Genomic DNA, 72,089 nt, shown 5'->3' with positions numbered 1-72,089 from the left:
TTGGTAGAGCTATCCAATTAATCTCACTCCCCTGATCTTTCCACTAAGCCCTATAAATGATTTCCCTTTAGTATTCAATTCTCTTTTGAATTTCACAATTGAATCCGCTTCCAGCACTTTCGGAATGTGCATTCCGGACCGTAACAGCACATGGTATAAAACAGTTTCCTCGTGTTGCTTCCGGTTCTTTCGCCAATCGCCTTACGTCTGTGCTCTCTGGTTACTGACTCTTCTGCAACTGGAAACCATTTCTTTTTATTTATTCCATCAAACAGCTCTATCAAATCTCCTCTTAACCTGCTCTGCTTTCAGGAGAACAATATCAGCTTCTCCTGTCTCTCCACATAACCAATGTCCCTCGTCCTTGGAACCATTCCAAGGCAATCTCTTCTGCACCTTCTCCAAGACCTTGTCATCCTTTAAAATATAGTTCTCAGAATTGGAAACAAGACTCCAGATGAGGCCTAACCTCATTATTAAGCTTTAGCATAGTTTCCTTGCTTTTGTGCTGTGATAGTACATGTTTCGCAGGCGGAGATCATGGGAAGGCATGTCTGAATTTGCATGATAGTTGGTGGCTCGAGAGGCCAAGCCTTGACCTGCAGGCTCTTAAGCCATTAGGACACAAGAACTGGTTTGGAGGGGCTCTGGTATAAGCAGACTTCTGTTTGCGCCTTTCTTCAGCAGCCCCACGTCTGTCTGCTTCAAATTTGTCGGCTGCGTACGTGGATGTTGTGCACCAGCTTTCTCTGTCGGTGGCTTCCTGCTCCCTCACCCACTGGCCATTGTCAGCCAGGGAGAGTTGTCTTTTCAGCTGGTCTTTAAACCGTTTGTAAGGTGCACCTCGACCCCGCTTACCGGACCCTAGTTTACTGTAAAGCACTGCTTTGGGCATTCTGGATGCATTATACATGTCCTGCCCAGCACAGTTTGAGTTGCAAGAGAATGCATTCAGTGCTGGGCAGATTGACTGTCGAGGGCTTCATTATTTGTGATGTAGTCCTGCCATCTGATGATCTTGATGGATTGGAGTCAACATTGATGGAAGTGCTGCTGTAGTCACATTTGTTTCCTGTACAGAACCCATGATTCTGACCCCTACAAGAAGGTGGTGATGACAACTGCTGTCTATACTTGGATTTTGGTGGCGATGCCTTGTGAATGGTTTCACCCGACACACTTCGAGAGGCGGCCAAAGGAGCTGATGGCCTTGGAACGTCGGTCGTTTATGTCCTTGACAGTGGTGCAGTGGTGTCATTTGTGATGATGATACCTAGATTGGTAAACTGTTCTACCGCACTGAGGTTGCTACTGTCAATGCAGTTCTGTGGTGGATTGTAATTTCCCCGGGGCTGTGGTAGCACTTCTGACTTTTGTGCGAAGACAGATCCAGAAGTGCTGAGAGCAAAACATGGGCCTGCAGGCTACTTCTCTGGATCTCGCCAAGGTGCTCGATACAGTCAGCTGGCTCAGACTGCGGAAGATACTATCTAGATTGGGGTGCCTCCACGGTTTCTCACCATTCTCCAACTAAACCAAGAGCAGAAAGGTCAGGTCAAGCAGAATGAAGCTTCCTCAGACAGCTTCCCTATCTCCAGTGGGGTTAAGCAAGGGTGTGTTCTTGCACTGACCCTTTTCTTTTTCCTTCACGTCTGCTCTCCTTCGGGGTCAGTGGTCCAGAAGCAGTGGGGTTGGTCTGCTCTTCCCTGGGGTCAGTGATACAGACGCAGTGGGGTTGGTCCGCTCTTCCCTGGGGTCAGCGATACAGACGCAGTGGGGTTGGTCCGCTCTTCCCTGGGGTCAGCGATACAGACGCAGTGGGGTTGGTCCGCTCTTCCCTGGGGTCAGCGATACAGACACAGTGGGGTTGGTCCGTTCTTCCCTGGGGTCAGCGATACAGACACAGTGGGGTTGGTCCTCTCTTCCCTGGGGTCAGCGATACAGACACAGTGGGGTTGGTCCGCTCTTCCCTGGGGTCAGCGATACAGACACAGTGGGGCTGTTCTGCTCTCCCTGGGGTCAGCGATACAGACACAGTGGGGTTGGTCCGCTCTTCCCCGGGGTCTGTGATACAGACACAGTGGGGTTGGTCCGCTCTTCCCCGGGGTCAGCGATACAGACACAGTGGGGTTGGTCCGCTCTTCCCTGGGGTCAGCGATACAGACACAGTGGGGTTGGTCCGCTCTTCCCCGGGGTCAGCGATACAGACACAGTGGGGTTGGTCCGCTCTTCCCCGGGGTCAGCGATACAGACACCGTGGGGTTGGTCCGCTCTTCCCCGGGGTCAGCGATACAGACACCGTGGGGTTGGTCCGCTCTTCCCCGGGGTCAGCGATACAGACACAGTAGGGTTGGTCCTCTCTTCCCCAGGGTCTGTGATACAGACGCCGTGGGGTTGGTCCGCTCTTCCCTGGGGTCAGCGATACAGACGCAGTGGGGTTGGTCCGCTCTTCCCTGGGGTCAGCGATGCAGACACAGTGGGGTTGGTCCGTTCTTTCCTGGGGTCAGCGATACAGACACAGTGGGGTTGGTCCGTTCTTCCCTGGGGTCAGCGATACAGACACAGTGGGGTTGGTCCGTTCTTTCCTGGGGTCAGCGATACAGACACAGTGGGGTTGGTCCGTTCTTCCCTGGGGTCAGCGATACAGACACAGTGGGGTTGGTCTGCTCTTCCCTGGGGTCAGCGATACAGACACAGTGGGGTTGGTCCGCTCTTCCCTGGGGTCAGTGATACAGACACAGTGGGGTTGGTCCTCTCTTCCCTGGGGTCAGCGATACAGACACAGTGGGGTTGGTCCGCTCTTCCCCGGGGTCAGCGATACAGACACAGTGGGGTTGGTCCGCTCTTCCCCGGGGTCTGTGATACAGACACAGTGGGGTTGGTCCTCTCTTCCCCGGGGTCAGCGATACAGACACAGTGGGGTTGGTCCGCTCTTCCCCGGGGTCAGCGATACAGACACAGTGGGGTTGGTCCGCTCTTCCCCGGGGTCAGTGATACAGAAGCAGTGGGGTTGGTCTTCTCTTCCCCGGGGTCAGCGATACAGACACAGTGGGGTTGGTCCTCTCTTTCCCGGGGTCAGCGATACAGACACAGTGGGGTTAGTCCTCTCTTCCCTGGGGTCAGTGATACAGAAGCAGTGGGGTTGGTCCGCTCTTCCCCAGGGTCTGTGATACAGACACAGTGGGGTTGGTCCTCTCTTCCCCGGGGTCAGCGATACAGACACAGTGGGGTTGGTCCGCTCTTCCCCGGGGTCAGCGATACAGACACAGTGGGGTTGGTCCGCTCTTCCCCGGGGTCAGCGATACAGACACAGTGGGGTTGGTCCGCTCTTCCCCGGGGTCAGTGATACAGAAGCAGTGGGGTTGGTCTTCTCTTCCCCGGGGTCAGCGATACAGACACAGTGGGGTTGGTCCTCTCTTTCCCGGGGTCAGCGATACAGACACAGTGGGGTTAGTCCTCTCTTCCCTGGGGTCAGTGATACAGAAGCAGTGGGGTTGGTCCTCTCTTCCCCAGGGTCTGTGATACAGAAGCAGTGGGGTTGGTCCTCTCTTCCCCGGGGTCTGTGATACAGAAGCAGTGGGGTTGGTCCTCTCTTCCCCGGGGTCTGTGATACAGAAGCAGTGGGGTTGGTCCGCTCTTCCCCAGGGTCTGTGATACAGAAGCAGTGGGGTTGGTCCTCTCTTCCCCGGGGTCTGTGATACAGACACAGTGGGGTTGGTCCTCTCCTCCCCGGGGTCAGTGATACAGACGCAATGGGGTTGGTCCTCTCTTCCCCGGGGTCTGTGATACAGAAGCAGTGGGGTTGGTCCGCTCTTCCCCGGGGTCAGCGATACAGAAGCAGTGGGGTTGGTCCTCTCTTCCCCGGGGTCTGTGATACAGACACAGTGGGGTTGGTCCTCTCTTCCCTGGGGTCAGTGATACAGACACAGTGGGGTTGTTCTGCTCTCCCTGGGGTCTGTGACACAGACACAGTGGGGTTGTTCTGCTCTCCCTGGGGTCTGTGACACAGACACAGTGGGGTTGTTCTGCTCTCCCTGGGGTCTGTGATGCAGACGCAGTGGGGTTGGTCCGCTCTTCCCTGGGGTCAGTGATACAGACACAGTGTGGCTGTTCTGCTCTCCCTGGGGTCTGTGATACAGACACAGTGGGGCTGTTCTGCACTCCCTGGGATCAGTGATACAGACGCAGTGGGGTTGGTCCGCTCTTCCCTGGGGTCAGTGATACAGACACAGTGTGGCTGTTCGGTTCTCCCTGGGGTCAGTGATACAGACGCAGTGGGGCTGTTCTGCTCTCCCTGGGGTCTGTGATCCAGACACAGTGGGGCTGTTCTGCTCTCCCTGGGGTCAGTGATACAGATGCAGTGGGGTTGGTCCGCTCTTCCCTGGGGTCAGTGATACAGACGCAGTGGGGTTGGTCCGCTCTTCCCCGGGGTCTGTGATACAGACACAGTGGGGCTGTTCTGCTCTCCCTGGGGTCTGTGATACAGACACAGTGGGGCTGTTCTGCTCTCCCTGGGGTCAGTGATACAGACGCAGTGGGGTTGGTCCGCTCTTCCCCGGGGTCAGTGATACAGACGCAGTGGGGTTGGTCCGCTCTTCCCCGGGGTCTGTGATACAGACGCAATGGGGCTGTTCTGCTCTCCCTGGGGTCAGTGATACAGACACAGTGGGGCTGTTCTGCTCTCCCTGGGGTCAGTGATACAGACACTGCTGTCCTCAATCTCAGATCGAAAGATTTTTGCTCGTCAAGATTATTGGGGAAATGGAACCAAGGCAGATAAATGGAGTCAGATGCAGATCACCCATGATCTCGTTGAATGGTTGACCAGCCTTCGGGGATGAAGGGGCAACTGATGTTTCTATGTTGTTTACAGTTCAGTTGTTTCACCCAAATTGTGATACTACACATTACACGTCAGTGACTGTATTGCTATGACTACACACCACAAAACATGGGAGGCGGAGAGGGTGAAAGGCCAGGGAGGGGCTATGTGGAGAGGGGCAGGTATGTGGCTGAGAAGCGGGATGCAGTGACGTAGGGTATCCTACAGGTGGCAGGATAGGAACAGGAGTCGGCTATTTAGCCCTTTGTGCCTGTTCCATTGTTCAATGGGACCACGGCTGGTCTGTGGCCTAACTCCATATACCTACCTTTGCCCCATATCACTTAGTATGTTTGGGTAATAAAAATCTATCAATATCAGTTTTAAAATTAGTAATTGTCGGAAACCAGCAGACATTGGAAAGTCAGTGATATTATTCATTGGTCCTCTCCAGCATTGAAATAAACTGATATAATTTTTCCTCCAGCAATCAATTGTTATTTGCATAAGCTAGTTCAAAACTTCTGCCACGCTTTGTGTGGAGAAGTATTTCCTAATTTCTCACCTGAATGGTCTGGATCTAATTTTGAGACAATGAAACTTGTCCCAGGTTCCCCAACCATTGGAAATAGTTTCTCCCAATCTGTTCTATCTGTTCCTCTTAATAGTTAGAAAACTTTGACTGAATCATCCCTTAATCTTCTAAGTTCCAGGAAATACAACTCTACTTTGTTTCATCTCTCCCTGTATCTTAACCCTTGGAATCCAGGTATCAGTCCAGTAAATCTCCACTGCACTCTCTCCAAGGCCAATATATCCTTTCTTAGTGACATCCAAGAGAGCGGTGGAAGTCAGGGAATTATGCCAAAGTGTTTAATTTATTCTAGAATTGTCATGTGTTTAAGTAATCAGCTCCTGGGATTACAATTTTTAAAAATAAAATTGCTAACATTAAAGTGTTCTGAATTTCATTAAATTAAAATCTGATACCTCATTGCAGAAAGGATGTAATTGCACTAGAGAGGGTACAGAGGAGATTTATGAGGATGTTGCCAGGACTGGAAAAATGCAGCGATGAGGAAAGAATTGGATAGGCTGAGGTTGTTCCCTTTGGAACAGAAAAGGCTGAGGGGAGATCTGATTGAAATGTACAAAATTTTTGAGGGGCCTAGATAGAGTGGAGGTGAAGGATCTATTCACCTTAGCAGAGAGGTCAGTGACGAGGGGGCATAGATTTAAAGTGATAGCTGGAAAAATTAGAGGGGAGATGAGGAAAAACCTTTTCACCCAGAGGGTGGTTGGGGTCTGGAACTCACTGCCTGAAAGGGTAGTTGAGGGAGAAACCCCTAACTTATTCAAAAACAGTCTGGATCTGTACCTCAAGTGCTGTAATCTGCATGGCTATGGACCAAATGCTCGAAGGTGGGATTAGAATGGGTGGATTGTTTTTCGGCTGGCACAGACATGATGGGCCAATTGGCCTCTTTCTGTGCCTTAAACTTTCTATGATTCTATGATAAATTGGATTTAAGGAAATGAAATAGATGTTCATTAAAAAGCAAAGCTAATTAGCTAGAAGCTGATCTGCAACCAAAGCTAATCCAAATACCTACATATAATTTAGGTCTTGTGCAATTTTATTATATCCAGAACTAAATTAATTCTAATAAATCAAAAAGTAGAAAAAAATAATAATGGCTGTGCAGATCGTGTGTCGGGACTGTAATGTGTGGGAGTTTGTGTTCATTGGGACTGTCCTGGATTCCCTCATCAGTCGTAAATGTGTCTGGTTTGAGACACTCCAGCTCTGAGTCTTTGAGCTGGAGTGAGTGTTAGAGACACTGGCACATAAGGGAGGGGGAAGAGTTCATTGGTTGTTTTCTCCAGTCAGGCACCCCCCAGAGAAAAGTACAGATGCAGGAAGAGGAAAGTATACCCTGTCAGTCAACAGGATAGATGGGAACCAGGGGAGACAGAGAAGGAGGTCCCATGTAAATGTAACAGGGTTGTAGTGGTGGGTGATTTTAACTTCCCCAATATTGACTGGGACTCACTTAGTGCTAGGGGCTTGGATGGGGCAGAATTTGTGAGGAGCATCCAGGAGGGCTTCTTGAAACAATATGTAGAGAGTCCAACGAGGGATGGGGCCATTCTGGACCTGGTATTGGGGAATGAGCCCGGCCAGGTGGTCGAAGTTTCAGTGGGGGAGCATTTCGGGAGCAGTGACCATAATTCCATAAGTTTTAAGGTACTTGTGGATAAGGATAAGAGTAGTCCTCGGGTGAAGGTGCTAAATTGGGGGAAGGCTAATTATAACAATATTAGGCAGGAACTGAAGAATTTGGATTGGGGGCGGCTGTTTGAGGGTAAATCAACATCTGACATGTAGGAGTCTTTCAAACGTCAGCTGATTAGAATCCAGGACCAGGATGTTTCTGTGAGGAAGAAAGACAAGTTTGGCAAGTTTTGGGAAGCTTGAATAACATGGGATATTGTGAGCCCAGTCAAAAAGAAAAAGGAAGCATTTGTAAGGGCTGGAAGGCTAGGAACAGATGAAGCACTTGAGGAATATAAAGACAGTAGGAAGGAACTTAAGCAATGAGTTAGGAGGGCTAAAAGGGGTCATGAAAAGTCATTGGCAAACAGGATTAAGGAAAATCCCAAGGCTTTTTGTACATATATAAAGAGCAAGAGGGTAACCAGGGAAAGGGTCGGCCCACTCAAGGACAGAGACGGGAATCTATGCGTGGAGCCAGAGGAAATGGGTGAGGTGCTAAATGAGTACTTTGCATCAGTATTCACCAAGGAGAAGGACTTGGTGGATGATGAGCCTAGGGAAGGGAGTGCAGATAGTCTCAGTCATCTCATTATCAAAAAGGAGGAGGTGTCTTGCAAAGCATTAAGGTAGATAAGTCCCCAGGGATCTACCCTAGAATACGGAGAGAGGCAAGGGAAGAAATTGCTGGGGCCTTGACAGAAATCTTTGCATCCTCATTGGCTACAGGTGAGGTCCCAGAGGATTGGAGAATAGCCAATTGTTTCAGAAGGGTGGCGAGGATAATTCAGGAAATTATAGGCCGGTGAGCCTTACGTCAGTGGTAGGGAAACTATTAGAGAGGATTCTTCGGGACAAGATTTACCCCCATTTGGAAACAAACAAACTTATTAGCGAGAGACGGTATGGTTTTGTGAAGGGGAGGTCGTGTCTTACTAATTTGATTGAGTTTTTTGAGGAAGTGACGAAGATGATTGATGAGGGAAGGGCAGTGGATGTTATCTATTTGGACTTTAGTAAAGCCTTTGACAAGGTCCCGCATGGCAGACTGGTGCAAAAGGTGAAGTCACACAGGATCAGAGGTGAGCTGGCAAGATGGATACAGAACTGGCTCAGTCACAGAAGACAGAGGGTAACAGTGGATGGGCGTTTTTCTGAATGGAGGGATGTGACTAGTGGTGTTCCGCAGGGATCAGTGCTGGGACCTTTGCTGTTTGTAGTATATATAAATGATTTGGAGGAAAATGTAGCTGGTCTGATTAGTAAGTTTGCGGACGACACAAAGGTTGGTGGAGTTGCGGATAATGATGAGGATTGTCAGAGGATACAGCAGGATATAGATCGGTTGGAGACTTGGGCGGAGAAATAGCAGATGGAGTTTAATCCGGACAAATGTGAGGTAATGCATTTTGGAAGGTCTAATGCAGGTGGGAGGTATACAGTAAATGGCAGAACCCTTAGGAGTATTGACAGGCAGAGAGAACTGGGCGTACAGGTCCACAGGTCACTGAAAGTGGCAACGCAGGTGGATAAGGTAGTCAAGAAGGCATACGACATGCTTGCCTTCATCGGTTGGGGCATAGAGTATAAAATTTGGCAAGTCATGTTGCAGCTGTACAGAACCTTAGTTAGGCCACACTTAGAATATTGCGTGCAATTCTGGTCGCCACACTACCAGAAGGATGTGGAGGCTTTGGAGAGAGTACAGAGGAGGTTTACCAGGATGTTGCCTGGTCTGGAGGGCATTAGCTATGAGGAGAGGTTGGAAAAACTCGGATTGTTTTCACTGGAACGACGGAGGTGGAGGTGTGACATGATAGAGATTTACAAAGTTATGAGCGGCATGGACAGAGTGGATAGTCAGAAGCTTTTTCCCAGGGTGGAAGAGTCAGTTACTAGGGGACATAGGTTTAAGGTGCGAAGGGCAAAGTTTAGAGGGGATGTGCGAGGCAAAGTTTTTTACACAGAGGGTGGTGAGTGCCTGGAACTTGCTGCCAGGGGAGGTGGTGGAAGCAGGTACGATAGCGACGTTTAAAAGACATCTTGACAAATACATGAATAGGATGGGAATAGAAGGATATGGGCCCCAGAAATGCAGATGGTGTTAGTTTAGGCAGGCATCAAGATCGGCGCAGGCTTGGAGGGCCGAATGACCTGTTCCTGTGCTGTACTGTTCTTTGTTCTTTTGTTTGTTCTTTGACACTGGTCCTGTCCAATGGTGCAATATAATTGCTACGTGTGAGAATAAGGATGCGGGCTGTGCAGCCAGAATGCTCATCATACCACTGTGAAATAGGAGGGCATCCGAAGTGTGAAGAGCTGAATAGAAAGATTGCAGTCATAGGGAATTCGATAATTACAGGGGGTAGACAGGTTTGCGGCTACCTGCAATGAATTTGGCCTAGCCATCAGCCTCAAGAAAATGAACATCATGGGACAGGACGTCAGAAATGCTCCATCCAACAATATTGGCGACCACGCTCTGGAAGTGGTTCAAGAGTTCACCTACCTCGGCTCAAGTATCACCAGTAACCTGTCTCTAGATGCAGAAATCAACAAGCGCATGGGAAAGGCTTCCACTGCTATGTCCAGACTGGCCAAGAGAGTGTGGGAAAATGGCGCACTGACACGGAACACAGATGTCCGAGTGTTTCAAGCCTGTGTCCTCAGTACCTTGCTCTATGGCAGCGAGGCCTGGACAACGTGTGTCAGCCAAGAGCGACGTCTCAACTCATTCCATCTTCGCTGCCTCTGGAGAATCCTTGGCATCAGGCGGCAGGACCGTATCTCCAACACAGAAGTCCTCAAGGCGGCCAACATCCCCAGCATATACACCCTACTGAGCCAGCGGTGCCTGAGATGGCTTGGCCATGTGAGCCTCATGGAAGATGGCAGGATCCCCAAGGACACATTGTACAGCGAGCTCGTCACTGGTATCAGACCCACCGGCCGTCCATGTCTCCACTTTAAAGATGTCTGCAAACGCGACATGAAGTCCTGTGACATTGATCACAAGTCATGGCAGTTAGTTGCCAGTGATCGCCAGAGCTGGCGGGCAGCCATAAAGTCAGGGCTAAAGTGTGGCGAGTCGAAAAGACTTAGCAGTTGGCAGGAAAAAAGATAGAAGTGCAAGGGGAGAGCCAACTGTGTAACAGTCCCGACAACCAATTTTATCTGTAGTGCCTGTGGAAGAGCCTGTCACTCTGGAATTGGCCTTTATAGCCTCTCCAGGCGCTGCTTCACAAACCACTGACCACCTCCAGGCGCTTACCCATTGTCTCTCGAGACAAGGAGGCCAAAGAAGAAGAATAGTGTCCTCTGCAGTCACAACTGAGAGTCTGGATGGGAGAAAAGAAGTACTTGCCAATGATGACACACCATGGATAAATAAATAATCGGTAAGTTGAAACTAAAGAAAAAAAATTATATACTAAGTACAGAGACAACAAAAGAGAGGATGAGAAAAGGGAATACTAAGAGTTTAGGAAAGATGTTCAAAAAGAAAAAAAAAGAAATGAAAATATTGAATAATAAAGCTAAACAAAAAGTAGGAGCATTTTCTACACAGAAATAACAAAGGAAAAATCAAGATAGACCACATAGGGTAGTGACAGCAAAATGGCAGAAATGTTAAATAACTATTTTGCCTTGGCATTTGCCAGAAAGACTTAAAACAGTGGACGTGACATTGGAAGATGAGATTAAAAATATAGGAACATTTAAGGTAAAAAGAGGGGAATTAATTTATAAATTCATCACACTTAGAGGTGATATCTGAAGGGAAAGTTGTGCTTAACTAACCTTATTGAATTCTTTGAAAAAAATAACAGAAAGGATAGATAAGGGTAATGTAGTAGATATAATATATTTGGATTTTCAAAAGGCCTTCGATAAGGTACTGAATTGTCTGCTCATGGTGCAAACATGTGGATTTATGAGACAAGTTGCAGAATGGAAGGAAAGCTGGCTACAAAAACAGGGACAAATGGGATAAAACAGGGATAAAAACCCACACTGGCAAAAGGTGGGAAGTGATGTTCCACAAGGATGAGTGCTGGGACCACTGTTGTCCAGCATTTACATAAATGATCTGAACTCCAGAATCGCAAATACAATGTAAGAATTTATGGAAGACAATTTTTTTGTGGTGGGAGGTCGGTGGGTAGGGAGCGGTAGGGATGCACTTAATACAGAGGAGGACCGTAACACAGTACAGGAAAACATTAGCAAACTTACAGAATGGCTGAGTAATTGAATGAACTTCCATATAGGTCAGTGTGAGGTAGTACATTTTGATCGGAATGACAAAGATGTTGCACACTACTTGGAAAATAAATTTGTAAATGGGTAGAAGTGCAGAGGGATCTGGGAGAAAGATGCATTCATCGCTAAAAGTAGGGATGCTGGTCAATAAGACCATAGAAAGAATCAAACAAAACACTGGGGTTCATTCCTTGAATTGAAAAGCAGAGAAGATATGGTAATCCTGCATAGAAGATTGATTAGACCACATTTGGAATACTGTGAAACGTTTTGGTCACTACTATACAAAGGATATAAAAGCAGTGAAGTGGATGCAAAAATGATTCACTAGAACGATAGCAGGACTAAGAAATAATATATTTCAGAAAGAGGCAAAGAAAGAGAAAGTCAGAAACAGAGAGAGAAAGTCAGAAAGAGGCAAAGAAAGAGAAAGTCAGAAAGAGGCAAAGAAAGAGAAAGTCAGAAACAGAGAGAGAAAGTCAGAAAGAGGCAAAGAAAGAGAAAGTCAGAAAGAGGCAAAGAAAGAGAAAGTCAGAAACAGAAAGAGAAAGTCAGAAACAGAGAGAGAAAGTCAGAAAGAGGCAAAGAAAGAGAAAGTCAGAAAGAGGCAAAGAAAGAGAAAGTCAGAAACAGAGAGAGAAAGTCAGAAACAGAGAGAGAAAGTCAGAAAGAGGCAAAGAAAGAGAAAGTCAGAAACAGAGAGAGAAAGTCAGAAAGAGGCAAAGAAAGAGAAAGTCAGAAACAGAGAGAGAAAGTCAGAAAGAGGCAAAGAAAGAGAAAGTCAGAAACAGAAAGAAAGAGAAAGTCAGAAAGAGAGAAAGCAGAGAAAGAGAAAAAGAAAGTCAGAAAGACAGGCATCAAGATCGGCGCAGGCTTGGAGGGCCGAATGGCCTGTTCCTGTGCTGTACTGTTCTCTTATTCTTTTTAAGAGGCAAAGAAAGAGAGAGAAAGTCAGAAAGAGGCAAAGAAAGAGAGAGAAAGTCAGAAAGAGGCAAAGAAAAAGAGCGAAAACAGAGACAGAAAGAGAAAGTCAGAAAAGACAAAGAAAGAGAGAGAAAGTCAGAAAGAGGCAAAGAAAGAGTGAGAAAGTCAGAAAGAGGCAAAGAAAAGGAAACAGAGAATAAGAAAGAGAAAGTCAGAAATAGGGAAAGAAAGAGAGAGAAAGTCAGAAAGAGGCAAAGAAAGAGAGAGAAAGCAGAAAAAGAGAGAGAAAGTCAGAAAGAGGCAAATAGAGAGGGAGAGAGAAAGCAGAAGAAAAGGTAAAAGAAAGAGTGAGAAAGCAGAGAAAGAGAGAGAGAAAGAGACAAAGTTCGAGAGGGAGAGAAAGTCAGAAAGAGACAAAGAAAAGAATAAGTCAGAGAAATGGAGAAAAGACAGCAAGAAGCAGAAATGACAGAACAAAGAGAAATAAAGAGAAAAGACAGAAAAAAAGTGGAGGGAAAGAACGGAGACACAAAGAAATTGCAGACACCAGAGACACAGACCGAAAACCAATGGGAGAAAGATACACAGAGAATCACAGAGAGAGAGAGAGACAGTGAAACACAAAGACAGAGAAAGAGAGACTGGGGGAGAGATGGCCAGAGAAAGCCAGTGAGACAGAAAGACACACAATCACTCAGAGAGAAACAGAGAGAGAAACACAGAGAAAGGGAGAGAGAGAGAGAAACAGAGAGGGAGAAAGAGAAATACTGAGAGAGGGAGAAAGAGAAACACTGAGAGAGGGAGAGAGAGAGAGAAACACAGAGAGGGAGAGAGAGAGAGAAACACAGAGAGGGGGAGAGAGAGAGAGAAACAGAGAGAGAGAGAAGCAGAGAGATTGAGGGAGGGAGAGATTGCGGGAGGGAGAGATTGCGGGAGGGAGAGATTTAGGGAGGGAGAGATTGAGGGAGGGAGAGATTGAGGGAGGGAGAGATTGAGGGAGGGAGAGACTGAGGGAGGGAGAGATTGAGAGGGAGAGCTTGAGAGAGAGATTGAGAGAGATAGGTTGAGTCAGAAGGAGGGAGAAAGGCATTGAGAGACAATAAACATGTTATACTCACCATCCCACATGGTCTATGCTCCATCGTTGGACTCTAACACCTTCCCTCCATCAGCTCATCCATGGGGAAAAGATCCTGGAAATGGGCATTGGGGTGGGATTTGGAGAAAAGGGTCAGGACTGGACAGAGATAGGGGGATTCAGACTGGACTCTCTCTCACACCCACACACACACACTGTAATCAGCTTACAATTCACCTGGACACAGAGACTGAGACACAGAAACTCACCTTCACAAACCAGCCACATGGAAAGAAAGAATGGAGGCTGATGTTATCCTAATATATCCCAGAACCTGTCACTCAAAACAGCCAGTCCACCCAAAATACAGCTCATCCAACCAGCTCTCAGCTTCCTCCATCTGGACACTCCCTCCCAGGTATGGGACAGTCCAAGGTGAGTCTCTGTGTAAACAGGAAATGAGGGAGAGAGGGATATTCCAGCCATATCCCAAATGGACCATGACAGACAGAGAGACAGTTTTCTGTCTGGAATGGTCCATTTGGGATATGGCTGGAATATCCCTCTCTCCCTCATTTCCTGTCCAGACAGAAACCTGTCTCTCTGTCTCTCTCTCCCCCTCCCCCAAAAACCTCATTAACAGAGCAGAAACGCTGCTGTAATTTAAAACCTGGAGGGACCGCTTTGGATAATGGCCATTTAACACTTATTGTATTAAATGTCTTTCACTATTCACCTCCAGTTAACAGGAAGTTCAGAAAATTACTGAAAATGTCTGGCAAAGAGTTTTTGTTGGAGAAACCAGTTTGACTGCAGTATAAACAGGCAGTTTTTATTCAGATTTTCAATTCCACTGTGTGACAAAGACTGAAACTGGAGACAGGTTAATGGTGCAGCCAAGAGAACTTTTATAACCAGTGACATTTCACACAATTCTCACCCATATTTACAGTTATATTTGTCAATGATTTCTTTGCACTGTATTTGCTGCTGTATTTATGCATCAGGCTGTAATCAATCGAAAAAACCTTCTTAACAATTACCAGTTTAATGTTCCAAGGGTTTACAAAGCTGGGAAATTGCCATTTATCACAAATGGTATTAAAGATCTTCCACTTTTCACCTCCAGTTTATATAAAGTTCAGCGATAAAGACCACATTCTCAGAGTTTTTACTGCTGCAATACAGTGTCACTTGTTTCCAGGGTCCACACTAACCTGTTTCATTGGACAAAACCCAACTGTAGCACAATCTGTTTCCTTCTTCATCTTGTAAACGTGCGTCAGCTCACCCTTAAATCTATCCTTCTCTGAAGTATAGAGTCCTGTCTCTTTTAGTATATCTTAAAACAAAGATGCATCAAAGTGGAAATCTGTTTCTTTTGCTAATTTATTACACTACCCATTAAAGTTCCATTTTAATCACTCCTAGCCAATTTTAATCACTCCAACATTGCCGGCCATTCCTTGAAACCTCTCCCCCTTTCTCACATACACACACAGTCTTCCTTCGAGACTGGTAAACCTCCTCTGCACTCTCTCCTAGGCCTTGACATCCTTTATAAAGTGTGGTGCCCAGGATCGAACACAATACTGCAGTTGAGGCCTAACCAGCAGTTTGAATGAGGTGATTGTTTTTATATAAATATGACAAGGAATTAAAATCAATCATCATCTGCAGTAACAGGCTTGATGATGATTTTTGCTCTAATGTGAATGATCTTTAAATTCGTAGTTTTTTTTAATGCGCTACTGCAAATATGTCCTTCAGTCTGGAGGAGCTCACAGTTGTCTGGTGAGAACGCTATATGTCAATGGAAAGGAATGAGATATAACAAAGTAACAGAGCACGATTAGTGGTTACTCTGAGATGAGAAAGGGTCCAGGTTTCAATTCCAGGATCTGTGCTGACAGAGCTGATTGCACAGAGACCAGAAGGATGCAATGGCATTCACACACATATGCACACAAACACACAAAAACCTTCAAAGATGAGATATTTCGGGCCCTCCAATGAGAATGGTGTGGGAATGGGGTAGGGATATTCCAGCAAATGTTGCAAATGGTTCACTTCAGGACCCTATCACTCTCTCCCTATCCTCCCGCACCTTCCCCCACCTCCAAGACCTCATTAACAACTGAATGTAGAAAAGCTGCTGAAATGTAAAACCTGGAGCAGCCTGTTTGGAAAATGACCATTTGATACAAATTGTATTAAATGCCTTTCACTGTTCACCTCCAGTTTACAGAAAGTGCAGCAATAACTTGAAATTCTGGCAAAGAGTTTTTGCTGGCGAGGCCTGTTTGCTGCAGTTTGAGAACAGCCAATTTTTCTTAGGTTTCTCAGTTACTCAGGGTGACAATCCCTGAAATTACAGCCAGGTAAATGATGCAGCCAAGAAAACGTTTACAACTGATGACATTTCACAGAACAATTCTGACCCATATTTACACTTATATCTCTAAATGATTCGTTTCTTGATGTTGTTGCATTTATGCATTAGCCGGTAAGCATTCAAAATAATTTTCTCAACATTTACCACTGTAAAGTCACAATGGTTTACAAAGTTGAGAAACAGCCATTTAGCGCAAATTTTATGAAAGGTCTTTCACTTTTCACCTCCATTTTACATAACGTTCAGCAATAACTACCTCGAGAATCTGGAAATGAGTTTTTGCTGCTGCATTAAAGTGTCACTTGTTTCACTTTCCATCTTGACTGTTTCTATCCTCTGCTTTCCTGGGGGATTCAGAGGGATTTTTGTCACTTGTTCATCACTGTCCAAATTCAGGAGCTCCCAGTTAATCTGCAGCTGCCCTGGAGAAGCAAATAACATTCAAATTCTTTCACTCAGTTTGGATAAATGAGGACAGTTTGTGTCCAGTAGCAGAGAGGGGTCAGGAACCAGAGAGCACAGAATGAAGGTGAATAAAAATGGGAGAGCGATGCGAGGAGATAACCAGGGGAAAGTTGTTCTGGTCTGGAATGCACTGTCTGACAGGTTGGTGAAAGCAGATTTAATATCTATTTTCAAAAGACAATTGCATCAATACTTCAATTCCTCTCATTAATAGTAGAGAAGATAACAGCACAAAAAGGGAAGTGAGAGATGTTAGAACTTTAGTGATGAAGAATTCAACGCAACTTATTCAGAGAACTTTTATTTGTAAATGAATGTTTGGACTTTATTTGATCTTGTTTTATTTCTGCATTAGTGCTTACTCACTCAAAATAATTTTTCAAACAGAAACCAGGTTAATGTTACAAGCGTTTACATAGTTGGGAAATTACCATTTAACACAAGTTGTATTTAAATTCTTTCATTAAGTATCTAAAGGTTACATTAAAGTGTCAGATTGATACAAACATACATTCCTCCAATTTACAGCAAACTTTCAAACTCTCAGTAAGTCTCCCATCAGCAATAGCTCAGTACCTCCATCTGCTGGTGTCCCTGTTTCACTGCAGCTAATGCCCCTCTCACCATCTCCATCTGCTGGTGTCCCTGTCTCACTGCAGTTACTGTCCGCCCACCATCTCCATCTGCTGGTGTCCCTGTTTCACTGCAGTTAATGCCCCTCTCACCATCTCCATCTACTGGTGTCCCTGTCTCACTGCAGCTACTGCTCCTCTCACCATCTTCATCTGCTGGTGTCCCTGTCTCACTGGAGTTACGGCACCGCCCCCCTCACAATCGCCATCTGTTGGTGTCCCTGTTTCAGTGCAGTTACTGCTGCAGTGGGAAGGGATTTGCCCTGGGAGTCCTCAACATCGATTGCAGACCCCATGAAGTCTCATGGCATCAGGTCAAACATGTGCAAGGAAACCTCATGCGGATTATCGCCTGCCCCCCACCCCGCCCCTGTGCTGACATAGCTGATTGCTCAGAAACCAGAAGGAAGCAATGGAATTCATACACATAAGCACACAAACCTTCAAAGAAGAGGTATTTCAGGCGCTCCAATGGAAAATGGTGTGGTAATGGGGTAGGGATATTCCAGCGAATGTTGCAAAAGGTTCATTTCAGGACCCTATCTCTCTCTCCCTCTCCTCCCGCACCTTCCCCCCACCCCAAAGACCTCATTAACAACTGAATGTAGAAAAAGTGCTGCAATGTAAAACCTGGAGTGGCCTGTTTGGAAAATGGCCATTTGACACAAATTATATTAAATGCCTTTCACTATTCATCCCCAGTTTACAGAAAGTGCAGCAATAACTTGAAATTCTGGCAAACCGTTTTTGCTGGTGAGGCCTGTTTGCTGCAGTTTGAGAACAGCCAATTTTTGTTAGGTTTCTCAGTTCCTCTGGGTGACAATCCCTGAAATTACAGCCAGGTAAATGATGCAGCCAAGAAAACTTTTACAATTGGTGACATTTCACAGAAAAATTCGAACTCATATTTACACTTGTATCTGTAAATGATGTTGTTGCATATATGCATTAGCTGGTAAGCATTCATGAAGCATCTAAAGGTTGCACAAAGTGTCAGATTGGCACAAACTTAAATTCCTCTAATTTACAGCAAACTTTCAAACTCTCAGGAACACAGAATCTCCCCATCAGCAATGGCTCAGTACTTCCATCTGCTGGTGTCCCTGTCTCACTGCAACTACCGCTCCCTCTCAAAATTATTATTTGGTTTATTTTTGGAGACACTTTATTGAGCCTGTCTCCTTTCCATTCCCCCTGCCTGGTGAGTGCCGCCTCTCCGTCTCTCTGCTTTTGACAGTGTTAGCCGGTGGGTTTATGTCTGGACAAGTCCAGCCGAGGAACCTGGACAGGGAGATGTGACCCAGGGCGAGGGAATGGGGCGGAACTCAACACCGGAGCTCAACACCAAAGAAACCAACCAATCAGAGCTGTACCTGTCCAGGGAGTGTTTGATGGGGACAGTGTAGAGGGAGCGTTACTCTGTATCTAACCCCGTTTGTTTTTAAAATAACTTTATTAAAACAGATAAATAAACCAAAAACTCAAATTAAAATGCCATTCTCGGCATCAACAATGCACTCCAGTCCCTGCAGTGCCCACCGGTCACGGAAGGCCTCAACGTACCGGCGGACACCGCATGCTCCTTCTCCAGGGACACCCGGGCGCGAACATAACCACAGAAGAGGGGCAGGCAATCGGGGAGGACGGACCCCCAGACGGCCCGCAGCCTGGACCTGTAAATTGCCACCTTGGCCAGGCCCAGGAGCAGACCAATGAGGAGATCCTCCTCCCAGCCCATTTCCCACCCGCACCAGATGCCCAAAGATCAGGAGCGTGGGACTGAAGTGCAGCCAGAACTTGAGGAGCAGCCCCTTCAAATACTCAAAGAGGGGCTGCAACCTCGCACACTCCATATATACATGGAACTCGGACTCGTCCAGGCCGCAGAAAGTACAGGTGGCTTGGGAGTCTGTGAATCTACTTAAAAGTCTGTTGCACGGGACTGCTCTGTGCAACACCCTCCACCCCAGGTCCCCGATGTAAAGGGGGAGGACTCCCGCATAGACAGACCTGCATCGGGGTTTCCCCTCGCTGCCAGATGGAAACGCAGACCGCCAGGGCATGTCTGGCCGGCTGACGAGGGCGAGGAAGTGAAGAGTGTGCAGGAGCAGCCTGTACAGGAAACCCCTCCATGCCGATTGGAATGGCATGGAGGGTATTTCCGAGAGGCAGCTCGGGTTGTGCGGGACCGGCTCCCGAGGAAGGGTTCGGGGCCTGGGTCCGATGAGCAGTTCTGGCCGAGCGGGGATCAGCTCACCTGGGAGCGCTCCGCTCTCCTGCGCCACCTCGCCACTCGCAGTGAGGGGCATCCCGGGGGCTTTGGCTACTCCTCTGCTCACCGGTCCATCCCTGGAGTTGGCTGCCCGGACAGCCGAGGTGCTCTCCTCCGCTGGCGGGGGAGCACCCTGACTGGAGGCGACCATGTTCCAGACTCGGAATAGATCCCAGTAAAAGACACACAAGTCCCTCAGAAAGGCGAGGCTAACGGTCTCTGCTGGGAGCTGCATGTCGTCTTGAAGGCAGTGACACTGGCGGAGAAAATACGTCGCCAGCGCACACCATCTGGGAGGACGCTCAACATACAGGTATCTCTGCAGGGTCCGAAGGCGGAGAGTCGCAGCCTGGGTGCGGACGCACACCAGTAACTGGCCGCCCTCCTTGATTGGGAAACTCAGTACTGTGGAGAGACCCAGTGTTTCCTCTTGCCCCAGAAGAAATCGACGAGTTTCTTCTGGATCTTGTTGGCAAATGCAGGGGGTGGGGCCAAAGTGACCAACCGGTACCACAGCATCGAGGCCACCAGTTGGTTTATGACCAGCGTTCAGCCCCTGTAGGAAAGCACTCGGAGCAGTCCTGTCCAGCGCCCCAGCCGAGCGGTGACTTTCGCCTCCAACTCCTGCCAGTTTGTCGGCCAGGCTTCCTCAGCGGGGCTAAGGTGGACTCCCAGATAGAGGAGGTGCGTGGTGCTCCACGCAAAAGGCATCAATTGCTCCGGCAGGGAGTCCACCCACCACTGACCCACCAGGAGCCTGGAACATTTCTCTCAATTGATCCCCGTGGAGGATGCGGCAGAAAAGGTCTGCTGGCAGTTACGCATCCTCTGCAAGTCAATGGGATCTGTGACCACGAGGAGCACGTCGTCGGCATATGCTGAGAGGATGACCCACATGGCCAGCTCGCACAGAGGCAATCCCGTCAACCTCTTGCGAAGCAGGCACAGGAAGGGCTCCATGCAGATGGTGCACAATTGGACGGACATGGGGCATCCCTGACGCGCTCCTTTCCCAAAGCAAAGGGGCGCTGTCAAGGACCCGTTAACCTTGACTAGACACTCTGTGGCAGTGTATAAAAGCCAGACCCAGGCCACAAAATGCAGCCTGAGTCCGAAAGCGTGCAGAGTCCCGAAAAGGTATTTCTGATCCACCCTGTCGAACACCTTCTCCTGATCAAGGGAGAGAAAGGCAACTGACTGACTAGTCCTCTGGGAAAGGTGGAACAGGTCCCGGACCAGGTAGATGTTGTCCTGGATGGACCAGCCCGGGACCGTGTAGGACTGGTCGGGGTAGATCATGTGGGTCAGCACGGAGCCCAGGCGGGTAGACATAGCCCGAGCAAAGATCTTGTAATCCGTGCTGAGGAGGGAGACCGGACGCCAGTTTTTAAGCAGCTGGAGATCGCCCCTCTTCGGCAGCAGGACGATGACTGCCCTGCACCATGAGAGGACCATTTCCCCGGTCGCCAGGCTTTCCCCCAGGACCCGCACGTAATCGTCCCCCAGGACATCCCAGAACGCCCTGAGGAACTCCACAGTCAGCCCGTCCAGCCCTGGGGATTTACCCCTAGAGAGCTGGTGGAGGGCATCAGTCAGCTCCGCCAAAGTGATTGGAGCCCCCAATACTTTGGCATCCTGCGGGCTGACCTGCGGCAGGTCCTCCCACAAAACTCTGCATGCGTCCTCGCTGGATGGATCCGGAGAGAACAACGCACTGTAATAAGTACAGACCAGGAGGCCCATGCCCTATGGATCCATGATGGAGGATCCATCGTCGGCAAGCAGCTCAATGAGCTGCTTACGGACCCCCCGCAATTTTTCCAGCGAGTAGAAGAAGGGTGAGGCGCGGTCCAAATCTTCCAGGATCTGGATCCGTGACCTCACGTACGCGCCTTGGGACCCTATGAGCTGCAGGTCCCTCAGCGCACCCTTCTTCTCTTTGTACGCCTGCCACAGGGCCGGGTCCGTGACGGCATGACCGAGGCGGGATTCCAAGTCGAGCACCTCCCTCTCAAGGCGCCCGATCTCGGCTTCCCGCCTCTTGGTCGACCCCTTCGTGTACTCCTGACAGAAGACGCGGATGTGAGTCTTGCCCACATCCCACCAAAGCCTCAAGGAGGGGAAGCCCCCCTGCTTCCTTCTCCAGTCGGCCCAGAATCGACAGAACGAGTCCCGAAATCGCACGTCCTCCAGCAGCCGGTTGTTAAAGTGCCAGTATGCGGACCCCGCCCGCGTGCGGAGCGGAGTGAACTCCACCCACACCAGGTGGTGGTCCGAGCACGGCACCAGCTGCATGGAGGCCACCGAGACGCGGGAGACGTACGCCTGCGAAATGTAGAGGCGGTCAATTCGCGACCCCCCTCCTCCAGACCTCCACGTGAAGGCGCTGGAGTCGGGATGGAGATTCCGCCAGACGTCCACCAAGTTAAGGGAGCTGATCAGTCCCCTCAACTTCTCCACCGACGCTTGGCCGCGCTGGGGACCGGAGCAATCCCCCACCTCGAGGGTGCAGTTAAAATCCCCCCCGAGGATGATGCACTCGCCGCTGTCGATGGAGCTCAAGAGAGCGGACACTTCTTCAAAGAAGCGCACTTGCAATGCGCCGGGCCTGGGCGCGTACACGTTCACAAAGTGGAGCGGCACACTACCCAGGCGAACGGCGAGGTGGAGCAAGCGGCCCGGCACTAGCTCCTTGACCCCCAAGATCTCCGGCTGAAAAGTCAGGGCCAACAAGATAGCCACCCCACTAGAAATAGGGGTGAGGTGACTCATGTAGACCCCACCCTGCCACTCCAGGAGCCAGGTGACTTCGTCTCCAGGAATGGCGTGGGTTTCCTGCAGAAAGCTCACCGCGTATCTCCCTTCCCTAAGGACTGAGAGATTGTGAAATCTGCGGTGAGCCCCTCTGCTGCCGTTGATGTTGAGGCTGGCTATGGTTATCTTCATGTCAAAGCACTTAAAACCCGTCACAAACACCTCACTGTGAGGAGGGAGTGAATAGGTAATCAAGACTCGCTCTTTCTTATCTTTTTCAGTATTTGAGGATGTAATCCATCTGAATCAGAGAGTTCACCCTCTGAATACTTTATCAAATATCTATTTAATTTCTATCTTAAATGCCTTGAAATACGTTGTTGAATTTATTCACTATTTGACAGCTGGTTTCTCCCCTCAGAGATGTCTCTCCATTCTTCAGTCTATGAATCCTCATCCACTGGTTCATTCTGCCCCAATTGTCCCAAAGCACACGAGACTTCCTTCCTTCTGATCTCCAATCTCTGCTCCAGAAGTCTATTTACATTTATGTCCATGTCAGTCTGCCCCTCTCTGGTCCAAAGTCCAGTAACCCGTGCTGTCCTTAAACTCACAGTGGCTGGGATCTTGCCCTGACAGATCCCATGAGGATGTTACCCTGCCAGTTTCCCTCCACCATCTCCTGCTGGGACATTCCGAGGGCCCCATTTGGAATTGATTCGCTTTGTTTCATTCACTCGCCATTCCCACTGGATAATCCAATACTTAGGCCTGGATATTAAGAGTGGGAAGCAGATTTTCAGAGATATAACCAAACAAATAGCCTCTTTAATCCTTGAAAGGTTCCCCACCCTATAGTCTGACTGATTGACACGGTTGGTTTCCAGTCGGGCAGGGAGGATTCTGCAGCAGGCCTCAGGAACAGAGTGGTTCAATTGATGACCCTTGGGTATGTGGGGAGCTGTCTGATATCCGAGGGGGTCCAATCCCAACTTCACAGGAGGAGAGATTGGTGTCATCTTCGATCGCTGGGCTGTGGATCCCCAAACCCTCAGGAATGGTCACAAATACTGGAGTTTTGACAGAGTCTGGAGATGAGGAGGGGGAGGGGGAGTGACTCATCTGCAACACCATTTAAGGGTCTTCTCTCCATGAATATGGTCCCAGTTTGAGGAGGAGGAGCGGGAGGGAATGTTTCTGTCTCTCAACCCCAGGGAGGAACTCCAACATGGAGCGTGGTCCCAGTAAGGGCAAGGGGAGTGCGTGTGCTTGATCCTCATCCCAGGAGCGGGGTCTCCTATACTGGAACGTGACCCCAGTCTAGAGAGAAAGGCTGTGTGCTAAATCCTCAACCGAGTGCAGGGTCTTCTATCCTGCAGCGTGATCCAAGTCCAGTTATGGGGAGAGGGAAGGGAAGTCGTGATGCATGACACGATGTTAGGATATGAGCCCCCAGGCGTCCGAATCCAGGAGGGTGTCCCGATCCCGGGAGAGATGTTCTGAGCCCATAGGGGTTCCGATCCAAGGACAAGAGTCCGATCCCGGGGAGGCAATGTCCAATCCGTTGGAATGTGGTCTGATCCTGGTGTGCAGTCAGATGCCACTCCGGTATAGACCCGATCCTGGGAGTGTTGAGTTGCAAACCGTGGGAGTGCAGTCAGATCCCAGGGAACGGTGGGGTTCTATCATGGCGAAGGTGGTGTATATTCCCAGGGTGTTTTTTTGCAATCCGGAGGAAGTGGTCTGACTCCGGAACAGGGGGGTCGTGTTCCAAGTGCCAATCCTGTGTGTCTTTGTATGTGGCTTGGGTATAACGGGGAAACCCGGCCAGCCGGAGGTAAAAGTGTAAAACAGATTCATTCACAGACTCCCATCCTTAATGAATTGGAACTTGCCCCACAAAACACACCTCTGGATGTACCCACACCAGCTGGACTGCAGTGGTTGAAGAAAGCAGTTCACCACCACCTTCTCAAGGGTAATTAGCATTGGGCAACACATGATGGCCTTGTCAGCGACTCCCGAATCCCATGAAATGAATAAAAATTATATAATTTAGGCATTAAATTGCCAACCCACCTCCTGCATGGAGTTGTCTGCCCACGCTCTGGCTGACTCTTTTAAACCCGGAAGTCGGTGGATCGGAGGTATGTTGGGGTCAAGGTAAAGATTTTTAAATTTTAACCTCTGACCCGTCCCCACCTGACAAATTCTTGATGTTTAATTCCTGCCTTTGCTGTTTGGGACAGACACGGAGAATGTTTGATCAGTAATTTCCAGTCTCTTTCCCTTCTCTGTCTTACAGTTAATTTACTGGCAATTGTGATCCTGTCCCGGGGAAAGTGTGGTCTCTCCACCTGCACCACTCGCTACCTGGTGGCCATGGCAATGGCGGATCTACTGGCCGTTATTACTCAGCTCTTACTGTTATGGATCAATTATTCTTATTTCCCAGGATCTATCCTTGGCATCACCCCTGTGTGCAGTATTATTGTTGCCCTGAGACGAGCGACCACAGACTGTTCTGTTTGGTTCACTGTCACTTTCACCTTTGATAGATTTGTGGCTATTTGTTGCCAGAAGTTGAAATCAAAATATTGCATCGAGAAAACTGCGGCTGTGGTTCTAGCAACAACTTGCATTCTGCTCTGTTTCAAAAACGTTCCCATCTACTTTATATTTGAACCCGTAGAGAAAATAAACAATGTACCATGGTTCTGTGTTCCAAAGCCAAGCTATTTTACTGAGCTCGGATGGGTGGTATTTGACAATTTGGGTAAGGTTTTAACACCATTGCTCCCATTCGCTTTAATTCTATTGCTCAACTCTCTGACAGTCAGACACGTTTTAGTGGCCAGTCGAGTTCGTAAGGGACTGAAGGGTCAGAACAAAGGAGAGAATCGCAGTGACCCAGAGATGGAGAACAGAAGGAAGTCTGTGATTTTACTGTTCACCATATCTGGCAGCTTCATACTTCTGTGGTTGTTGTATGTTATCCATTTCTTATATTATCCCATTACAGGATCGGAGTTCCGGGATTACAATGTTTCTGAATACATATTACAACAAGTTGGGTATATGTTGCGGACTTTAAGTTGCTGCACAAACACATTTATTTATATGTTAACTCAGTCCAAGTTCAGAGAGCAGGTCAAGAGTGCGGTGAAATATCCGGTCACATCAATTATTCAATTAATGAATAAACAAAACAACTGGGAGCGGTCCAGTATTTCCAGTCCATGAATGTAATCAATATCCCCAATGGGAAAAAGAAGTGTGAAACACTGGACGAACTGAAATACACTGGCGGGAGTGGGAGGGCATGGTGAGGGGAGGGGGGGTGTGGGAGGTTGTAGGGGACGTCACACACGCCTGAGAGCAGTGGGGCGGCGGGCAAGAGGTGAACAACAGCTGGATGGCCAGAAATACACTCATGAGGGCGGGGGGTTACACACATGGCAAAGAGTGGCGGGGTAGTAGGGAAGAGGAGTCCTGTGGAGGAACGAACAGAAAGGGGAGAGAAAAATAGACAGAGGACGCCCTGCAGAAAAGGATGAGAAACAGCAGTCACAGTCTCTCCTGCAACTCCGCTGGTTCCATTCTCAGTACCTCACATCTGATCATAAAACAAAGCTTGTTATTTCAGAATCAAAATGCTGCAGATACTGGAAACCGTCTCGTGTCACTTGATTATTATTGTTTGTTTTATATGTTGTGTCGACCAAGGCAGGAGTAATGCACTGTCAATGCAGTCCCACTACTCCACAGGTCACAGCATATCAAATAAAGTTTCCCACCGACGACGACTAGCCAAATTAAATACTATATTCTTTGCCCCAGAATAAAGCACACCAAACCAGGTTTCTTTAAACAAAAGCAACATGAACTAGTTATGAAAATAAAAAGAAATAATAGGTCTTAACTATGAACGAGACATTTCTATATATATGAGATAATTCCTTAATCCCGCATGCACGCACATATCCATTCAATGAGAAATGGCTAACCAGTTTCAAAAGGGTGATTTGCATTGCAACTGTTTCTTAGGAAGAGAAGGATTAATAATATAAAAAATGAAATTCACGTTCAGGTACGATGTTTTTTGGTACGGTGATGTGTCCCAAGTCGAATAGCTGGATGCCACTGGAAGTATATCCAGGTGAGGTTGGCTTTCACGGCAATTTAACTGCAGCAGGCGTCACATAGGTCTTCTATCATGGGGTGTAGCAGCAGATCCGCTTAGCAGCAGTAGCTGAATTCTTCAGGTTTCAGTATTTCGTAGCACACAGGAGGCAGCAGGAACCTCACCGGATGCAGAAATTCTTCAGAGAGTGTAGGCAACAAGAATCTGCTACCTTTCGAATGCAGGATTATTTTCGAAGAGATGTGAGTCTCCTTTCCAGTGACAGGTATCACTTTTCTGCGTCTTCTCACTCTGGCTTCAGGCAGGTCAAGCAAAGATTTCAAATGCCTGCTCTTTGTCAGTTCACGGGCTTTTACGGACTCCAGGGTGATAAAAGGACCTTCCTGAACATGGTCACATGTCCAGACACAGTGTCTCCCCTTGTTACTTAAGCTGCTTTGAAGAAAGTTCAAACACCTGTAATTTCCTTTAAATTGTTGACCTTCCTGTCCTTTTACTATTGTAACTTGATTTCAAATCTGCCATCATTCTTGGGACGAACATCCTTTCAAAACATTGGAGGAATTCCAATATTTTCCAGTAGTCTTTCACTGAGCAAAATTATTTTCCAGTTTTTTTTAAACACGTAGGAGTCCAAGATTTTCGCACAAAATAAAACCTTTTGTGACATTGTCAAGATACATTATTGAGTCTGTCTCCCTTCCATTCCTCCAACCTGGTCACTGCCGTCTCTCTCCCTCTCTCTACACAGCCGACCGTCCCCAACCCCCCGAGTCAGATACGGGTGCTGGTGAGGGATTTTGTGGATTCTTAAGGTACCAGAATTATAGTAGCACAGGGTTCTTCGCAATTTGTAGGGGCTGCAGGAGGTTCAGATGTGAGATGAGTTGTGAGGTTGCAAGAAGTTAGAGTGATTGGGAGGTTTGTGATTCTAGACGATCTCCACCCGCTCTCTCCACCGCCACCCTCTGCCACCCACTCTCTCGCTCTCGCCCCCATCCCTCCAGACGCTCTCTCCCCACCACAGCCCCCACCCCACCGTCCGCAACCCGGTCTCTCCCCCATCCCTCAAGGCACGAGCTCGAGGCCGCGCCGCTTCGCTCCTCTCTGCCACATGCTCCTGGATCGCCTTGCTTCTTATGGTGGTGCAGTGCGGGAAGGAAGTACGGGGCAGGGAGCGAGCGGCCAGAGTGGAATGGCACTGAAAAGAATTAGAATTGAGCAGCAATAGGTTTACTTTGCCATTCTGTGATTATTTGAGCAGCGCCATCGTTAGGCCTGGCAGTTGCATAACGTCGCAGACTGAGAGTTCTCAGTGGAACAGGCTGCATTTGCGCATGTGCCGGTACAGAGCCACCTAGTGGTTGTGTTGTCAGCGAATGCAGCCTTCAAAGAATGAGAGGTGATCTCATGGAAACTTACAGAATTCTAACAGGGCATGGCAGGGTGGATGTAGGTAGGATGTTACCCGTGGCTGGTGAGTCTAGAACAAGGGCACATAGTCTCAGAATAAGGGGTAGGCCATTTGTGACCGAGATGAGAAGGAATTTCTTCACTGAGAGAGTGGTGAATCTTTGGAATTCTCCACTACAGAGGGCTATGAAAGGTCAATCATTGAGCATGTTCAACACAAAAATCGTTAGATATCTGGAACCCAATGGTGTCAAGGAATATAGAGATATCATGGGAAAGTGACGTTGTGGTAGATGATCAGCCATGATATTATCAAATGGTGGAGCAGACTCGATGGGCTGAATGGCCCACTACTATGTTCCTGTATTCCTATGTTTATGGAGGGTGGAAAATGGGAAAGCAGGCAGGTCACTTTTGGAACAACACGGTTGAAGATAACAAATGCATGGATGAGGATTTCAGCAGTAAATGAGCAGGGGTGGAGAAGGACACCAGCATTATTCACTCACCTGCCCATATTCAGTGGCAGCTTGTGATCAAAACCACACATTATTCTGTTTATAAACCTCACCTACACACTCACAGACCCTGAATACATACTGCAGGATAGTCCCCCCACTCACCATGGTCTGTCAAAACCCTTGAATAAATATGTTTCGTCTGCTTCCAGCATTTGTTCTCTGTATAGATTGATTCGCAAGAGTTGGGTGCTGCTGGCTGGACCAGCATTAATTCTCCATCCTTAATTTCTCCTTGAGAATGTGGTGTTGGGACGTCTGTCATAAACAGTTGCTGCTTATGAGGCATTTCTAGGATTTGGCCCAATTCTGCAACCTTCCTTTGAAGAATATGCTGCCAACACTCAGTGTCTGTTTTCACAGATGAAGAACGAGCGTCTTGAATGTGGGATGCGAATTAAGGATTGGCCAGGAACGTTTTTTTTTCATATCTATTTTAAACAAAGTAATCTGATTGCTGCCACTCGATGGCCACAAGGTCCCACTGGCGCTGTTGAAGGAGGCGGTCCTGTTGTTTCACTCTTTTCTCCTCCTAGATCCTCCTTGTTAACAAATGAGGGCACGGGCTGCTCTCGTTGCCCCTCAATGGCAGGCGCCATTTTGAAGGGCGAAGACAGAAAAAATAATTATCAGGACGACGTTCAAACGGGACAGGATGAAAATGTTGACCCTTGCCAATGAAAGAAGGAGAATTAGTCGTTTTAAAACCATTAATCTTTGATTTCGGCGATGTTATGTTGCCCAACTTTGACACTTTTACCTCAACGCCCTCTTATTTGACCATGGGGGTATCACAGTTCTGGACGCCAAATTCTCCCTCCTGCCTGTCAATTGGGGAGGTGTTGACGTAGTGGTATTGTCACTGGAATAGTAACCCAGAGACCCAGGGTATTGCTCTGGGGATATGGTCCAAATCCCACCACAGCAGAAGGTGGAATTTGAATTCCATTCATAAATCTGGAATGAAAATCTAGTCGAATGATGGCCATGAAACCATTGTTTTTGTTGTAAAAGCTCATCTGGTTCACTAATGTCCTTTAGGGAAGGAAATCTGCTGACCTTACCTGGTCTGGCCTACACGTGATTCCAGACGCACAGCATCTGGTTGACTCTTACATGCCCTCTGAAATGGGCGAGCAAGCCACTCAGTTGTATCTAACCACTATGAGGTCAATAAAAAGGAATGAAACCAGATGCACAACCGGGCATCGACCTTGGCACCGGAAACGACAACGGCAAACCCAGCCCTGTCGACCCTGCAAAGTCCTCCTTACTAACATCTGGGGGCTTGTGCCAAAGTTGGGAGAGCTGTCCCACAGACTAGTGAAGCAGCAGCCTGACATAGTCATACTCACGGAATCATACCTGACAATGTCCCAGACACTGCCATCACTGTCCCACCGACAGGACAGACCCAGCAGAGGTGGCAGTACAGTGATACACAGTAGGGAGGAAGTTGCCTGGGAGTCCTCAACATCGACTCTGGATCCCATGAAGTCTCATGACATCAGATCAAACATGGACAAGGAAACCTCCTGCTGATTATTACCTACCGCCCTCCCTCAGCTGATGAGTCAGTACTTCTCCATGTTGAACAGCACTTGGAGGTCGCACTGAGGTTGTAAAGGGCACATAATGTACTCTGGGTGGGGGACTTCAATGTCCATCACCAAGGGTGGCTCGGTAGCACCACTACTGACCGAGCTGACCGAGTCCTAAAGGACATACCTGCTAGACTGGGTCTGCGGCAGGTGGTGAGGGAACCAACAAGAGCGGAAAATATACTTGACCTCGCCCTCACCAATCTGCTTGCCGTAGATGCATCTGTACGTGATAGTATTGGTAGGAGTGACCGACCACAGTCGTTGTGGAGACAAAGACCCGCCTTCACATTGAGAATACCCTCCTTCATGTTGTGTGGCACGACCACCGTGCTAAATAGGATCGATTCAGAACAGATCTAGCAATGCAAAACTGGGCATCCATAGGCGCTGTGGGCCAGCAGCAGCAGCAGAATTGTACTCAACCACAATCTGTAACCTCATGGCCTGGCATATCCCTCACTGTGCCATTACCATCAAGCCAGGGGACCAAACCTGGTTCAATGAAGAGAGCAGGAAATCATGCCAGGTGCAGCACCAGGCATACCTCAAAATGAGGTGTCAACCTGGTGAAGCTACAACACAGGACTATCTGCATGCCAAGCTGCATAAGCAGCATACAATAGACAGAGCTAAGTGATCCCATAACCAACAGGTCAGATCTAAACTCTGCAGTCCTGCCACATCAAGCCATGAATGGTGGTGGACAATTAAACAACTAACTGGAGGAGGTGGCTCCACAAATATCCCCATCCTCATTGATGGGGGAGCCCAGCACATCAGTGCGAAAGATAAGGCTGAAGCATTTGCAACAATCTTCAGCCAGAATTGCAGAGTTGATGATCCATCTCGGCCTCCTCCTGAAGTCCCCAGCATCACAGATGCCAGACTTCAGCCAATTCGATTCACTCCACGTGATATCAAGGAACAGTGGCGCAGTGGTTAGCACCGCAGCCCCACAGCTCCAGCGACCCGGGTTCAATTCTGGGTACTGCCTGTGTGGAGTTTGCAAGTTCTCCCTGTGTCTGTGTGGGTTTCCTCCGGGAAAGACTTGCTGGTTGATAGGTTAATTGGCCATTATAAATTGCCCTTAGTATAGGTAGGTGGTAGGGAAATATAGGGACAGGTGGGGATGTGGTAGGAATATGGAATTAGTGTAGGATTAGTATAAACGGGTGGTTGATGGTCGGCACAGACTCGGTGGACCGAAGGGCCTGTTTCAGTGCTGTATCACTAAACCAAACGACTGAAGGCATGGGATACTGCAAAGGGTATGGGTCCTGACAATATTCCGGCAATAGTACTGAAGACCTGTGCTCCAGAATTTGCCACGCCCCTAGCCACGCTGTTCCAGTACAGCGACAACACTGGCATCTACCCTGCAATGTGGAAAATTGCCCAGGTATGTCCTGTACAGAAAAAGCAGGACAAGTCCAATCCGAACAATTACTGCCCTATCAGCCTATTCTCAATCATCAGTAAAGTGATGGAAGGTGCCATCAAGTGGCACTCACTTAGCAATAGCCTGCTCAGTGACGCTCAGTTTGGGTTCTGCCAGGGCCACTCAGCTCCTTACCTTATTGCTGGCTTGGTTCAAACATGGACGAAAGAGCTGAACTCAAGAGGTGAGGTGAGAGTGACTGCCCTTGACATCAAGGCAGCATTTGACCAAGCATCGCATCATAGAGCCCTAGCAACTCTGAGGTCAATGGGAATCTGGGGGGAGACCCACGCTGGCTGGAGTCATACCTGGCGCAAAGGAAGATGATATCGGTTGTTGGAGGTCAATCATCTGAGCTCCAGGAGATCACTGCAGGAGTTCCTCAGGGTAGTGTCCTAGGCCCAACCATCTTCAGCTGCTTCATCAATGACCTTCCTTCAATCATAAGGTCAGAAGTGGGGATGTTCGCTGATGATTGCACAATGTTCAGCACCATTCGCAACTCTTCAGATACTGAAGCAGTCTGTGTAGAAATGCAGCAAGTCCTCGACAATATCTAGGCTTGGGCTGAAAAGTGGCAAGTAACATTAGTGGCACACTAGTGCCAGGCAATGACAATCTCCAACAAGAGAGAATCTAACCATCTCTCCTTGACATACCATATCGAATCTCCCACTATCAACATCCTAGGGGCTACCATTGACCAGAAACTGAACTGGACTAGCCATATAAATACCATGGCTGCAAGAGCAGGTCAGAGGCTAGAAATCCAGCGGCGAGCAACTCACTTTCTGACTCCCCAAAGCCTGTCCACCATCTATAAGGCACAAGTCAGGAGTGTGTTGGAATACTCTCCACTTGCCTGGATGGGTGCAGCTCCAACAACACTCAAGAAGCTCGATTCCATCCAGGAAAAAGCAGTCCGATTGATTGGCACCCCATCTACAAACATTCACTCCCTTTGCCACCGACGCACAGTGGCAGCAGTTTGTAGCATCTACAAGATGCACTGCAGCAATGCACCAAGGCTCTTTAGACAGCACCTTCCAAACCCGTGACCTCTACCAACTAGAAGGACAAGGGCAGCAATTGCATGGTAACACCACCACCTACAAATTCCCCTCCAATTCACGCATCATCCTGACTTGGAACTATATCGCTATTCCTTCACTGTCGCTGGGTCAAAATCTGGAACTCCCTTGCTAACAGCACTGTTGGTGTACCTACCCCGCATGGACTGCAGCGGTTCAAGAAGGCAGCTCACCACCACCTTCTCAAGGGCAATTAGGGATGGGCAATAAGTGGCCTAGCCAGTGACTCATCCCATGAATGAATAGAAAAGAAGGCCAGCTGTGCAGTTGCAGCAACCCCATCCACATGTTTACCACTGTGCACATGTGACACCCCTCCATGTGTTTACGTCATGCACATGCGGCTCACCCTCTCCATGCATCAACCCGCTGTGAACATGTGGCTCCCCCTCTCCATGCATCAACCCACTGTGAATATGCGGCTCCACTTCTCCATGTGTTTACCGCGTGTGCATGCAGCTCACCCTCTCCACGGGTTTACCCCACGTGCATACACCTCACCTTCTCCACGAGTATACTCTTGTGCACTTGCGGCTCCTTTTTTAAGAGGTGATGTCTGCCCCAACCAAAAACAGGAGCAGCTTTCACTTGATGGGATTCAGTCAATCACCATCCATCGTTTGAGGCACCAGCCTGGTTCAGCAGTTTACTATTTTCTGGGAAAAGAACCACCTCCTGATATTGAACCTAGACCTGGTTTTGGACAATTAAAAATTCTGACTCGGGCTCCTCCTGAGCCTTTTTAATTGGAACAAGCTCAATTAAAGCACAACTATCCCCTTCATCATCTTGTAAATGTGCATCAGGTCACCCCCAAGTCCTACGCCTCTCTGAAGTATTGAGTCCCAACTTTTTCAGCATGTCTTTACAACAAAGACGCTTTAAAGTGGAAATCAATCTCTTGTGCATATTTCTTAAACTTGCCTTTAAAGTCGTAGGTCATTCACTCTTGCCAAAGTTGAATCTGCTGCTCCCCTCTCACTTTGTTTCGCTGCCTGCCCTTCTCATTTCTTTCTCTCTCTCTCTCCCTCCCTCCCTGCCCTCTTACTTTCTCTCTCTCTTTCCCCTCACTTTCTCTCACCTCCTGTCCCACTCTCTTTCTCGCTCTCGCTGCCCCTCTCCATTTCTCTTTCTGCCTGTCCCTCTCACTTCCTCTCCCTCCCTGCCTCTCTCACGTTCTCTCTCTTCCTGCCCCACTCAAATCAAAATTAATCTCATGTGTGGATTGAGGCTAAACAGATTTGGTCCCGGTTAAGAATTCTACAGTTTTTGGTTGGAATTCCCTCTCGGTGAGGTTTGTATATTATGCAGACTGGCATCAAGATTAAAGCAAATCTCCTCAAGATCAATTACTGCTGAAAAACCAATCATTTAATTTTGCATTCCCCGCCTCATCTTTGGAATAAAGAGCTTGTATGCAGGAAATGTGAAATCTCAGGATATATTGGTGGGCCTGAGATTCGATATCAAAAAGGTGGGATACAGACTGGGGATGGGGTTTGTAAGTGCAGAGTGAATGGTTCTTGTTGATGGTGTACATAGTAGGGTAAAAGCCATTTAGCACAAATTGTATTGAACTTATTTTCTTAAGCATCTCACGTTTACAGAAAGTAAACTCATGAAACTTTTGTAAACTTTCAACCTCCCATCAGAAATGGCTCAGCAGTTCCATCTGCTGGTGCCACTGTCTCACTGCAGTTACTGTCCCCCTCTCACCATCTCCATCTGCTGGTGCCACTGTCTCACTGCAGTTACTGCCCCCTCTCACCATCTCCATCTGCTGGTGTCCCTGTCTCACTGTAGTTACTGTCCCCCTCTCACCATTTCCATCTGCTGGTGCCACTGTCTCACTGCAGTTACTGCCCCCTCTCACCATCTCCATCTGCTGGTGTCCCTGTCTCACTGTAGTTACTGTCCCCCTCTCACCATCACCATCTGCTGGTGCCACTGTCTCACTGCAGTTACTGCCCCCTCTCACCATCTCCATCTGCTGGTGTCCCTGTCTCACTGCAGTTACTGTCCCCCTCTCAGCATCTCCATCTGCTGGTGTCCCTGTCTCACTGCAGCTACAGTGGTACACGTATCCCTGGTTGGACATGTGACATCTCTGAGCGATATGTGGGAGCAGCTGCCTGATGATGGATTTGAGGTCTACTGCAAACATTTATACATATCACCCCATGCGGGTACCCATAGCAACACCTTTTACTTGAATGAAGTGAGTGGAGTTGAAAGAGAATTTGTTCAATGTGAGAACAAAATCAGCCAGGTGGAGGAGGGTAGTTGTGGATGGGGACAGGTTGGACCTCTGTTCAAGGAAGAAGCAGAGGGCCCTCAAACAGTCCTGGCAGGGGATGGAGGTGTAGAGAGATTGGACGTCCATAGTGAAGCGGAGGTGGTTGGGTTTAGGAAACTGGAAATTGTCAAAATGACGTATGGCATCAGAAGAGTCACGGATGGTGGGAAGAGAATGGACTTCTATCTTGCAGAGGCTCAGCGCCAACTCACAGACACTTCTTCCTACTTCCCCCTGGACCATGACCCTATCATCGAACATCAAGCTACTATTCACAGGACTGTCACGGACCTCATCTCCTGTGGAGATCTTCCCTCTACAGCTTCCAACCTCATAGTTCCACAACCCCGGACAGCCTGCTTCTACCTCCTTCCCAAAATCCACAAACAGGACTGCCCTGGTAAACCCATTGTTTCAGCCTGTTCCTGCCCCACTGAATTTATTTCTTCTTATCTTGACTCCATCTTTTCTCCCTGGTCTACTCTCAAATTGCCAGCATTTCTTGATTTGACATCAGATAGTGAGTTTTTAAGGCTTTTTGCAACACGAATCCACGATAGTCATTGAAACTAGCTCGAGCAAACTATAAAATACAGTATTACAATTGCTGTTTAGATCAATTAATAGAATGTCAGTCTGGGTAAGTATAACAGTAAGTGATAGGAGTCTTAGCACAGGGCAGATTTAGTGGCACTAATTAAACGAATACTTCTTGCAAAGTACAGACTGGAAAATAAACGAGGGAAAAGAGATGTTTTTTTCTTAGAACGTGGATGGACAGCTGTTGTTTGCAATTTGTGTGCCATGTGCGAACTTCAGGACATTTCATATGTCTTGGGTGACTACGTGTGCAGGAAGATTCTCCAGCTACTTCAACCGAGCTCAGGATATCCGAGTTTTACGGGCAGCTGCAGTCCCTGTGCAGCATCAGAGAGCGGGGGAATTTCCCGGATTGTCCATTCCAGGATGTGGTCACCACATAGGCAGTGACTGTTCAGAATAGTAGATGAGTGGCATCCGGGAGAGTAGGTAGAGGTAATAGGTGCAAGTGTCTTCAGGGTGTGTCCCATTTTCAAACTGGTACAATTTGAAGGGCTACAGTTCAGACCCTGGGACCAAGGGGCAAGGGAGTTCCCAGGAGAGAACATCAAAGAGTAACAATGCTGGTGTTATAGGAGATTCCATAGTTCAGGAGACAGACAGGAATTTCTGTAATTGTCTGCTTAAGTCCCGCATGGTATGTTGCTTCCTTTGTGCCAGGGTGAAGGACATCAGAGAAATATTTCAGAATATTCAGCAGGGAGAAGGAGTTATCCAGAGGTTGTGGCACACCTTGATACCAACGGCATAGAGAGGACAGGTATCGAGGTCATACGGTCAGATTTTCAGACACTAGTGTGGAAGTTAATAAGTAAGACCTCGAATCTCCAGATTACAGCACTAGCGAGAGCAAAAATAGGAAATAGGGGGATCAATTCGTGGCTTGAGGAATGCTGCAGGGGGAGGACGTCACATTAATGGTACATTGGGGCCGCTTTTGCTTTAGGAGGTACATATACGAAAGGGCGGCACAGTGGCGCAGTGGTTAGCACCGCAGCCTCACAGCTCCAGGGACCCGGGTTCGATTCCGGGTACTGCCTGTGTGGAGTTTGCAAGTTCTCCCTGTGTCTGCGTGGGTTTTCTCCGGGTGCTCCGGTTTCCTCCCACAAGCCAAAAGACTTGCAGGTTGATAGGTAAATTGGCCATTATAAATTGTCATTAGTATAGGTAGGTGGTAGGGAAATATAGGGACAGGTGGGGATGTTTGGTAGGAAAATGGGATTAGTGTAGGATTAGTATAAATGGGTGGTTGATGTTTGGCACAGACTCGGTGGGCCGAAGGGCCTGTTTCAGTGCTGTATCTCTAATCTCATCTAATCTAAAAAGGGATGGGTTGTGCATCAACAAGACAGGGACCAATGTCCAAGTGGGGAGGTTCACAAGTGTAGTTGGCGAAGGTTTAAACTAAATTGGCAGAGGGATTTGCACGGCATATAGGAGTAGAAAAGAAAAATAAGATGGTTAAGGAATGAGTGTTTTGGAAAGTGCTAGAGAACAACTAGTACCATATTAAATAGGAGGAGAATAAAAAAGGACTACGAGGAATACAAAAACAAGTTTAAAATGTGTGCTGTAAACACGCAAAGTATTGTGAATAAAGTGGACAAGAAAGAAGCAAATCTACAGGAAGATCACAGTGATGTGCAAGAAATGTAATGTGTTAATATTCGGTGACTTTGTTTCAATTGGCATAATATTAGAGTAAGCATTACAGAGGGAGAGGACATTTGGAAATGTGTTCAGGAGAATTACTTTGACCAGTATATTCTCAGTCCAACTAGGAAGGAGGCACTGCTGGACCTGGTGCTGTATTGAGTTGGGCCAAGTCGGCCAAGTGCCTTTGGGGAACACTTGGGTCAGAGTGATCGTTGAACAATAATGTTTGGATTAACAATAAAGAACAAGGAACAATCTTTGGTAGACGTTCTTCATTTTGGAGGGCTAAATTCAATGCAATGATAGGGATATAGCCAGTAAAAATTGGAATCAACGATTGACAGGAAAGGTTATAACGGGCCAATTGGTGAAAATCAAGGAGCAGATGCCCCAGGTAAAGTGTAGGTGCTTTTATGAACGCTGGACTTTGTAATATGATTTAAAGCCTGGCTACTCGACCCGAACCCGACCAATCCCGACTGCATGTGTCGGAGTCGGGTCGGGTCGTATCTATATTCTATGTCCAGCATTCAGGCTCGGGTCGGGTCGGGCTGGACTGTACTTTTTAGCTTTGGCTGTCTTGGTGTCACTTGTCATGTCCGCTTCTGTGAAACCCCAATATAAATACATGCTGTGTATTAAAACTTATGTGTGACACTTTTAAACCAAACAGTTCACTGCTATGATGAAAAAAAAATGTGGGAACGCATGTTTTATTTCTCTAGATTGGTTTTCAATCTGGAAATTTTTGTGAATTACATTTCTAAAGCAATTAAATTTAAAATGACTTTAGAATATAAAATTCAATAACACAAATTAGAGGCTGCCTTCTCTGCCCAAAGGAAACCCAGGTGTAGATTGTAAGGTCCATTCATATTTCAGTTACAATGGCTGCCAAAATGGTATGAAAGTTACTGGATAATTTTAGTCACATTCATGTGAGTTAAAATCATCCTTTAAAGGAATACTAATATCTCATTTTATGAATAACACATGCTTAAATATAATTTATGAACTTGTTTGTTTTAATATTGCAAGTGCAGACTTGGAAAGAATAGTTGCAGTGCCCTGCTCAGACCACCCTGGTTGTAAGCATGTTGATGATTTGTTTTAACTTAAAAAGAAAAAAAATCAAGAATTAGATCCACTCGGCTTTCGAAAGAGGATAAAAAATATAGTCTACCACGGAATTCCATGATGGGATTGTTTATGGAGAAAGTCATGTTGTGGCTGTTGTGTGATATACATCTGGGAAGCTGCTACATTATGATCGAAAGCAAGTGCCAATGACCACATCAATGGATCTCGTGGACAAAATCCACTAGGAATTATGAGATAAGCCAAAACACAGGATCCAATTTATTTAATTCTCATGACTGAGTGGGTGAGAGACTAACGTAAACTCAAGTTATCTTAGTTTTGCTAAACCAGTCTTTCAAATGCAAATATTAGAAATGAAAATACATAGAACCAATATTTTGTCTAGATGTTAATTAGCATTGTGCGCACTGTTCCCCCCCCCCCCCCCCCCCCACCGTATATATGGAGTTGTGGGGCACAGAGGTTGAATAATTACCAATGGCCATCCAAGTATAAATTCTAAATCTTGCGCAATAATGAATTAAACATCTGGCATATTAATATGCCGTTACAGTCTATATTAGTCAACCAAATAGCTTGTGTTCCCTGAATGAATTATTCCTTTGATCCCAAAGGGCTGGTGTTCTGTTCCGTGGGATTGAATAGAGAGTTGGCTATCTTTAGAAACTTCAGTTCATGTCAAAACCATTCTGAAGACATTAAGCAGCGTAGCATTATTAATGCAGTATTTACCCATCATTTATAGATAATTTCAAACAAGCTATAATGTCTGCAGAAGTAATGTTGATTGATTTTCAAAAGCAAGCCTTTGGCTCATTTTATAGGTAATACGTGGTCCATGCAATCTCCTGGACTGGTTTTCGACTGCCAGGGCAGCAGGGCATTAGTGAAGTAATTTACAGAGTTTTTCCCCAGGACCTGTATGTCTTTTTTTCCACTCCTAGTAGATTTGGTTGCAAGTTAGGGAGAGGGAAGAAGTGTTTAGCAATGATGGTCCAGCTATCTTGCTATGGGCAGACTTGATGGGCCAGCTAGTCTCACTGCGTCATTTCCATAAGTTTGCAAGCTAGACATTTCCCCTATGTCTGCTCAAATTACACAGGAACCTGAATGCAGCAAATACTACAGGTACCTCCTTCCTCAATATTGTAGATGAAGATGTAAGTAGCAGAGGATCTAAAGCAGACAAAAGTTGGTTATACTCTCTGGCAGCACCATGCCTGGGTTCCTGAACTATCTGCTAATGCAAAAGTAACGTGGGTGATTCATCATCACACTTGTTGACTTATTTTGTCTACCTTGGGAACCCTAGCAGAGTTTGGGAACTCTCTGACACAGTACTGCTGATGCTTTAACAACTGTGATATTGAATGCAGTATGAAAACGATTCGGGGCAGACATGTGACTTCACATCAAATCTGCCCAGAAACAACCTAGGGGTTTTTGTTACCAGGAACACAAGGAACCCAGATGAAAGACTCTTTTCTAAAGCAGAGTGCAAGGGTGTAACACTTGAAGGTCAATTGGTTTTGCTCTCCCAGACAATCAGATCGTAAATAGGGAGCCAGGTGCTCAAAAATGCAAACACGACTTGCAATTGTCAACAGCATGAACTGAAAGAACGCCCACGTTGTTTTGCTATAGCCAAACTTCTGAACTCAGCATATAGTAAAAAGGAAACTTGATGTTGGCTTTTGTTCTATTTTTGGTCCACAGGCTCCGGGCCAATGAATACTTTGTATTAGTGTGTGTTAAGGAAGAGGATGCTGACTAAATAACGGTAGAAGCTGATATGTTGGTGTTAATGGATGAGGTGATAATTGCTAGGCAGGATGAATTAGATAGGCTGGCTATGTTTCGAGTGGATAAATCGCCTGGTCCAGATTGTTTGCCTCCCAGATTGGGAAAGCATGTGAGTGTGAAAATCATGGAAGGGCTTGCTATAATCTTCAAATTTACGAGGAATACAAAGGCAAGTTTAAAATGTGTGCAAGTAAACACGTAAAGTGTGGTGAATAAAGTGGACAGGAGCGAAGAAAATCTATAGGGCGATCACCGTCATGTGCAAGAAATGCAGCGTGATGATTTTGGGTGACTTTGTATCGATTGGCATAATATCAGAGTAAAGGGTATGGAGGGAGAGGAAATCAATATGGGGAGGTGACATGATTGGACAGTCCTGTTTGATAGCGAAATCCTATGCAGTTAAAAGACCTAAAATCCTTCCAGTTACAATGGGTTGAATCTCTCAGATATTTCCAAAAATCATTGTCTTCTTTGCTCACTTCTCTGACCACTTCCGACCGAGAGATCGTTAAATAAGTTGATTCCTGGTGATCCTGATGGTCTTCTACTTTTTCACAAGGTTCAACTTCCAAACCAGGTTCAAGTGTTCACAATCTTTCGCTGTAACAGGCTTCTGAGTGCAAGTGTTTCCTCGCCCTCCCTCTCCCTATTTCGCTCGAGGCCGACACTGCTGGTCGTATCCCTTAAGCCTGCATCCACTGGGTTCCCTTCATACAGCCTGTCTGCCGTCACAAAATACGTTAAATTTATCGGGACTCAAAAATCAATAGCTTATTGCCCAGCTCCAATATGTAGATTCCAGAAGTCTGGGTTCATAGATCCACCTGGACCTTCCATTGTTCCCAGAGGTTAGCAGCTGCTAGGTGTAGTTGTATCTTCAGAATATGAAGGAAACATTTGCATCTTCCAAAACTAAAAGAAACAAACCTTTGATATGACTTGTCCCTTAGTAGAGTTTATGTGATGTTTCCCAACACTTAGGACTCCATCATAAACGTTTAATATCACAGTTGGTAAAACATAATAATGTTACAAAATCTAGCATTCATAACAAACGTTAATGGCATAGTTTGAAATAGTGTACAGGGACAGGGGGACGTGGCTGTTCATGTGCATAAATCTTTGAAAAAAGCAGGACATATTGTGAAAGTCGAGAGCAGAGCATATGGGATCTTGGGCTTCATAAATATTGAGTACAAAAGCAGTGAAGTTATTCTGCAACTTCATAAAGTTCTGTTAAGCTGCAACTAGAATATTGCAAACAGTTCTGGTCATCAATTTTGAGGAAGGATACGAGGGTCCCTGAGAGGGTGCAGACGAGATTTACCAGAATGGTTCCAGGGTTGAGGGATCTTAGGTACATGGTTAGATTGGAGAAACTGTGATTGCTCTCCTTACAGCAAAGGCGATTGAATGGAGATTTGATGGAGGTGTACAAGATTAAGAAAGAAATTGTTCACATTAGCTGATAGTATAAGAACCAAGGGACACAGATTTAAAGCTCTGCACAAGAGATGCCGCGGGATATGAGAAAGGACTTCGTTCGCACAGCGATCGTGTAATGATCGGGATAATGATTGATTCAAAAGGAAATTGGATAGGCACTTGAGGTAAATAAACTTGCAGGGCTACGGGGATACAGCGAGGAAATGGAACTGATTGGACTGCTTTACAGAGAGCTGGCATAGACTCGATAGGCTGAATGGGCTTCGTCTGTGCCGTTTTGACTCTATGACTATGACGATCAGTTGCCACTTCAAACCTTACGTGCCTGAGCTGGAATGAACTATCTCATCCTGCCTACCAATGGCGAATAGTGCTATTAAACCATTGTTTAATTTATGCCTGTGTATTATAGTTTGCACATTTTGTTCAAAGCTTGGGCATGGACGGAGTTAAATATTAAACCAGAATTCTGTAAGGGGTAGACAGACAGCGAATGGATGTTGACACGCACGCAATAGCAAACATTTGGACATCTCTTCTCTGCACTTAACTTGCTCGTTTTTTTTTGCTTGTCTCATCGCCACATTCTTTTGCTAAACTGTAACGACAATTGCAACACACCAAGGTTCATTTGACAGCAACTCCTTGTCCTGTGACTTCTGCCCCCGAAAAACGCAAACATCAAGCTCTAGAAACAGCGTCATCTCCAAGATCCCATCCTGGTCACATGCGGTGCACCGCATATGGTTTGCTCTTCCGACTCGATGATTTTCATCAAGGAGCAGCCGATTGTTTGGCGGATCTTAATGTCCCTCCCAATTTGCATTCTTTTGCAGCATTTCAAACGTCTCCTGGCTTCATTCTTTGACGTCTTCTCTGTATCTCAGTAATGCCACAGTACATGCTTACATAGTTGCATGTTGCTCCATTTAAATGATCCACCTTTCGGCTTTACCAGCTCCTTTCTCACATGGACTTGGTACCGAGCAATGCTCAGCGTATTATTAGATTCATATTTAGAGGAGAAGACAACATATAATCAAAGCCATTTGCAATGAGACATGGGAAATCTTTGAACAGGGTCCTTAGCCCCATTAGAGAAGAAGGCCGCAGAACAAGTGAAAGGAGGCTGGGATTTGGAAAGTTAATCCCAGCAGAGGGCTGTTTCCTAAGGCCCTCCAGTACACTGAAATCTAATGTGCTATCTGAAGGATGGTCATACATGAGAAGCTGTCCGTATAATGTGCTTGTCATGCCAGCTTAACACTCCCAGTATCAATTCTTTCTTATCCTTCCATGCTTCTACTCAGAGCTGCCTCCTCCCCTTCTGGTTTGTCATGAAGTAGCCGTTGTAAAATCGTAGCTGTAGCCCAACCAGGACTCTGTCACTGCAAGTTATTCCATAGACATTCATTTATAAGAAGCATTAAACACAGAAGGCCGAGATACACAGCAGCAAAGCAGCACAAAGTGTGAATGACGGGGCATGGTGGAGAGGAGCAAGTGGAACATGAGGACCGGCAACTCCGACTGCTGCGTGAAAGCACCTTCCTCCATGTTGTTGAGGTCAGAGAGCCTGATTTCCCTAGTCCAGGTTTCAATCGTAGATTGCTGTCAAAGCTTGATGATTATTGAAGCCATTTCAGAATCTGCCTGGAGACTTCCTACAAATGTGTCAAGGCCTGCAGCAGTCACATGAGGGGAAGCTGAAAGGCAAGCTGCAGAACCAGCAAACAGCCTTAGAAACGTGGCCATCACGCGATTGGATGTATTAAAATGTCTTTCACACGGCAGATTTAGAAAATTTCTCCCCAGTGTAAACATCTTGACAAGTCACGAGTTGGGTATTTTGCAATGAGTGGCCCAGATCTTGACACCTGAAATCCTACCCAATACATACAAGGCTCAGGTTTGCAGTGTGATGAAGAACACATCACTCGGAAAGGTGAATACAATTCAGGAAAGAGCAATTTTTCTACTTGGCTCCACTGTAATAAGGCTGTACAGTCATCCTTCCTACTTCACAGTGCAGTGTGGCTGGAGTATATACAAACACAAGAGGCACTGCAGGAGCTCAGCAAAATGACGTCAATAGCATCTTTCTCCCCCGCACACACTATGATTAAGCAATAGCATCAGCGACTGTCATCTCCAATTTCCCCTCCAAATGAATTGGACATATATCGGCCATTCCTTCATCGCTGGTTGTTCAATAACTTAAGTAAATATGGGCATTATTTTTGCTGGTTGATGAGTGAGAAATTAGAAGTGTTCAATTAAATATGAACAGCAAAAGAATGAAAAGGGATATTGAGGGATAATGCAAAAAGACACAGTTAAGGAGTGTGAAGAAGCAGTAGAGTATTGGGGTAAATGGACTATTGTTTCAGGAAGCCAGGATAGGTGTGATGGAACCTCGTTCTATGTTGTAAAAATTATATAATTCAAAAGAAGGCTACAGCAATATTTGCTGCTTTAATGTTGGGGGGCTGGGGGGGGGGGGCGGGGGTTAAAAAATATGACATTGCATAGAGGCAAAAACCAACTAGAATGATTGCCAAGCTTAAGCATGAGGTACTGGCCGGGTTGAAAAAAGCAGGGTTAAAAGGGGCTTTTAAGGAAGCTCTTAAAGAAGGAGAGAGAGAGAGAGATGGAGAAGGAAAGGTGTTAGATTCCAGATTCTTGGCCCACATCTTTGAAGACACGTCTGCCAATCATAGCTCAAAGTTGGTAGTCTGAGTACTGTGACATTTGGAATGCAATCAGAAATGGCTCTGAGTTGTTGCACTAGAAATGCAGCACCTGTTGCAAGTTACATGATATTGTTATTTAAATAATTTAACGATGAGAACAAACGGATATTTCACCCCATTCTTTAATTCCTCCCTGAATTTATCCTGGGTTAGTGCATATATGCAGGTGTTGGTACAAGAATTTAGAAGCCGCAGCATATATCCAAATTGCTGAGCAACATAAATGGGATCGCTAAGATTTTTATCTGCATAATTATAGTTTCTAACCTTCCAGTTCAAAGAATGTACAACATATGTAATCCACAGCAGTATAAAATTGGTGGACAAGGCAAAGAGTAAAATAATGGATTTCCTTCGATTTTCCATTTCTGGATCAATATGGTTCTGTCCATTTCCATGGCCCCGGAGCCCTCTCCGGAGTCGATTGGCTATTATAATATTTTTGACAGTCAGTGCATTGAACACCAAAATGAAAACAAATGGAAGCAGTGGTGTTATAATACTGTCAATCCACTCACACGCTGTCCAAAAGAATGAGGTATAATAGTTTGGGGCTACGATGCAAAACCATGGTACGTTGTGAATGACAATTAAAGGAACAAATAGAAAGTACCGGGGAATGCACCTCAAACAGCTGACAACACTCACAACTACTATAATGACAGCCGCAGTTTTCTTAGTGCAATACCTTGGTTTTACCTTCGGGCAGCAAATGGCTACAAACCGATCAAATGTGAAAGCGACTGTGAACCAGACTGAACAGTCCAGGGCTGCAAGAAGCAAGACGACTCTCACCGCACACACAGGAGTGATGAACAAGAAACTAACCGGGAAATAAATATTATTAATTCGATTCAGTATAATATTCAAGATGACGAGCAGTAGATCTGCTGCAGACATTGCAACCAGATAGCGGGTGATGCATTTCGACAGGCCACAATTCCCTCTGTTCAGGATCACAATTGCCACTAAGTTAACTGTAAGAAAAAGAGTGAAGCAGGTTCATTTAGGGTCTGAAATCACAGCAAAAGCATCAGATTAATAGGTTTACAATGATACAAATGCAGTAATTGAATCTATTTTAATGTTTGTTCTCAGATCATTCTCATGCCTAATAACACTTTGAAATTTCAAGGAGTACAAAAATACCATGCAATCAATGAAGCAAAAACAGAAGATTAGCAATAAAAGTCAAGAATGAATAGAAACATTATATGAAGGAGATAAAATACATCTAAAATGGATTGAAATATTTTAGTTTAAGGTTGTCATCGTCGAATGATTCACGTGGGCAAGTGATGAAATTGAGTTAAACTAAATTCAACAGAGCTGCTAATGTGTGGTCGGCAACTAGAATCAACCAGCTATCTTTATCTATTTAATAAAGGATCATGAATTATTGAATAATCGTTCCATTGTCTACCCTTTTCCAAAGTTAACAATCCCAGACTCTTCCACCTCTCCCCACAGCTGAGATGCCTGAAGCTCAGCATTTGGATTGTTTCCTTTTTCTGTTCTGATTCCAGTGCTGAAGCAGCCTTGACTGGGGTATGGTGGCTAGAACCGAGAGTCACAGCAAGCAGTCAACCACAATCAAAGTCATAGATTATAATGAACAATGAAATAAATCAATCAGAAGATGACATTAAATTGGATAGGATAAACAGATTGTTTGAAGATTACTGAAATTATTATGGGGAATTTAACGAAAGGCAAAGATACAGACGAGTGAGAGTGAATCAATGGATCAGCTCGACATCTTGGCATTAGACTCGACATACTCATGGGTTTTTGAAGGGGGAGGGAGGGTGGGTCAGGAAGTTCGAGTGTAGGGGATTTGGCTGCTGTGTCATTGGCCGAGGTCTCTGGGTAACATTCTTTCTCACTTTTACTAGCCACATTGATACATGTGCATTGATTTGAGGAGACAGTTGGAGGAAGGGACAGGTAGGAGGTAGGAGAAGGTAAGGTGCATAAAAGCAGCAATAGGAGGACAGGAATGGCTGATAATTTATAAAAGGAGTGTTTTTATCGCGATTATATTAATGGAGTAGTCGGAAATTCAATGCCAGTTTGCAGATATAATCAGCTACAATTCAGGTACATCAGCTCGTGTATTGTCTTCATTTGTGAGCACCACTATTCAGGAAGGATCCAAAGCATTTAACGAGAGGAAACCGTTGAGATTTAATAGAATAGGGCCGGGAGGGAAGATTTCAAATATGTGAAGAGAGTGAGAAGCTGAAATCATTCTCCTTGGAGCAAAGAACGATAAAAATGAGATGTAATGGACGATTTCAAAGCAATGAAGAGTTTTAGAAGTGCATTAAAAAAATGTGCCCCTCATCAGGAGTAACAGGAGAAAAAAAATGCAGTTTTAAGATAATTCGCAAAAAAGGAGTGCGGATTGGGAATTTTTTATTGCTTGGAGAATTGCTATGGTCTGAAATGCATGGCCTGAAAGGCTGCAGGAAGCACATTTAATTGTAACTTTCAAAATCGTTTTGAATTTCTACGGAAAAAAAGGAAAACATTTCAGGGCTATGATATGAGTAAAGAGCAGTGAAGTAGACGATTTGATAGCTCTGTCAGAGGCACTGGAAAGATGGAACAGATGCTCTCTTTCTATGCCGCATAAAAAAATGAAATTTAAAACAAAAAACTGTTGTCAGTATAAGTGACCGTGATGGCATTGGATTGTCCTGCAAATCCAACTGGTTCACGAATATCTTTTATTCAAGGAAATCTGCCATTCTTATTCTGTCTGGTCAACTCTTAATCACCCTTTGATATGACCCAGATAGACATTCAGTCTTCTCAATGACTAAAATGCAGCACTGTGGAACACATTCACGTCACGAACTACAGACGTTTAAGCAGAAGTCCCACCACCAACTTCTCAAGGGCGCTTTGTCACGAATGGATGAAAAACAAGAGCAAATTATAGTATTTGTGTGCACTTTGGTGTCATTGTATGCTGTCAATATCCACAGCATGTTATGTTGAAATGCCACTGTGTTCAACTTGCTTAAAATGGAGGTGGGGAGGGCGGGGAGAAGATTACTTCACAACAGAACGTGGGACCGCTACTTGAAATCACATGACCTAGAAACCACCCTTTCTAGCATGTCTAATTTTGAAACAATGTCACTTGAAAGAGAATAGCTCTTACGAGAAACAGCTGCCTTGAAGGCGTGCACCTCATTGTCTCCATGGCCTACAAGGCGAAGTCCAAAGCCACAGTCTGAAAAGTAGCAAGAAATTTGTCAAAGTTCTCTGCCAGTTTCTGACTCGTCTAAAAGGGTAGAATCGGAATCCAAACTGCCTCAGCTTATCTCCGAAAGTGCATAAGAAGCAAGTTAAAGAGAAATTTCTGACCACTTCTCCTCAACTCGGCATTTACAGTCGGTTAATTCCAGCTTTATACTTTTGAGTTAGTTGGAAAAACAAATCGGACTCTGTTTTCAACTGAGACCCCCGTTAGTTTGTAATTAAGCTATTTTCTACTTGGTAAATTCCTTTGACCGTTTTGATGCCTTTACCTTGTGTTATACGTTTATGTGCGTGCGTTGCAAAGTTAATCCCCTCCTGAGTCTAAGAGCGTGTGTTAATAAGCATAACATCTTTTTTTTCAAACTTTAACTACAGTTTTGTTGTTGTTCTTTAAATATCAAGGTTCACAAACTGAAAGAATGGAAAAATAAGCCATCAGGGTTTCTTTTTAAAAAAAAAAATGACAAACGTAAATCAAAATCTGCTTCTGGACAGGTTGTAGAAAACAGAGAAATGTATTTTTAAAATTAGCCACCTGTTCAGAGCACACTCGGAATGGGCAACATGTGCCATTCCAACCAACGAGGAACACATCCACAAAATGAATATGAAATGTAAGTTCTCATTTAATTACCATGCATCTGGTAAACTGGTTTGGGAACAAGTCACCTTTTACATATTTATTGATCCTATTAATTATTTTGCTATGCATTAAATATATTCAGTATATGTTGTTACGACCAGGTGAGAAGGGATCTAGAGGTTTGCCTGGTTTAACCAGAACATTTTTTCATCAATTTTCAAATGAAAAAAAATGATATTAATTTTAATTTCATTTTAAAACACCTTGTTTTTAGCCCTCTCAGTGAATCCTTGTTCACTGTTCTAATTGTAAGGCAAATAATTCAGACCGTTTCCCTAGATTTAAACAAGAAATATGGAAATTTATTAATCATAAACTCTAACCCGGTTAACGAATCTGATGATGAGACGCAGCCATGCTAACATGCATACATGATAAACATGCACATGCAAATAGCGAGAGAAAAAGTAGAAAAGAGTAAAGGGGAAATGACTGATGCAATAGATGGGTTTCAATTTTACTGCCGTTTGCATTTGCTGAGGAGTCTTTGGTTTGCCAGTAAGTCCTGCAACTCGTTGAGGCCCAGTGAAACTTGTTATGAGGTCGGGGTTTTTTCTCTCTTGAGGTTTCCGTGTCTTCCATGGGTCTGGTGGCTTGGGAGGAAGTGAAGGAGAGAAAGAGTGGCTTCCTTTTTCCAGCTTCAGTTGCACACTGATTTCTGTTCCTTTCTCAGTGGCACAATTCAAAAGCCCCAGGTTGTCAATTAGGTTAGTCCTGTGAAAAGCTCCTTATTTGGAACAGTCTGTCCTGCGAGATTTGTGAATTGTATTACCTTAGCAGTCTCTGGAATGTGCTTCCTTACCCCTTCAATGTCTGTTGATCAAAATCCATTTGGATTAATTGGAGCAGGGGATAGTCCTTTGTTTCCACAAGTATCGTCTCTTTGTATGTAAATATCCTTCCAACCCAGATTCTGGTGATCTTCAAACAAGTCATTTCTTCACTTCAACAACACTTTAAAATCAGTTTTCATATGACTAAATTAATATGCCTCATTCATGGCAGATGGGGATCTGCATGACAATGTTTTCAATATTTCAGAGATTCCTGATGAAATAATTTCGATTAATGATTGAAAGAAGCATTTCCTGGCACTGAGAATATGAGGTGATGTAAAGTTTCAACAACAGCTTTGGTCCTAAACCAAATTTGAAAGCAAATTGCGCGGGTGTATGTTTTTGCTGATATGGATTAAGGTGCACAAGTAAGATTCCCTCAAAATCTTTTAATTACTGGGCCAAACTGCGGATTTGTAGTTGAATCATTAAAAGCAAGAAGGAGAAACAGATGTGTGGAACAATGTAAGACTCCATCTCAATCGCTGCAATGCTGTTGGGTTGGACTACTACTCGCTAGGTCTTACCTTATGTTCACGTGTGTCCATTGGACAACAATTTGAGAGGGTGCATACACTATACATTTTATTTTGGTTTCTCTTGATTTCACAGGTAATGTGCTACGTGAATGTTTATAGCTTTAACAGCAGGCATACCTCAAACTGAGGTGTCAACCTGGTGAAGCCAGAAAACAGGACTACTTACATGCCAAACAGTGTACGTGGCATGAGATAGACAGAGCTAAGCAATCCCACAATCAATGGATCAGATCTAAGCTCTGCAGTCCTGACACATCCAGTCGAGAATGGTGGTGGACAATTAAGCAACGAACAGGAGGAGGTAGTTTCACAAATATACCCATTCTCAATGATGGGGGAGTCCAGCACATCAGTGCAAATGATAAGGCTGAAGCATTTGCAACAATCTTCAGGCAGAAGTGCCGAGTGGATGATCGATCTCGGCCTCCTCCAGAAGTATCCAGCATCACAGATGCCAGTCATCAGCCAATTGGATTCACTCCGTGTGATATCAAGAAATGAGTGAAGGCGGTGGATACTGCAAAGGCTACGGGCCCTGACAACATTCCAGCAATATAATTGAAGATCTGTGCTCCAGAAGTAGTCAGGCCACGAGCCAAGGTGTTTCATTACCTACAACACTGCCATCTAACCTACAATGTTTAAAATTGCCCAAGTATGTCCTGTACACAAGAAGCAGGAAAAATCCAACCCGGCCAACTAGCGCCCCAATAGTCTACGCCCAATGATCAGTAAGGTTATGGAAGGTGTCATTGACAGTGCTATCAAGTGGCACTTGCTTAGCAATAACCTGCTCGGTGACGCTCAGTTTGGGTTCCACCAGGGCCGCTCAGCTCCTGACCTCATTACAGCCTTGGTTCAGGCATGAACAAAAGAACTGAACTCAAGAGGTGAGGTGAGAGTGACTGCCATTGACATCAAGGCAGAATGTGACCGAGTACGGCATCAAGGAGCCCGAGCAAAACTGGAGGCAATGGGAATCGGGGGAAAGCTCCCTGCCGGTTGGAATCATGCCTCATGCAAGGGAAGATGGTTGTGGTTGCTGGAGGTCAATCATCTCAGTTCCAGAACATCTCTGCATGTGTTCCTCAGGGTCCTGTCCTAGACCCAACCATCTTCAGCTGCTTCCTCAATGACCTTCCTTCAATCATAAGGTCAGAAGTGGGGATGCTCGCTGATGATTGCACAATGTTCAGCAACATTCGGAACTCCTCAGGTACTGAAGAAGTCCGTGTCGAAATGCAGCAGGACCTAGAAAATATCCAAGCTTGGGCTGATATTCAGCATGTAACAATCGCACCACATAAGTGCAAGGACCATCTCCAACAATACAGAATATAACCTTCTCCCCTGATATTCAACGGCATTACGATAACTAAATCCCCCACTATCAACATCCTGGGGGGTTACCATTTACCAGCAACTAAATTGGAGTAGCCATATAAATACCGTGGACACAAGAGCAGGTCAGAAGCTTGCAATCCTGTGGCGAGAAACTCACCTCTTGCCTCCGCAAACCTTTCCCCCATCAACAAGGTACAAGTCAGGAGTGTGATGGAATACTCTGCACTTGCCTGGATGGGTGCAGCTCCAACAACACTCAAGAAGCTCGGCACTATCCAGGACAAAGCAACCTTCTTGATTTGCATTCGGTCCACAAACATTCACTCCCTCCACCACTGATGCACAATGGCAGCAGTGTGTACCATTTATAAGATGGACTGCAGCAACACAGCAAGGCTACTCAGGCAACACCTTCCAAACCCACGGCCACTACCACCTGGAAGGACAAGGGCAGCAGATGCATGGGAACACCACCACGTGTAAGTTCCCTCCAAGCCACACACCATCCTGACTTGGAACTATATCACCGTTCCTTCACTGTCGCTGGGTTAAAATCCTTGAACACCTTTCCTAGCATGGACTGCAGTGATTCACGAAGGCAGCTTACCACCACCTTATCAAGGGCAATTAGGAATGGGTAATAAATGTTAGCCTGGCCAGCGACGCCCACAAATCAAAAACAGTCACTGAAGAGGTTATTGCCGTAACTCTATTCTAACAAAAAAGGCAGAATTATTTTTATGCTGTGTTAGTTTAGGGCAAAAGAGGAGCGGTATCGGATTATTTGCTATAATATGCAGCGCGTGATATTTAATGAAATTGATTGCAAAGAACCTGGATATCGGATGCTGCATACAACGAGCACAAAATCCAATACAGCCAGTTTTGCGACATACCCGAGATGAATTTTTGCCACTCACATTATAGAACTGCACAATTGTTGATGACAGTCATCATTGAGCATGATTATTCATAGAAGAAAATAAAACACACGTCCAGTGATGTATATGAACAAATCTGGATAGTGTTAATCTGGTTGCTCTCATCTCTAAGTTAATAACAAAATATGTATCTATGGGTTGCAATGTATGATGATACAAAATAATACTGTACCATTTTACTTTTTACTGTTCTCAGAATAGAATCATTAACAACCATAATAAATGAGAGAAAGTCCACTTGATCACATTTTTCAATGAATGCAAACAAAATATTAACTTACAGCACTCACAAGAAATACATATATGAGATGACAGCAGAAATTGAAACTTTATTGTTCTATATTGATCATCTACTCCAATTACCATTATATGAAATAAAGCTGAATAATCTAATTAATGGATATTCATCATTTGATTCTCTGGAAGTGAGATTGCACAGCAGTTCGCAAAGAGAAAGAACTCAGAAATAATGCTAAATTGGAGATGAAGATACATTAGAAGTTTAATAATTATACCTCCTCCAGTAAACAGCAAAATTGCTATTGGATCAACTAGTAGCACTGTTCATATGAATCTGTAATGCACAGAGCAAGGCAAGTATGCTACAGTTCAGCAAAGGGCAAGAGCAGTAACAGTGAAATATTTGTTTGCAAGGTTAATACTGGATCTAAAGTCTTACCAATAACGCCAATAGCTGCCAGAGCAGGGTAGTAAATGCGTTCTATCTGAAAGATTACCGGGTACCCCATTTCTGTGAGAACAGACGGTTGGTGTGAGCTCAGTGATTATGACTGACCAGATTCCATAATATGTTCAAAGCAAACAGTATTTATATTGAAGGGAAACCTCCAGTGAGACAATTAGCCTGTTTGGATAACAAGCAACATTAATTACAATAACTTGAACAAGCAGTCAAGCACCACTTTTATTCCCAAGATTATTCCAAAGAAGTATAAAACGTTTAAGGACAATTGCAAAACAAACAACCATAACATTGTTCAGAACCAAAAAAATGAGGTTTGATGGTAGAAACGCAGCTGTTGTTAGAGTAATATTATTAAATGAACATACACTACACCTTTTCTAACTCAGCTTCATGTGCAATGGACGCAGACGTGTGAACACTTACCATGGGGGCTTTGTTCAGCAAATTAATTTGAACATTTCCTTTCGAGTTAACCATCATTCTGACAGCGACATTGATCACTGTTCCTTGATCATCACTGGTCAGATACCAGGAAGGCCACTTTTAACACCTGTTACGACCAGGTGTGAAAGGTGTCTAAGGGTCTTTTCAGCCTTCACCTGGGCTTATTGTATCAGTGTTTAATTTTTTTAACGTATTGTCTTTAGAGCTCCCACTTAATGAATCCTCGTTTACAGCTTTCCAATGACAAGGCAAAGAGATGAGCACAAACAGGCCTCCTTAGGTTTAAAAAAGAAATGTGGAATTTTAAAAAACGTAAACTTAAGCTCTAATACGGTTAATGCCTACAGATATACGACACGTCCACGCCAGCATGCACATGTGATACACACATGTAAATGGGGACAGAAAAGAGTAGAAGTAAAATAGAGAGGTTTGAGGCAATATGAGAAGAGTTTCTTGTTTCATGTGCTTCGAGCTCACTGTAGTCCTTTTGTAACTAGCCTTGCTTTTCGTTGGAGCCCAGTATTCTTCTTAAACCTTGTTCAATGTAAGAGACGTTTCTCTCTCGGGATTCACGTGTCTTCAATGGGTCTTCATATCCACGAGAAAGAGCTAAGAGCAGACAGAAGAGACCGAAGTTCTCAGTCCAAAGGCAAAGAGCTTTTTCAGATGCCATTCTCTGTTGCAAGATCAAATAAAAAAAACTCCAACAGTCAGTTAGTCATGTGTTTAAACTGGTCTGACCACGTCTGTTTGTGTGTTGGGCCATTGCAGCAGTTAACTTGGAATGCTAGTCTCTCCACCTTCAACATCTGGTAATGAAAATTCCAGTGTGTATTAAATAAGAGCAGGGAGTGGCACCTTTTGGCCGTTCCGAGTACTATCTGTTACTATGTTAATGTCTTTCCAGTCAGGGGCTTGGCAATTCTGTGTGATAGGACCTGTTTTCTTCCCAGACGCAGTTTTAAGTATTAATGTTAATGTGGCGAAATAATGTGTGCCTCAATCTTGGCAGCTGGGGGCCTGCATGGCACACCATTGTGGAAGCACCATCACCACAAGGACTGCAAAGTTAAAACAGAAAGCTCAGCTTTAATGGCAACGCGGGATGGTCGACAAATGGGGTCTGGTCAACATTGCCCAGATCCTGAGCACTCATTAAAAGAAATTCAGTCCCTCACATTTACAAAGATCAAGATTGTTCCTGCTTTTTCAGCATGGTGATTTTTTATTTTTAAATTGAAGTCTTGCGAAGACAAGATTAAGGGTTATACACAGTTGTTGTGGCCATAATCTGTAATTGGAACAGATTTAGCTGGATTTAGATATTGCACATTGCGACATAATTACATTTTGCTTTCAGGCAGGAGAAGACATTTGGTCCATCTCGATCAACAGTGTTCTCCTCAGCTCATGTAACGAGAGTGTTCCCTTCATCCCATCTAGATCACCTCTCCGCAGTCCCCCTAGTCCAACTATCCACAATATGCCATTCAGCCCATCTATCCACGCTGTTCTGTTTCGCTTGTCAAGCCGACCTATCCACATTACGCTTTTCAGTCCGTCTAGCCAACTTATGCACATTGATCCCTTTGGTCCATCTATAAGAGCTGGCCACAGTATTCTCTTTAACCCATTTAGACTCCCTATTAACAAAGGCATGGGATGGGGACATTGCTGGCAATGCTAGTGTTTATTGACCATAGCTAGTTGCTCTTAACTGATTGGTTTGCTTGATAATTTCAGAAGGCAGTTAAAATACAAACACATCGTTGTGGTTCTGAAGTCATTTATAGGCTACACTGCAGACTGTAATGAATCAGCTGTGTTTTTACGACAATCCAGCCGTTACATGGTCAGCACTGCTGCTTCTAGCATTTAATCTCCAACCGACTTGTTAACTGAATTGAAGTGCAGCTGCTTCATTGGTAGGACTTGAACCCATGTCGCCAGATGAGAATTAGGAGTCCAGTAACATAGCACTATGTTGCTGGTCCCTTACATACTGATTTGCGCATAGTCACCTGTTTGTTGACAAAATGGCCTTTTTATTTGGACACAACATGTCTTTCAAATGAAATTCAGGTGAGGCTCCATTTGCCCTCTCAGGGGAACGTGCAAAGCCCCATGGGACTATTTCAAGAAGATCGGAGAAGTTGTCCATGATATTCTGGCATATATGTATCGTTCAACCAACATCACTGAAACAGATGAAGTGGACATTTCTCTCATTGATATTTGTGGGACGCTTCTTTGCCTATATTACAAAAGTAAAAACATTTTATTAAGAGTGAACTTAATATCCTTGTTCTCTATCACCCACACAAGAACCTTAAAAATCTGACCATGATATCTTTCCTGCTTTCCTCCCTCTGTTTCTACTATTAAGACCAGGTGAGAAAATTGTCTAGAGGTCTTTTGCAGTCTCCACGTGTAACAGAATTTAATTTTAAACACATTGTGTTTTGAGCTCCCCTTTTGGTGAATCCTTGTTCACAGTTTTCCAGTTATAAGACAAAGAAACCAATTCACATAGGCTTTCTCAGGTTTAAAGAAGAAAGGTGACATTTTATTAAGCCTTAACTTAATCTCTAATATGGTTCATGCCTACGTATATACAACGTGCCCAGGCTGGCATTCTGACACGACACACACATGCAAAAAGGGACAGAAAAGAGAAGAAAAGACGAGGTGGAGCAGTTTCAGACAATATCTTGTAACTGTGCTTCTAGCTCACGGATTAGTCTTTTTTAAGTAGTCTTTATTTCGTCGGGGCTCAATGTTCTTCTTAAACCTTCTTCATGTAGGAGACTTTTCTCTCTCTTTGCAGTTCATGTGTTTTCACAAGATTCAGTTCCCTGGGATGGGGATGGAACAGGCAGGCACGAGAGGCGGTAATTCTTGCTTCAGTTCCAGGAGAGATTTTTACTCCATTATCATATGACATTATCTGAGTTCAAATCCTTTGTTGGAAGTTCGAATTCTCTGCAACAGCCAGGCAGTCATGTAAATAAAACTGCTCTGACCACTTCTTCTGTGTATTGGGCAAGTAACGACTGGGTCCTCACTGTTCCAACACTGCTCGTACCCTGAAAATCCCTTCCAGTGAATGCTTACAATTTGAAATTTTAATGTTCATCTGGCAAAATAATGTGTGCCTCAGTCTTGATATGACACTACACTCTGTGACTTCTCATGCTTGGCAATTCCTACCTCAGTTTTCAAATGACCACGTTGTCTCGCACGTTCATTTCGAACTCACTGTCTTTTTTCAGTCCTCAATCTCCTCCACATAAGCTGCCCAATTTATATTCATGATCATCCTTCACCTTGTCAACTCACATGGCCTCAATACCCCCATTATACTAAGCATAGATAAGGCAATCTCTGATCTAATCCTTGTAAACTCTGCACACACAACTCCCAACTTCATGCTGTGTCTGTGTCTGGTAAAAAAAAAACTCCCCGATTCAGTTGCAACTGCACTTTCCAAAACTCATCTGTCTAGACTTTGCCCCTTTTTTCAACACAATGTTTCTGTAGTTCAATCAACCGCACCCTCCTCCCTACGTTTGTTAGCACAGCCCACACAAAAGCCATTGCTCTCTCACCCTACCCGTTATTCCTGTTATGGTACTACACACCGCTTCATCATTATTTCCATGGGATGCAGACGTGAAAGGATATCATGGACAACTGATTTAATTATTCACCATCAGCTCTGGTTGGATTAGATAAAACACTATCTAAAGTGTTTGCTAAAATGAATCATTATTCCACTATCATCCTGGAATGCAAGGATAGCTCTGGCTTCTTTTCTATGCAAAATGGCTTCTTACCCCTCTCCCGTGTTTCCTCCACCTGCATGAGTGAAAACATGTGCGAGAAGCTCATGGAATTATTTGCCACTAAATTTAAGATCATCCAATTAGGTACTTCTGCCACTTCCCTCCCTTCCCCTAGCCAATGGGCTCAAACTCCCTGTAAAGCATTCTTCTGCCTGAACCATGAACTGACATCGTTCTCTAGTTTCTGTATTAACGTCCCTCATGTCACTCAGACATTATCTTGACTATAATGCCTACCCTATTCTCTTTTTGAACATATTCCCTCTAAATTGTTGATCGCACAATTTCCCTCTCACCCACATGTCGGCTGATATCGTAAATATTCCCTCATTCATATGTTGTCACTCTCTTCTTCAAATCTACCATCATCACACATCTCCACAACAAAACAAAACTTGATAGTTCATCCTTGCAAACTAACACCCCGTCTTCAGCCTCCCTTTCCTTTCTTAAGCCCTTGAACCTGTTGCTGCCGCTAAATTCCCTGGCAATCTTTACACATTTGAATCGCCCGATTTGGGATCCACGACTGCCATAGCACTGAAGCGGCTCTTAGCGAAGTCACAAATGACATTCCATGTTACTGTGACAAAGGTAAACTTTCACTTTTTGTCCTTCTCGAACTGTTTGCAGCCTTTCACACAGTTGACCGCACCATGAGCTTCTAACGCCCATCCAGCGACGTCCAGCTAGTTAGGACTATGCTTGCCTTGCTTCACTCTTATCTAACTATCTGAGCCAGCGTATCCCCTGCAATATCTTCACTTTCTGTTCTTGCATCATGGCTGTTGGCGTTCCCAATTGATTTATCCTTTTCGCCTCCTATTTCCCATCTATATGTTGCTCTTTGGCGACATCTTCTGAAAACTGAGAGCGTCAGATTTCACATCTGCGTTGACGACACTCAGCTGGGCCACACCAACGCCTCTCTCGACTTCTCCCCTGCCGTTGAATTATCAGCGTGCTTGTCCAGCAAAACTTCATACCACATATCTGTGGAATCATCAACTTAACCTATTTCCACCTTGGTAAGATTACTTGACTCGCCCTCTGCCTCAGCTCATCTGCTGCTGAAACACTTTTCCATACCTTTTCTTTATTCTTACATTTGACTATTCCAACGTGTGGCTGGCTGGTCTCCCACCTTCCTCCCTGCATAATATGGACATCATTGCAAACGTTGCTGCCTGTGTCTTTGCACACACTAAATCACATTGAACCATCAATCTGGGCTCGCTGACATACAGTGGCTAGGATGTAAACGACACCAAGCTTATTAAAATATATTCTTTTCCTCAAATCCCTCCTTGGCCTCATCACTTACTATGTCTTCAATATTTCCAACTGCACTACCCTCTGAGGAAGTTGTACTGCTCTAATTGTCGCCTTTTTAGCACCCCCAATTTATTTGCTCCACAATGGGAGGACGGGTCCTCATCTTCCTGAGCCCCAAGCTCTGGAATTCGCTCCCTGAACCTCTCCCACTCTATACCTCTCTTTTCTTCTTCAAACATTCCTTAAACCCTCCTTGTTTAACGAAATGTTGGCCAACTGCTATAATAGCGTCGACTGTGCTCTGGTGTTTAATTCTGTTGGATGACTCTCCAGCGAAGCATCTTGCGACATTTTATAACGTTACAAGCTGGTTGTAAATTCAGTTTCTTGCGGTCGTTGTTGCTGGGAACTGCTTTGGGATCCTGAGGTCATGAAGAACGCTTTATGAGTTCAGTTATTTTCTAATTTTGTGAATTAATTTATGCCATACCGTTCTGAATAAATGATGTGAAGCTTTCACATCCTTGTTACAGACACAAAAAATATATTTTAGGATGATTATTGTGAGTGGCCCAATTTAGCCATTCTGCACCACTTATAAGAGAATCTGTGAGGTATCTTTAACTGAACCAAGATTAGTTACACACTGGTAGATGCTCAACATGTTGGATCAAATTGCTGACGACTGTTGTTGGCTTTCATCAGTTGTATTGTAACATTGAATGTATTTCAAAATGTTGTGACAATTTGTGGCTTGAGTTGCTGCCTTATCTCTTGATTTTGGAAGGTTTTTAGTAACCATTCGTCATATATATCCCTGAAACAACTTATGCACACTTCCATTCATTGCTTGTACATTTGTGGCCTGTTTATTAGTGTGCAAATGCCACAAAGGGGACATGTGCACTACAACGCAGAAATCAAAAGGGCGAACAGAATGTTTGTCTGACAATTGCGGCTCCTTTATGTCTGTACTTTCAGCGCTTTGGATGCCATTTCAGGCCCATAATGGCTTCTGTGCCGAGTGCACTACTTGGGCTGTGGGACACACTGGACACTATCTTGGGTCAGTCTGTCTTGTGGACGCTCTGAGCATGTGCTGGAGGTATGCAGAGTCTACTTCGGCACAGTGGCATAGTGGTTAGCACCGCAGCCTCACAGCTCCAGCGACCCGGGTTCAATTTTGGGTACTGCCTGTGTGGAGTTTGCAAGTTCTCCCTTTGTCTGCGTGGGTTTCCTCCGGGTGCTCCGGTTTCCTCCCACATGCCAAAAACTTGCTGGTTGATAGGTTAATTGGTCATTATAAATTGCCCCTAGTATAGGTAGGTGGTAGGGAAATATAGGGACAGGTGGGGATGTGGTAAGAATATGGAATTAGTGTAGGATTAGTATCAATGGGTGGTTGTTGGTCGGCACAGACTCGGTGGGCCGAAGGGCCTGTTTCAGTGCTGTATCTCTGTAACTGTAACATTCCTCTCACTGCACCAATGTTGCATCTGTGTTGCCACTTTTCCTTTTTTTATGGACTTCCACTTTCTTACTGCACCTCCTGTATACATATTGTAGAATACATCCCGAAATGCAGAGATAAAACTTCTATTGCACTGTCTTGATCAACCTTCTCTGCTGCCGCCTTAAATAATACAATCAGGTTAGTCATACACGATTGGCTTAGTGAAAATCCACGTTGTCTCTCCTTAATAAACCCATGGCTTCCCAAATGGATGTATTTTGTTTTTGATAATAGTTTGCAATAACGTTGCTGCCAGCAATGTTGGACCGCCGTTCCTATGGTTTACTAACATATACCGCTCCATTTCCTTGACTAGTGGCATAACAGCAGCAACTCCCTAGTCCCCCAACACTACTCCTGCATGCAATGATAATTGAATGAGTGTTCTTAATTCCTCTGTTATTTCTAACTTTAGTTACATTGGCAACCTAGGATTCATCCCGTCAGTACCAGCTTTCTGACTTTCTTTAAGCAATGGCTTATTTTTCTTTTCGAAAACGTTCTCTCTCTATTGCTCTCCTGTCCATAATTGCCCTCTCTCTCTTCCTTTCAATGTAATCATCACATCATCCGCTTCCTTCATGCAGATAGATAAAAAGAAAAAAATAAACACATTTAATACTTCAGTCATGTCTTCTGCTTCTAATGCAGATTTCCCTTTGGGTCCTTAATCGGTAAAAGTTCTGCCCAGCTAACTTCTTACACTTATATGTTTAAAAAATGCTTCAGGTTCCCATTTAAGCCAACCAAAATACGCCTCTTTTTATGGTTCATTTTATCTTTCATTTCCTTTGTCACGCATGGCTCACTAACTGGGAATGCTCTATCTTTTTCATTCAATGGAATATGCCTAGTTTGCGATTGAATTATCGCTTCACTGTGTGCTTTACATTGCTCCCTTACTGCTTTACAATGCAATCGATGTTTTCCTTTTACCTTCGCTTGGACCCTTATGAAATCACCGAAATTAGTTCTTCCCCCAGGTGAGCATTTTCACCTTCGAAATCTTCTGGTTTCTTCCCATAATTTCTGTAAAAAGACATATATTCTTGTCACTGCGAGTTTTAATTCTCCAGTTTTTAACAGAAAGTTGCAGTGAGAAGAACAGTTATTCATGGAATTAAATTATATGTTTGTGTAAATAATTTTAAATGGTTTTAAAAAATACAATAAGGGTATTAATAGCTCAGACACCAAGACCGGAAGATGGAGTTGAGATACACTCAGACACCAAGACCAGAAGATGGAGTTGAGATACACTCAGACACCAAGACCGGAAGATGGAGTTGAGATACACTCAGACACCAAGACCGGAAGATGGAGTTGAGATACACTCAGACACCAAGACCGGAAGATGGAGTTGAGATACACTCAGACACCAAGACCAGAAGATGGAGTTGAGATACACTCAGACACCAAGACCAGAAGATGGAGTTGAGATACAGACCAGCAATTATGTAAGAAATGTGTGTAACAGGCTCGAAGGACAGAAGAAAACCTTTGAGAACACCATTTGTTCCCAACCAATGTGCTTTATGTGACTTGGACAGTCAGGCATTTTGTGACCGGTTTTACCTGTAAAATTGGATTTTTATTTTTTAAAGATCGTTTAAAAATTGCATCTCTATATGGCTGTCACTGCTTGCGAGCTTTATGGAGAAACAGTCCGCAAAGTAAATCTTTGTTAGCACACTGGATAACATGCCAGAAATTAAAACCATTTCTTCGCATTGTTGCGTACTGAGCAACAAAAAAACCTCAATCATTCAGTAAATACATTCTTCAAAAAAAAAAAGCCTGAAAAGAGAAATAAATAAGGAACAAAAAAAAAATGGCAGAACAGAGATGAATAGAAAGAAGAGGTATTGGAAAGTGCGAAAGAAAGAGAGAAAGATAAAAAGAAATGAACCATTTCAATATGGGAATATATGAGCATTTGGACAGTTAGTGTAACACAATTTTAAGGATTGATGGCACCTTTTCTTCTTCAGTCTCACGCTCTCCAAACCGATCTATTACGGGCTCAATGTGTCCAAAATTTGCCATAACAATAATGGATGAGCATCTGAATGAAGATTTTTGCAACTGACCCAATGTCCTTCAGACTAACGGGAGTAAAATGACAACTAACCTCAACAACACCTACCACAACTTAAATGTATATAAACCCTTCAATTTAATCAAACCGCTGAACGACCGTCACAGGAACATTATGAAACACAATGTAGCCCTGAACCACACAAGGAGATATTAGCTCAGAGGAACAAATTCTTGGTGAAAGATGCAGGTTTTAAAAGGTGTCTTCAAAGAGAATAGCGAGTTAGATTGCTGGACTGGTGCAGGGAAGGAACTGCAGAACTTAAGGCCCAGGTACCTGAAGGCATGGCCACCAATAGGGGAGAGCTTAAAACCAAGGATGCTCAGGAATCCAGAATGAGATTTGTGCAGAGGCTTGTGTAGTTGGAGAGGATTACAGAGATATGGAGGGGCGAGGCATTGAGGGATCTGAAAACAGAGATGAACATTTTATACTGAAGTCCTTGCCTGGCAGGGAGCTAATGAAGGACAGCAAGGACAAGCATAATAGATACATTGGGTTGGTGCGAGTTGAGACATGGGCAGAAGATTTTTAGATGATCTCAGGTTTACAGAAGGTACAATGTAGGAGACCAGCGTGGACTGCGTTGGAACAGTCAAGTCTAGAGGTAAGAAAAGCAGGATGAGGGTTTCAGCAGCAGTTGAGGAAACAGGAGATCTTACTGATGGCCTGAATATCCGTTTGGAAACCCACCTCAGGGACAAATATGACACCAAGGCTTCGAACATTAGGGTTTATATTTGGACAGTTGCCAGCGAGAGGGTGGAATCCATAATCTAGTGAAGAGAGTTAGGAGTGGGGATCAAAAATAATTATAGGAAATTTCTGCTCAGTCTGAACATGGAGACTTGTTCACCCCCTGTTTAAAGTGAAGGAATCTTATCCTAAGCATATTTTAATATGACGATCTCTGCCTGTAAATGCAAGGTTGAGAATATGTTTCCGCCATAATAATAATGTTGGAACAGAGCAGATGTGATGTGCGGTTTATTGTCCCCTTAAAAAAACTAACAAAGGATCTACCTCTGATCAAATGACTCCTGCCATATTTTAATTCTGTAGGCTGAGACAGGGGACTGATGTGCAAAGTACAAATACAGGAAAATAAACGTGTGAACGAGGTAAAAGAAAGAAAAAACTGTTGATTTTAGGCCAATGCAGAACGTTTTCAGCTGCTTTCATTATATTATAGTACTAGCATCTCATTAACAATTAAGTGGGGCAGGGTGCTGCTTTAGATAGAAAAAGATAGAATATGTCAGGTCACAGCTGTCTCACTCCCACACAGATACCACATTTAGCAACTTCAGAAACCTGAACCAAAATCTTAACAGAGGAACTATTTGATGGATTGGCATGGATTTTAAGGTGGTAATGTGATGGAACTGTTCATTCACCATCATTACTCCTCTGAAACTTTGGTTACCCCTCTGAAACGTCGGGAGTCTCCACTTGCACAGGAAAACGGAAAAATGTCGGTGATTCTACTTTCCTCCAGAGTGTGAGATATTCACATCCTCGCCAGATTACAATCACTAATCGACGAGTGAATTGATGGAAAAGTCCAGTTTTGTAGCAGTAGTCTCACTGCAAGTAGCCTTTAAATAATTACACTTTGGTGAATGACATGTAACTGTTTTCTTTTTGCGGTGGTCAAAGTTTACAACTATTGATAAAGACCCTGATGTCACAGTATGGTAACCAGCAGTAATGTCACTGCAGCGTCAGCAACATTTATGTTAGTGTAGTGTTACCAAAAGGTATCTTAGTGCAACCTTTCAACCAGTAATTTTAGAGTAAACTTATCCTCTAATGTTAGAGTTAGGTCACCATCAGTAGTGTTAGAGTAAAGTGACCAGCAGTAATCTTAGAGTAGCGTCTGAGTCAGTAACGTCAAAATAAGCTCTCTACCTTTAAGGATATGTTCAGTTCACACTCTGTAATGTTAGAGTAGGGTTACTATACATTATGTTAGAATAAGATAACCACCAGTAATGTTTGAGTTGTGACAACACCAGTAAAGTTTCAGTGGGGCAGCCATCTTTAATGTTGGAGCAGAGTCATCACCAATAATTTCAGGGCCGGGTCACCATCATTACTGTTATGGTTAGGTCTCCAACCTAATTAGTGTTCAAGTAAGTTCATCATCAGTAGTTTTATAGAAATTTCACCCTCTGTAAAACTAGAGTAATACCAGCACCGCTAACATGAGAGCAAGATCACAGAAAATATTGTTAGAGTGAGGTCACCACGAATATTTTTAGAGCAAGTTTCCACCAGTAATTTAGAAGCAGTCTTCCATCGGCAATTCTAGAGAAATACCATCTCTGTATTGTTAGCATCCTGTGGCCATGAGTAATACTAGAGCAAGCTCACATTAATTATGAGGAGTCGGGTCACCAGGAGAAATGGGAGTGTATTGTCACCATCAGTGATGTTCGAGTAGCCTCAGAATCTGTCATGTTAAATTAAGGTCACTATTAGTTGTGCTGCAGTAAGCTCACCACCAGTAATATTAGAGTTGCATCAAAATTAATGAAGGTAGAGCAGGGTCGTCATCTAAAATATTAGAATCGTATCTTTAACAATAATCTTAGAGAAGCATCACCATCATTATGTTAGAATACGTTCTCCAACAATAGTGATAGATTAAGCACAACCTGAAAAATCTTAGAGTACGATCACCATAAGTAATGTTGGGGCACCGTCACAACCAATACTGTTATAGTAGAGTCAGCAATATTAGTGCAAAAGTGAGTTCACCATCAATAATGTTAAAGTAAGGTCACCTGCAGTAATATTAGAGTACGATCACCAATAGTTATGTTTAAGCACGGATATCATCATTAATTTGAGAGCCGGGTCGCCACCTGATAGAGTAATGTAATGTGACCTTCAACAATGTTAGATTAGGGTCACCATCAGCAATTTTAGAATGGAGGAACCTTTGAGTCATGCTAGGGTACGGTCACCAGAAGTAATCCTAGAGTACGGATTCCATCAGTAATGTTACATTAGCGTCACATCTAGGAAGCTTAGAGTAAAGTCACCAATACTAATATTAGGGCAAGTTTACCTTCAGTAATGTTAGAGTATGATCACCACAGTAACGTTAGAATGCGGACACGCTCATTAATGTTCGAGTAATGTTATTACTTGCAATGTTAGCGTAGCGTCAACGCCCGTAATATTAGAGTAGGGTCACCAGCAGTAATGTTGCAGAATTGTCACCAGCTGTTATGTGAGAGTAAGGTCACTCCCAATAATGCTGTAGTGTTGTCAACACCATTAATGTTAGAGAAAGGTCATAATCAATGATATTAGAGTAGGGGCACCATCGGTTATGCTAGAGTAAGGTCACCAGCTGTAATCCTTGAGTAGTGAAACCATCAGTAATGTTAGAGTAGGCCACCACTATTAGGGTTAGTGTGAAGTCACCACTATTAATATTAGAATAGGTTCACCGTCAATAATGTGAGAATATATTCACCCAATAACGTTAGAGTAAAGACACCATCATGAATGGAAGAGTAAGGACACCACCAGTAATGCCTGAGGTAGGCCAACATCAGTCATGCTCGAGTAAGGTTCCAGCAATAAGGGAAAAGTAGCGTCATCATCAGTAATGTCAAAATAGGGTCACCAGCAAGATTATTAGTGTAAGGTCTCCAACAGTAGTGCTGTACTGAGTTCACTCTCAATAATGTTAGAGTAAGGTCACCACTAGTAATGTTACTGTGAGGTCAGCACCAGCAATGATACAGTAGAGTCACCATCAGTCACGTTAGTGTAGGATGACTATACGTTTCGTTAGAGTAAGGTCGCCACCAGTAATGTTAGATTTGCATCAGCACTACTCATGTTAGAGTGTTCTCATCATCTGTAATTGAGTGTAAGGACACCACCAGTAATGCAGCCATCATTAATGTTAGAATAAAGTCTCTGACATAATTGTTGCAGTAGTTTCCCCCTCACTAATGCTATAGTGAGTTACCCCTCAGTACAATTAGAGCAAGGTTTCTATCACTAATGTCAGAGGAAGGTAACAACAAATAAAGTCAGAGTACAGTCACCCAAAATATTGTTCGAGTAGGGTCTCCACAAGTCATGCCAGAGTGGGTTTAACCTCAGTAATGTAAGAGTAAGGTTAGCTCAGCAATTTTACAGCAGGGTCAGCATCAATTATTTTATGGTAGGGTCAGCACCAGCAATATTAGAGTACCATCACCATGGGTACCATCAAAGTAGGGTCAGCAACTTTAATGTTAGAGTAAGTTACCATTAGTAACGTCAGTGCAAGGCCACCACCAGTAATGTTCGTATAAAGTCAGCACCAATAATGCAGGAGTAGCCTTCACTATCAGTCACGCTGAAGGAAGGCCACCAGTAGTAATCATAGATTATGGACATCATCAGTAAGGTTACAGTTGTGTCACAACTAGCAACCTTACAGTAAATGTACCACAAGTAATATTAGAACAGATTCACCATCGGATAGCTCCCATGCTTTCCTACACAATAACGCTATGGGATCTTTTACATCCACCCAATCAAGAAGATGGCGTGACTGACTAACTTCAGCGTGATGATGGTTAACGCTACTCTAAGATTACTGATTGTGGCCTTACTCTATCGTTATTGTTGGCGGCCCTACTCTAACATTACTGGTGGTTTTCCTATTCTTGCATTGCTGCCACTTTAATATTTGATCCAGAAGACGACATTTCCGACAGTGCGACACTCCCTTAGTATTAGACTGGAAAGTCAGCTTTGATTTTTGTGCTCAACACATGGAGTGGGACTTAAACACAGCAACTTATGATCCAGAGACAACAGTGCAACCAACTGATCCACAGGTGACACCACTTGGAGAAGGAGGTCGCAACCAATTATTTTAGAGTAAGTTCAGCACTAGTAATGCTACAGTACCGTCACCATCAGTTATGATAGAGTAAGGCTGCACCTAGCAATGTTCGACTAGCGTCAACATCAGGAATGTTCGAGTATGGGCACCAGCAGGGTTGTTTGAGTAAAGTCTGCCACTGCAGTGCTTGGTACGTTCACCCTCAGTAATGTCAGAATAAGTTCAGACACAGTAATGATAGAGTACGTTGCCACTAGTTATGTCAGTGTAAGGTCACCACCAATAAAGTTAGTATAAAGTCAGCATCAATAATGTTAGAGCATGCGCACCATCAGGAATGTCAGAGTCACGTCCCTATCAGTAATGTTAAAGTAGGTTCACCATCAGTATGTTAGAGCAACGTCTCTCACACTAATTTTACGGTAGGATCGCCTCCAGCAATGTTACAGTAAGGTCGTCATCAGTAATGTTAGAGTGGGATCACACATTCAATACGTGAGTGTAAGGTCACTATCGGTAATGTTAGAGTAACTTCCCTATCAGTAATGTTACAGTAGGGTCACCACCAGTAATGGTCGAGTAAGGGCAACATCAGTAACGTTGGAGTAACGGCCCTATCAGCAATGTTACAATAGAGTCATCACCGGTAATGTTCAAGTATGGTCACCATCAGTAATGTTAGAGTAAGTTCATCATTAATAATGTTAGAGTAAGTTGACCAGCAGTAATCTTAGAGCAAGGCCAACACCGCAATAAAAACAATAAATGCTGAAATCCAACAGCAGACGTTATGATTTCTACAATGGACCTGAATTCAGTGCCCTCTGTTTTTTGTAAATATCCCTCTCACTATTTCTAAACAGTGGTTCACAGTTACTCTTACGAGCGGGCATAGTGAAACAACACTGGAGCTGTACGTACCTGTTATACCCAAAGTTTCCTCACAATATTTATGAACTGGGTCTCGCAGTGAATGTGAGGGGGGAGGGGGTCGAGGGGAGGAGGGGGGGGGGGGGGAATGAACCAAAATTGAAGCTGTATACCCTAATACCAACTGTACTTAAAGTTTCCTCACACTATTTCTGAACTGGGGCTCACAGTTAATGTGAGGAGAGGGAAAAGTGAACAGACAGAGAAGCTGAATGTACTAATACGTGTGTATTTAAATTGTCATCATAACATTTAGAAACTGGGTTCACAGTTAATGTGAGGAGTAGCTGTCTGGATCTACACTGGAGCTGAATGTGCCAAAGCACTCTTTATAAACTGGATCTCAGAGTTAAAATTAGACTGAGTTGCAGCACGGTGCTGTGAGGAAGGGAGTTCCAGGATTTTGACCCAGTGACAGTGAAGAAGTAGTGATATAGTTCCAGGTCAGGATGATGTGTGACTTGGAGGGAAACTTGCAGGTGGTGTTATTCCCATGCATCTGCTTCCCCTTTTCCTTCTAGTTAGTAAAGATCGCAGATTTGTGAGGTGCTGTCTCAGGGGCCTTGGTGTGTTGCTGCAGTGCATCTTGAATCAAGAAAGGCCACGTGGCTTTGTTTCGAAAGCTAATGTACTCTGAAGATAACAACAAGCAAACTGCTATTCACATTTTTTCTGGTTACATTCTATAAACTTTCGTCTGCCTGATATGCTGTAAGGAAGAAGGAAAGACATGATGACCAGCAGTGGCAGCCTCAGAAGAGACGGAAAGAGCGAACAAGAGAGAGAGATGAACTGCTCTAGGAACTGTGATACAGAAAAAGGCTGTTAATATTTGGACCCGGTTTAAAGATTTGTGGAGCAGAGAAGGCAAACAGTGTCACCAGAGATTGTTTTATCAACAAAAGACCAGCGGAGTGTGCTTAGAAGAAGTGAGTGAATAGGCCATAGACTTTGGTCAGGACAGTGGGGCATCTGATCCACTGCAACTGGGCGGAGTTTTGGACTTTTATCTGGCAGGATGCCTAATTTGCTATGAACACTCTGCAACGCATAAACGTTATGTGCGGTTTTCAAGTCTTTTACTAAGTTAGAGGAAATTAACTTTGTTGTAATTTAATGTAATTTTCTACCTATTAAGCACCCTGTCGAGTTTTAGTTTCGTTGTTACAGTAAAAGTCTTAAAAAGGTGGAAGTCTTATCATGTAACGCATTAATTTGTCTGGGGAGTTTCCATCTCTTGTTTTGAAGTTAACGGTCCCAACTGATGTCATATCAGTACTATCCAACAAGGGTAAAATTTAAAGGAAGCAAAGCCAGGGCTCCTTGAATAAATAAGGAGTTCGAGAATATAATGAAATAAAAATGAGGGTCGCTGATGCTTGTCAGGTCAACTCTTCACGCGAGTACTAGACCAAATACAATAAGTTGAGAGGTGAAGTTGTTACGAAAGTGCCTCTGTTCTTCGTTAAACATATTTTTTGAGGATTCATTCTTGAACGGTTGAAGATATATTAAACTACCGGGTTTTAAAAGGGGGCGGGGTCATGTAAAGACAACTTAACTTTGCAAAACTGTCCCTGGAAATGTTTTTGAAAGCGGCATTGAGAGGTCTTGTGAGGAAAACAAGCCTTTCCGGGAAAACACTTGACTTACAGCTCAAAAAAGCAACAAAGAACCCAGGACACCTAGAAAAATTATTTACAAAGAGGTACAGGTCAGGATTGATGGAGGTCAAAAGGCTGACCTCTTGCTGTCAGTTTCTCTCTTGAAATGTTTTGAGTTGGGGTTGAACTGTATCAAAAGGGAGAGAGCTTTCAAGGAGAAAAGAGAATTCCCCAAAATGAGAGAAGACTACAACATAGCTCAGTTTTCCAGCACCGCTTAAAAGACCCGGAGAAGTCCTTTGTGTTAACTCATCTCGTCTTCTGTCTTTGAACAAAAGCCTGCTAAATTAATTATCAAAGCTGTTTGAAAGGAATTGTTCTAAAAGATCCAAGTGACCCATCTACTTGTACTCAGAGGCCAGATTGTATGCCTGTTTCTTCAAGAATGAGCAAGTATTGAGCCCACATGTTTTCTTGTCTGGTAAAGAGCTCCAAGCAAAAAAATCCCTTTTATTTTTCTGGTTAACAAGTGTATGTGTGTAATTGTGTGTGAGTGAGTGTGGAGGGGTAAGGGAAGAGGGAACTGTAATATATCAATGTGGTGTTTATGTCCCACTTCATTACTGGTTAAGACTTGTTTTATAATAAACCAATAATTTTGCTGCTTATTAAAGAAAGCTAGCTAGTGTGTTTTACTCTGCGGGAAAATACTGTATATGATTGACTGTATCGGTAATTGGTAAAATTGAAATATATGTTGTCTCCTGTGGAGAAGTGGGGCTTGAAGAAATAGCGCACTTTTCCTGCTTTAGTCGTAACAAAGTGAACAGGAAACTATGACTGGCAAAGAAAAAATACGGCAACAGACTAAGTAAAAAAAAAAGATTGAGGTATACGTAATTATGAGCAGCATTGATAGATTAGATAGGAAGAAATATTTTCCCTTAGCAGAGGGGTCAATAACCAGGGGGCATAGATTGAAGCTAAGGGGCAGGAGGTTTAGAGGGGATTTGAGGAAAAAAATCGGACTGTGGGTGGTTGGAATCTGAAACGCACTGCCTGAAGAGGTAGTAGAGGCAGGGAGCCTCACAGCAATTAAGAAGTGTTTAGATGAACACTTGAAACGCCATAGCATACAAGGCTATGGGTCAAGTGCTGGAAAATGGGATTAGAATAATTAGGTGCTTGATGGCCGGCACAGACTCTGTTTCCGTGCTCTGTGACTCGATGACCTAAGACCTAATATGCAAATTGTAAGTAGGATGGAAGATGTGGGGTGGGACCTATTAAAATGTTAATAAGTGTATGGAGGTGAAGGGCAAGAACATGTAAAGGTCTGGATTTTCCTGCCAAAAGAAAATCTGTGGCTTATGCCATTGTTTGCCCAACTAAGTGCAATCGCACCAGGTTCCTAACAGTTCGTCCTGCAGCAGTCCATTGTCCAAACAAAGGTACTGGGTTTCAGCCTGAGAAGCAGCCAAGAATTGGATGGGGGTTGCTGGTGGTGGCGGAGAGAGTCGTCAGAGATGGATGCACCAGAATGTTGCTGAAGAGCTACTTTCATAAGGCTGTACAGATATCCCTCCTACTTCCCAGTACAGTGTGGCAATAGTTTGTACAAATCACATGAGGCAATGCAGGAGCTCGCATAGGTGACTTCAACAGCATCTTCCTCACTATGATTAACAAGGATAGGAACATCAGTAACATCAGCGCAATGCCACCTCCATGTTCCTCTCCTGATGATTTGGGCATATATCAGCCATTCCTTCATTATCGTTGGGTCAATATCTTGGAATTCCCTCCCTATCCGCACTGAGGGAGCACCTTCATCACAAACACTGCAGCGACCATCGAACACATTCTACGGTCAATTCTACGGGTGCAAAACAACCTTCACATCCCGAGAACAAAAGAAAAATGTAACCAGACTGATCACGTTGCACCCCAGGACGGTGAAAAGTTTGTTGCAAATCATTTCATGATTAATAACAAGTGGAGGAGGTGATTTGATCAAAATGTTTACAACTGAAGGTTTTTGATGAAGATAACCAGGGAACTATTTTCGCTGGTTGGTGAGTGAGATACTTGAAGGCATAAATGAAATATTATCAGTCAAAGCATGAAAGAAGATTTTTTTTTTAATGCAAATGGATGTTCAGACATAATACATAAAGAAACATTGAAGGAAGCAATCGCAGAAATGTGTATTATTGTTTCAGAGAGCAGCACAGGTGTAATGGGAACTCCTTCTGTGTTGTAATTGCGAAGGATTAAATCGAAAAATCCAATAACAGCTTGTTATTTTAACGTATGAAAAACATTCTATGGCATAATCTAACAAAACGTATTCTATGTCAATGCAAGACTCACGAGCAGGTTTGAAAAAAGCTGGGTGAAAAGGTGAGTGTTAAGGAGGGTCTGAAAAGAGGAGAGAGCTGGAGAAGCAAACGGGTTAGGGGTGGGACTCCAGAGACTGGACCCACATCTTTGAAGACCCGTTTGCCCATCGTAAGTCAAATTTGCAACAAAAAAAATACCCACTTGCAGTGTCTGTACAGTGACATTTTGGGATGCAACTTGAAATTAGACTGAGTTGCAGCACTGGAAATACAGCTCCTGTTACATGTCAGTTTGTATTGTTACTTGAATAATTTGACGATTAGAGTAAATGGATATTTCAGCCCATTTTTTAACTCCTCCCTGAATTTCGACTGAGTTAGTGCATAAATGCAGGTGTTGGTGCAAGAATTCAGAAGCCGGAGCATAAATCCAAATTGCTGAGCGATATATATTGGATCGCTAAGATTTTTGTCTGCATAATTAAAGTTTTTAACTTGCCAGTTCAAAGAATGTACCACATATGGAATCCACAGCAGGATAAAATTTGCGGACAATGCAAAAAGCAAAATAATGGATTTCCTTCGGTTCTCCATTTCTGGATCAATATGATTCTGTCCTTTACCATGTCCACGGAGCCCTTTCCGGAGTCGATTGGCTGTTATGATGTTCCTGACTGTCAGAGCATTGAATACCAAAATGAAAACAAATGGAAGCAACGGTGTTATAATACTATGAATCCACTCATACGCTGACCAAAAGGTTGAGGTATAATAGTGTGGCGTTTCGATACAAAACCATGGTACATCGTCAATAATAATTAAAGGAACAAATGCAAAGTACCAGGGAATGGACCTCACACAGCTGACGACGCTGACAGTTACGATAACGAAACCCACAGTTCTCTTGGTGCAATATTTTGTTTTTAGCTTCTGACAACAAATGGCTACAAACCGATCACATGTGAAAGCGACTGTGAACCAGACAGAACAGTCCAGAGTTGCAAGAAGCAAGGCGACTCTCACTGCACACACAGGAGTGATGAACAAGAAAGTAACTGGGAAATAAATATTATTAATTCGATTTAGTATGACATTAAGAATAACGAGCAGTAGATCTGATGCTGACATTGCAACCAGGTAGCG

General features: G+C 44.6%; 2 protein-coding genes across 2 annotated transcripts in view; both read right to left on the bottom strand.

The window, feature by feature from the left end:
• Window positions 1-43,818: 43,818 nt before the first annotated feature.
• On the bottom strand, window positions 43,819-52,071 carry LOC137345290 (probable G-protein coupled receptor 139). Its single transcript, XM_068008773.1, has 2 exons — window positions 52,002-52,071; window positions 43,819-44,723 (listed from the first exon to the last, which is right to left on the bottom strand). The coding sequence occupies exons 1-2, from the start codon at window positions 52,069-52,071 to the stop codon at window positions 43,819-43,821; spliced, it is 975 nt and encodes a 324-aa protein (XP_067864874.1).
• Window positions 52,072-71,246: 19,175 nt separating this feature from the next.
• The window catches only part of LOC137345289 (probable G-protein coupled receptor 139), a 5,823-nt gene continuing 4,980 nt past the window's right edge, over window positions 71,247-72,089 (bottom strand). Inside the window, exon 2 of the mRNA XM_068008772.1 lies at window positions 71,247-72,089. This exon is cut by the window's right edge and continues 62 nt beyond it. Within this exon, the coding sequence (XP_067864873.1) occupies window positions 71,247-72,089 (843 nt within the window).

This window comes from Heterodontus francisci, chromosome 28, assembly GCF_036365525.1.
Source record: "Heterodontus francisci isolate sHetFra1 chromosome 28, sHetFra1.hap1, whole genome shotgun sequence".
Classification (NCBI taxonomy): Eukaryota; Metazoa; Chordata; class Chondrichthyes; order Heterodontiformes; family Heterodontidae; genus Heterodontus; species Heterodontus francisci.
This window is presented reverse-complemented; position numbering and strand designations above follow the sequence as displayed.

Coding starts and splice junctions, on each gene's coding strand:
- LOC137345290 (XM_068008773.1), bottom strand. CDS start 52,071: ATGGGGTACCCGGTAATCTTTCAGATAGAACGCATTTACTACCCTGCT. Junction 44,724..52,001: donor GGCAGCTATTGGCGTTATTG/GTAAGACTTTAG, acceptor TTTTTCTTACAG/TTAACTTAGTGGCAATTGTG.